The 72,089-nt window shown below is 34.9% G+C and overlaps 2 protein-coding genes across 8 annotated transcripts; both read right to left on the reverse strand.

Moving 5' to 3' along the window:
• Positions 1–3,081: 3,081 nt before the first annotated feature.
• On the reverse strand, positions 3,082–14,166 carry LOC101263615 (mitogen-activated protein kinase kinase kinase YODA). Of its 3 annotated transcripts, XR_003247166.2 has the most exons (13): positions 13,706–14,054; positions 11,646–12,204; positions 10,725–11,462; positions 10,437–10,524; positions 10,255–10,317; positions 8,298–8,458; positions 8,124–8,199; positions 7,196–7,255; positions 6,991–7,098; positions 6,576–6,815; positions 5,318–5,834; positions 4,370–4,461; positions 3,082–4,197 (listed from the first exon to the last, which is right to left on the reverse strand). XR_003247166.2 is itself a non-coding variant. In XM_004240678.5 (12 exons), the coding sequence occupies exons 2-12, from the start codon at positions 12,191–12,193 to the stop codon at positions 3,705–3,707; spliced, it is 2,667 nt and encodes an 888-aa protein (XP_004240726.1). In that variant the 5' UTR covers positions 12,194–12,204; positions 13,706–14,166; the 3' UTR covers positions 3,082–3,704. The 3 variants fall into 3 exon arrangements, 2 of the variants coding, with proteins under 2 accessions (XP_004240726.1, XP_010321990.1); XM_004240678.5 differs by lacking the exon at positions 5,318–5,834 and having other exon boundaries at positions 13,706–14,166; XM_010323688.4 differs by lacking the exon at positions 5,318–5,834 and having other exon boundaries at positions 11,646–12,198; positions 13,706–14,006.
• A 34,225-nt stretch (positions 14,167–48,391) lies between these two features.
• Positions 48,392–60,726, reverse strand: LOC101263323 (silicon efflux transporter LSI2-like). 5 transcript variants are annotated; one of them, XM_069299135.1, is made up of 4 exons: positions 59,119–60,565; positions 58,851–59,040; positions 54,846–54,911; positions 48,392–48,649 (listed from the first exon to the last, which is right to left on the reverse strand). In XM_069299135.1, the coding sequence occupies exons 1-3, from the start codon at positions 60,247–60,249 to the stop codon at positions 54,880–54,882; spliced, it is 1,353 nt and encodes a 450-aa protein (XP_069155236.1). In that variant the 5' UTR covers positions 60,250–60,565; the 3' UTR covers positions 48,392–48,649; positions 54,846–54,879. The 5 variants fall into 5 exon arrangements, with proteins under 5 accessions (XP_069155236.1, XP_069155237.1, XP_025887220.1 ...); XM_069299136.1 differs by lacking the exon at positions 54,846–54,911; XM_026031435.2 differs by lacking the exons at positions 48,392–48,649; positions 54,846–54,911 and adding an exon at positions 57,348–57,560 and having other exon boundaries at positions 59,119–60,567.
• Between the last annotated feature and the right edge of the window lie 11,363 nt (positions 60,727–72,089).

Here is a 72,089-nt window from a genome sequence, read left to right on the forward strand (position 1 = left end):
GAATGCTTGTGTTTTGGAGCATCAAATCCAATCTTAAAAGGCTATACAAATTCTGATATGGAAGGTGACCTTGATAACATAAAATTCACTACTGGATATTTGTTTACTTTTTCAGGGGAGCTATTTCATGGCAGTCGAAGTTGCAGAGTGTGTTGCACTATCTACAACTGAAGCTGAGTATATTGCGACTACTGAAGCCGACAAGGAGATGATATGGCTTAAGCGATCTCTTCAAGAACTTGGTTTGAATAAGATGGAGTATATTGTCTATTGTGACAGTCAGAGTGCATTAGACTTAAGTAAGAACTCCATGTGTCATGCAAGAACAAAATACATCGACGTCAGATATCATTGGATTCGTGAGGAAGTGGAGAGTGAATCATTTCACATAAAAAATATCCACACAAGTGAAAATCCTACAGATATGTTGATCAAGACGATACCGAAAGACAAGTTCGAGTTATGCAAAGAACTTATGGGTAATGAACTCTCTCTAAAGAATATGAAGATATCTTCTTCCAGTAAATGGTACTGGAGGGGGAGATTTGTTGAATCCATCCCATTTTTTGGTCAACTTTAGCTATTCAATTGCTGCAAGCAATTGTTAAAAAGTAATAGTAATTGGAGTTGAAAATAAAGATTTAGTGGTTGGCAAATTGGTAAGATTTGCAACCATTTTTGACTTTGCTATATATACATATGTCATTAGTGACATAGGCATGGTTTTATCCTTATATAAATAGAGCATTCTTGCTCATTTGTAGAACACACCAAGTTAGAGAGAAAAAACCATTTTGAGAGCAAAGTGAGGTATTCCATAGACTATACAAGAAAAATAGTCTGCGAAGAAAAATAGAGTGTTAGCGAAATTTTAGTAAGGTGGAAACCAAAAGAGTATTGTTCCTTTTGATTATATATAAGTCACTTTGAGTATTGTATTCATGACTACACTGTGTAAAATTTCTTACTATAGTGATATCAGTTGCTCCTCTTGACCCATGGTTTTTCCCTTATTGAGAAGGGTTTCCTCGTAAATTTTTTGTTGTCGTTATTTTCCATTTTATTTTCATTACTTTTACCATATATATTTTTGTGTTTATCCGCGTTTTCCCAATACTTTTGACCGAATAGTTTGACAGAAAGGATAGTTTTGAATTGAAATATAATTTAAGAGTAGATATGATCTATTTCCGATAGTTTAGGGGTATTTTTTATCTTTTTCCTTTTAGTCTATGTGACAGTGGAATCCTATTGGCGTGCAATGTGACATCCACATGACATTTAACAACTTTTGCCAATAAGAAGGACAATTTCGACCCAATAGTTTGACGGGAAGGATAGCTTTGATCCGAAATATAATTTAGGAGTTAATGTGAGCTATTTTGAATAGTTTAAGGGCATCTTTTTTTACCTTTTTCAATCTTATTAGTTTGAGACTAAATTATTTTTAATACATTTTAATTTGTAATATTATATATCTTATCAAATTTTAATGCGTTCAATATATATATTGTGAAGCATCTTCATTATGCACAATTGTATTGTAGGCATAATAGAGAAACATCTTTGTTTGGATCATTGTTACTCATTGTATTGTACTCTATTGTACTATATTGTATGGTAGATACAATGTTTGCTAGACTGTATTGTTTGTTGTTGTTTAATAACATTTTAATTGTTTGATTTGATCATGTCGTACTATACTGTAATTTATAAATTTACAAAATATTTTAATTATTCTAGGGTAGGAGGTTTGACTAGATTTAAAGAATGAAGATAAAGGGTAAAATAGTATTTGAAATATTATGTAAATATATAATTGGAAAAAGAAATTAAGTAACAATGGGAATACACCATATTTGTTGTTCCATAAAATAGGAATTTTAATTGTTGCGCAACAACGAAATTTAACGATACAATATAATACATTTTAAGTAATAATCAAAACAAACATTGTAAGTATGATAACGATACAATACAATATAATGATCCAAATATAGTGTAATGTAACTCATATTATCATTGTAACACATTTTCGACATTATGACCTCCTAATTAATTACCCACTACATCTCAATTACTATTCAATTTCTTGACATTTATCTATCAAAGTAGTTCATACTTATAAATAGTTATGTTTCTCTTTTTGTGTGGTACGTAGTGTAAAAATTATGAAAAGCATGAAAAAATATTGTAGTATATAGTGAGAATCTTAAATATTAGCAGTTGTTTTCTGTTATAATAATAATTGAAGATTTATCATCAATATATATGAAATAATATGATATTAAGTTGTTTCTTTTATGAAAATGTATTAAGTAATTATCACTCATTGGCAAGGAAGCATGTTATGACATAGTAATAAATTTTCTATACGTGTTGACATGCATTATATGATTCAGTTGATACTATTATGTCTGCACTATTTTACCTTGTGAGTTCACCACTGGCATTCAATTTCTTAATGCAACTTATAAATTCTCCATTTGTTAATTTTGTGAAACCAATTCAAACATGAATCTTAATAGTTCAGTTGATTAGGTGATTGTTAGTAAGTGTTTGATTCAGAACCAAGCTTGTTACGCATACAATGACGTTACATAGTGCCATTTTGGACCAAAAGTCTCTTAATTCCTCCAAATTCAGTCCATCGATTAGCCCTAACTTGTTCTTTCCAAGTACAAGGATGGTAACGGATGGACAATTCAATGCTAAGTTGTACATTAATATAGCAGTAAAATATGTTTTCTTCCAAAACATTGTATTAGCATTAGCTAAACTTGAAATCCTACCAAACTTTAAAATGACCAACTTCTTGTTGATCAAATTAGTTACAAGTCCATTTGGACAAATACAAAGAACTAAGTGGAGATCGCCTCCAGTATTTTTCCATCATGTAACGTTCGATACATTGCCTTTTAAGCCACAAATTTAATAGTGTGGATATAAAAAAGCAATAAAAACAAATGTGAAACCAGGCCCTTAAATATGCTGGCTTGAATCCAGCAATGGGTAGAACACTACTGGATGTGATCTTCCACATATACTTTAGTAGGGGATTGAAAATTAGAAGCAAGTAGGTAGGAGATAAATGCTTGTGTATATAACTAAGATACATCAGCTACAGCATTAAAGCAGCAGAATACAGAAACCCAGTTCTCCCTCTAATTGTTCAATCAACAGTACCTGGATATTCCAGTACATTTGTTTACTATACAGGAACCCCGCTTCGAAAGGGGAAAGGAAAGAAAAGAAAAAGAGATTTTTTCTGCTTTAGTTCCAGGTTTACTCTTTTCTATCTTCTATGGGACATCATTAATATACAAGTTTGATGCCATTAATGTCTTCATGAAGGATCAGCTATACACTGAATAACTGAAAGCCAACCTCCAAAAGCAAATGAATCATTAGTTCTTGGCTCATGTTAGTTTTCAAGTCCAATATGTAGATGTATTTGGACAAGCCGCTTTAATTTCAACAGATGCTATATTCTCACGGGGAAGTGCTCTTCATCTTTGGAAACTAGACCCAAATAACAGGGGGTTAGAAATCAGGTAGATCAAACTGACAATAGATAATGAAGTTCTGCCAAGATGCCACTACATTTCCTAGTCTCTTCTCTTCGGAGATCCTTGTTTCACATAACAACTTCCTCCAAACATGCTAAAAGCTGAAAGCAGATTTACATATGAAACTTTTGAAGCTTATGTTCCACCTGGGCGACCTCCCAAGGGAGGACAAGGGTTTAGATCTACAGGAGAAATCGATTTCACATGATCCCTTAAAAGTTGCTGTGACACCCGATTGGCCAAGGCTGATTGCCCATTGCAAAGTTCTCCTGTCGCAAGCCTCCCAAACTGCTTTCCCAGGGCATCATATTCAACAGACGCCAATTCTCGGAAAGCATGAGATCCTGATGGTGACCCTCGTAAAACATCAGGATCCCAGTAAGAAGAGCCATTCATATAGGGACTATTTGGAACTGTTCTGGCCTCTTGCAAGTAAACTGACTGATTAATGTGACGAAATGGGATAACACCATTCCCTCCAGAGATTGGTGTAGATGAGCCAGATGTGTTGAGAGGGCTGGATATAGGCGAGGGAGACATCCTCCCATTTAGGTTATGAGGCGACCTTGGAAGAGGACTACCTATTGGGGAGACGGGGCAAGATATGTTCTTCGGAATGTGGATATCACTGTACAATGAAAAACAAGTCAACAATCAGAAGTATGAATACTATGTGATGCAGTTTTCTTTTACTCTTTAAGTATATTAAGATGAATTTAATGGGAACTCCTTTCCTCTTTAAAATTTTCTCAACAACGAATCAGAGGACATTTGGAAGTAAGTAAACAAGAGAAGATGACCTGCAGTGAAATTTAGATTTTGACGCTCTGGATGAGTGGATAGCGAGCCTTTCTGAATCTGGGGTAGGATAATTTCTTGCAGATCCAGTGCCCTAAATCAAATTTGTAATGGACACATCATTAACATCAACCCAGTGCACAGAATTTCAAAATAAAGAAACCATGCCAGGTCAACCTATTATTTTCTTGTGATAAAGATTGATTCTGTAAATTGAGAAGTTCACTTGGAATTACAATTACAATTACACACATTCACACATCAAGGGTCTTGTGGTACGTCTTTAACAGGGTTTCAATCTGCTATTTCTAAAACTATTCTAATGTGGGACCAATAATTATTACCTGTTTTAAGGAAGATATGGTCACTTTTGAGATAAAATCTAATGATGATTAGCAACTTGACATGGAGATGCATCTTCATTTCGCACATTCAGCACCAGGATGCTTAGACTCAGTTGCTTGATGTCTATAATAGCAGCTCAAGTCATAATTTGTTTCTTTAAAAAAATTTTGAAAGAAGATGTTAAATATCACCATCTCAAGCTATTTCTACAATGGTCACTTCTTTTCTTAGTTAGGGGTGGGGTTCTGGTTTTGCTGATATACCCAGTGTTTTGGACGGCGAGAGGCAACAAAAGGCGAAAAGGCGACAAGGGCTGCCTCGCCACGCGGCGAGGCGAGCGGCGAGGCGCTTGCCTTTTTGAATTAAGGCGCCAATTAATACCAAAGATTAAAAATATTTAATTGCATATATAAATATCCAAAATCTTAATAGTAATAACACATATTAGCAAATATTCAATTCAAAAACCAATAGTAGTAAAACTTTAAAGACCAAATAATTCAAAATACAATACTAAAACTTAAAATGTCTATTCTTCTTCAAAACTATCCGACTCTTGAAGAAAAGAACTGAAAAGATCAAAAGAAGAAAAAAAAGAGGTATACCTCAGGTCCTCAGTGCAGCAACAACTCGAAGATGATGGAGAACAAGAGAAGAGATGCGACCGGCAAATTTTGACAATAGAAGAGATCGCGAAGAGATTGCGAGGGGAAGAGGAGTTGGGCAGCAGCAAATTTTGAAAATAAACAAAAAAAACCCTAATTTTGATTAATATTGTTAAGTCAAACCTTTTTAAAAAATTTAAATCAAAAAGGCGGCGCCATTTTTGTCGCCATTAGCTCGCCATACCTCGCCATGGGTCGCCTTTTTTGGGTCGCCTCGCCTCAGTGTGGAATGGCGAGAAGGGCTCGCCTCGCCTCGCCTCTCGCCTTTGGCGATGAGGCGCTCGCCATTCACAACACTGGATATACCAACACAACTTATTCTCTTTTTAGTGAAGAAGCTAAAGACACCTCATGTCACTAATCTTACTAAATTGTAGGCATTAGCAGCAAACAATTAAACTCAGAGAACCCAATTGGTCAACAAGTTGGAACTTCCCCTCCTGATTTGCTGTCCAGCCTAAAAGATAATTAAACTATTTAGTAATCCCCAAGAATTGAAGACATTGTTAGTGTCCCTAAAAACCTTGCTTCTTTATTGACCACCTAACTTTTAAAAATAAACCATAATGACCCCTAGAGCCTACTAATTGCCACAGAGCAAGATAAGCATGCAAGAGTACAATCCTAAACCTTTTTCTATACAGAAATTATATTCACAAAACATGGAGCACAACCATGGAAATGTGAACTGTACGAGAAAAGAATCCTAAACCTTGACAAAACTAACATCCAAGTTACACCATCTATCAGTCCAGAGTAAGCAAACCATATTTTAAGAATTATTCTTTACTAAATATGCTTAAGATGCCTTCTTGGTATGTCATTATTAATGAAATTACCTTAGAATTATAAATAGAATTAAAAAGAATAGATTACCATATGAATATATTAAAGACTACTAGATCAATGCCAAACATCGACACACGCAAATCTGAATCAAGAACGGACTTATGAGAATATGTTAGCAGAATTAAATGATGAAAGACTGACTCACTGACACTACCGAAAATGCATAATCAATCAATTTATTTTGCTCAACTGCTGATATTAGTAATTCTTTATGGTTTTAGAACAAAAGAAGAAACCAAAAAAACCATTTACACCAAGCATCATACAGAACAAGTATTTCCATGTTTCATAACAGAAGTTTCCCAATGTCTTATAAAAGAAAAAAGACCACGATGAACAGATAACGTACCAGAAGTTTTATCCCACTTGCAGCAACACATGGAAGATCGAAAGATGTAGGAAACATATTTTGCTTTTCCAGAGGGGCAGCATCTTTTACAAAAGGATGCTCCAATAGCTCAGCAGCAGTAGGACGATTTCGCGGCTCACGCTGCAAACACTTCCTCACAAAATCTTTTCCCTCATCTGAAAGCTCTTCCGGTATTGTTGGGAGTTCTTTACTATTCCCAATCTTAAACATGGCAGCAACCTGTGGACATATCATATAAAACACCACATAATACAGGTCAAGGGAATGAACTGGTGTTGTAAGACTTGTAGTCCAAATATTATCAAGGAAAAAAATCCCATCTTCCAACAATGTTCAGCGTAATAAAAGAAGAAGTGATGCTTTAATTAAGTTGCTCTAGGCCAAAATTACTTACTCCTTCATACTGACTCCAAGGAGGCTTTGACGTAGCCATTTCTAAGACAGTGCATCCAAGGCTCCATACATCAACAGCAAGGTTGCAGCCACTAGTATTCTTTATTACCTGAGTCAATGGTAAAGAGATGATTTTACATGTTACTATATAAGTTTTAACAGAGAGGTGCACACAAAACATTTACATTCCTAAAGCATATTCTAACCTCAGGGGCCATCCAGTAAGGGCTTCCTTTGAAGGATAATGGACAAGATTGCCCTGTAATCTGCAAATTTGTAATTGAGCAATCAAAGAACCAGCTCCATGAAAGTACAGCTCAACTTTGATGCCAAGGCTTATACAGTTTCAGGTGGAGATAATCACACCAAAGCAATCTTAATGAAAAATCGATCGACTCGTACTTTATCTTTCCAAAAGTAAGGAATAAGTTTAATGGCACCAAAGAAAAAAACTACAAAAGTTTTTTAATTCATTCCGACAATGCTAGTCTCGAGTTAGAATATTAGATGTGACCTGCCATTTACGATCTTCATAGCAATTGGCATCATCTAACCAAATAGGCATTTGGATGGCCTATGAACTTGAAATCATGATTTGAAATCATTGATTTGGGTAGAGGTGTATTTGAAGTTGAAATTTTGTCTGGACATGCTAATTGGATATTAAAAGTTGTACTTCTCTCATAAACATGAAATCCCAAAATTTGTGAAACTATCCTTCAAGGTCCAATTATGAAATCCTTGAAAAAATAGGATGAATCAAAATATAGTTGCTACACCAAAACTAGTGCAAAGAACCAACCAGACTGACCTAGTGGGATAAATCAGAAATACAGAAACAAAAATATGGGTTTGAGCAGGTTTGGCTGTTCGGAGAAGGAGCTGTTTTTGGGTTTGGAACACGTGGAATAATAATTGAATTTTTAATAAATATGGGTTAGTAAAGAAGGATTGGGTAGTTACTTTTAAGGTGAATTTGAGATTTGAAATTAGAATGTCAAGTTAAAGTTGGAGTTTCATTCAAAAAGGGATAAACAAATGCACATTTGAATGAAAAGTTGGAATCATGATTTGAAATCACATGTCCAAAAGGCACCTAAATAATGCAGTTATACAGCCTATGCTAAATCTTACATGCTTGGCCATTCCGAAGTCTGCCAGCTTTATACGCCCATTTGGATCAACAAGGATATTTGCCCCTTTAATATCTCTGCAAAAGTGCAGCTGCTGTCAGGTATTCAATGTATACTGGCCAAGATTGTTGAAAGGGTGATATCACAAAAACAATACAACCAAAGAAATGTTTACCTATGCACAGTGTTTTTAGCATGTAAATATGCAAGCCCCGATAAAATTTGTTGAGTGTAACTACGGATTGTTGTTTCTCCAAACGGACCATATTCTTGTAAAAGCTTATAAATGGACCCACCAGATACATATTCCAAGTAGATATATAGTTTATCAGGAACCTGATTGAGGAAAACAAATCAGAAGAGCAAGGTAAATAGTTTATGGAAAATTGATGGACGGAAACATGTATAGCTCGCATGAGAAGCCTTCTAACTATACTTTGGAGTTAGTTGTTCAAAATAGAATAAGAAATCAATACTCTAGAACAATTTGAAGTTCGTTAACATAACTATCAGTGTTGGCACTGTGACATGTCCCTCACCAAATATTGATCAAGAGGAGAATCTCATAAGGTGATTTAAGGAAAAGGACAGACATACAAAAAAACAGAGTTGTATGTTACATTGATAATAAACAGGAGAAATCTAAAATTCTTATTGCATGTAGTACAAAAATAACGATCATTGAAAAATATCACTAGTTATACTGATAAATTAATGAAAACTTTTCTTTATTTTATAGTTTGAACGAATTCAAATTTATAATTTTATCTAAAGGTATGACACATATTATCAAGGATAAATAAAATAACAAAAAAGGGAAATTAATTAAACATAAAAAAATTAATTGAACTTTTGAAAATTCAAAGTGGTTACAACTTTCAAATTTATCCTTATTAATTTCAGAAGTTGGTACCCTATTTTATCATTGCATTTTACTTTTATCATTAAAATATGAGAAAACAACAACAACAAAAAAGAACAAACACAACACAACTATGCACTAACCTACGTATACATTCCTTACCCCCATTAGCCCATTACCCACTAACTCACACATGCACAAATTGTATTCAAAAGCATTGAGATAAAGTCATTTAAATTCAAAATCTAATCGTAGCAAACCACTAATCAACGGATATATATCTTCTTCTTTTCGCTTTTACAAAAAAAAATTCACTGTTTACCTCAGTTACTTATTTCTGGATTTAGTATTTAATTTGATGGCAAAATTCTGAGAAAAGATCATTAATTTGCTATTTAGGTTTGGATTTGTTACTTATGTTGGTCTCATGTCCTTTTAGACGATTTCAAAAAGTGTTTAATTTTGCAGGAATTATATCAATATGCATAGAGATGAGGATGATGAAAGACTTGAATATTAAAGGAGTAGGCTTTTGCCTTTTGGTATAAAATCAAATGGTAAAAGCTAATTAAAATATAGATGGTTGGGAAAAGAAGGTATAAAGAGGTAAATAGATTTATAAATACAATTAATTTTCTGATATAAATAGTTTTAAAAATTAAAATTAAAACACAATTTTATATATTATATTGATAATAGAAGAGAAAACAATTTTAAATCCTTGTTGCATGTAATGTAATTAACAATCATTGAGAAATATCAATAGTTATTCTGATTTAAAAAATTATAGTTTGAACGAATTCGTTTTTTGAAACCAGTAACTTGGTAGTTTGAACAATTGAAAACTATAATTTAATTTAAGGTATGACATTATTTCAAAGATACAATTACAAACAAGGAAAACCAATTAAAATATTATACTCCGGAAAAAGTAAAACAAGGGTGGCAAATATGACCTGGGAATATTTATTCTTTTGCTTAATTTTAAAATTAAATAAGAAAATACTATAAAAACATTTCTGATAAATTTTGACAATTGAGAAAATGTAAAACAATAAAATAAAAAATCTTATATAATATTAAAAGGAGTATAGTGGACTGGAATATCAACACAAAAGATGAGCTAATACTGTCTGGGCATTGCGGGGTACTAATACAAGTTAAAATATAGAGTTAATAGAGTGTTGGCACTATGGCATATCCTTCACCAGAAATTAAAATAAAAACTTTCAATTGAAACACTTAGAAGTCAAGACTGTTGAAAACTAACCATCTCTGAGCCATAATACTGGACAATATTTGGATGTCTTAATCGGCTCAACAATGAAATCTCCTGCAAAATAAATGAATAGAAGAGCATACTTGAGTATGAGCTCATTAGGAATATAAATCTCCAGGCAGTCCAAGAAAATAAGACCTAACAGACTGCTACTGCTACTTATGTAGTAATACCTGTGTCAACTGCTTTACACTTTCTTTTGACTTTGCATCATCTGAAAATAGAGTCACCTCCTTCATTGCACACATTTCTCCACTATCACTGTAAGCACACACATGGCTAAGCATTATTATTTTCCTTTTTGGGGATAAGATGGCCAAGCATTAAACCATGACACAGCAATCAATCTTTGACATGTCATGAGGCAACACATGAAGATTGAGTTTCTCGTTCATTTGTAAAGGCCAAACACAATAAAATAGTAAACAAAAGAAAATCAAGTGTCTATCGTATTAATGTACCTATTAAAACCAACATAAACATGCCCGAATGTGCCTCTACCAAGCAACTTCCCTTTTTTCCAGCGAGAACCCGGGCTAGAAAGATTCTCTGCCCTACCAGGACTTCGTGGCACTGAGGGAGATGTTGCAACTGAATTGGAATGAGAAAAAGGTGAAGAGTTGGAAATTGCTAAGGGGGGACGGGGCAAAGGATGACTTTCTGGTTTTGCATCATCTGGCCAATTAGTCTGCAATTCAGATGCTCCGCCTCCAGCCTTGGGATGAATAGGTGTGACAGCACCACTGTGAATTCTTGAGCTAGGTCCAGGACTTGTCATTCTAGGACTAGGAATTGGAGAGTACTCGGGGCTCCCTCGACTAGGCTGCCAAAACAGTTGTCCTACCATATCTCCTCCCATGGAATTATGCCCAGAATTCTGACCAGATCCTGGGCTTGAACAATGGCCAGATCCAAGTAAAGGAAGATCTGGATAAGTCTTTCCCGCCCAAAAAGTAGAACTACTAACTTGCTCACAGCCAGCAGCTTTCATTGGATTTCTGGAAGGACTTGATATAGAACTATCAGGAACACTGCAAAGGGTACCATGAGAAGGAATTTGTATACTGGACAAGTGGCTATTTAGTGGTCGTCGCTTAGGAGATCGAGAGGAGACATGTCCACTGGGAGAAAGATTAACTAGTTCTGTTGCCTCTTTTATGCTTGTTTGTCCAACAGCAGATTGATCCTTAACAGCCAATCTTCAAAACCAAAAAAAGAAAAGAAATAATGTCATCCAGGGTGCTGTAGTTACCAAAAGAAAGAAGCAAGCAAACAAGTTAGACAAATAAATTGTTTCAAATTAGGAAAACAATAAGATACTTAAGCAGTTACAATCCATTTGTGAATACATCACATTTAAGTGAACTTCAGCATTTGCATACCTTGGAGGGCTACCCAAGGGAGTCCGGTTACCAGTTTCATAATCAAATGTTAGTGGACTACGTTGGCGTGAATCAGTAGGATCATCACTCTCAACAGAGCACTCACTTGAAATTGATGCAAAGACAAGTTCTCCATCAGCATCTGCAGGGTCCAGTCTGTGCCTGATGCATGCAGGCTTTGGGAGAGGCAGAAACAGGGACAACTTTGATCCCTTCCCTATTCTGGGTTTGGCAGATTGACTGATCCCAGAGTCTGCCCGCACTACACTTGCTGGTGGCAAACCTGGAAGCGGAAGTGGTTGGGCTAGAGCCTTTTCAGCAAAACTTTGACATCTGGAGACATTCTTGGAAGGTGATGATGACCTTGACTGTGCTTGGGACTGAGAACCCTTCTCAGAAGCAATCTCATTGTTGTGTCTTCGAGATCCACCTGATTTACTCGGAGACTTAGCTTCAGCTGGACTCTTAAACTTACGATGCAATGAATCAATAAAACTCTCTTTGGTCGCTTTCTTCTTTGCTTTTGACTTTCCCCACCATGAAGGCATCTTTTCTGGTGCTAAAAGATATATGAAACCAATAAACAACTCACTAAAGTCTAAAACAATTTTTCAAAAAATCAAGACTGATTAAATGACAACACATATGCGAAGCAGAAAAGAGAGTAATATGACCTCAGTGAGAGCTGGAGTGATAGTAGAAGTGATCTATCGCTACATGTATGTCATCGTCTCACATTTTATTCAATAAAAGATGTTGAAGATATTATTTAGTCAAAGACATTCCAAAATAGAGACTCATAACAAGTTAGCAAGAAACCGAAAGAGCAGTTATAAATGATAGAATGAGTCAATAAGAGCAGTCACCTTCCTAATACAACCATTGAAAGCCAATTAAATTACTTCATTGACAAGGGATACCACGGAGAATCAAAAAGTGCCCACATTGTTAAGACTCTAAATTGGCAAAGCTAAAACAAGGCAAACACGGCTTGTCTAACCTCCCTGTTGATTGGGCTAGATGATTCTTTTATCACAATTTAATATTTTGAAAAAAGATGTATGAGTGTATTTTTGGGTTTCTGTAGTGTGTGTGTGGGGGGGGGGGGTTGGGGGTGAGGGGTAGGGGGGTGGGGGGTAAACTTTTGATTCCACGTTTGTGAGATTAGTGGGAATCGATCCTGTTCTTTAGATAAATAACTTCAACATTCAACCACGTGCACCATTCAGCCTTTTTAGAGCATGGGTGCAGCACATATTACTTGATAAATTCTAAGAAATATGAATATAAAATAATTAGTTACTTCATTAACCAGTAATGCAAACCCTTAGCGCTTACGGTGGTCGATTTAAGAACTTCCAGCTCACCCACAACAAAAAGTTCATGAGATAAACTTGACTTGACCTACCCTGCCCAATGATGATGGTAGCAACCCCTCCCCCTCTTGCAACCTAAACACACTTTGATGCAATTATTAGACATAAGATTTTTTACCCCTAAAAAAATCATTCAAGTATTTCCAAGATAAAATTTTCAATGGGCAGGGAAGACCAAGTTTTCTTGACATAACTGGTTAAGTACTCTTTCATATTTGTTTTTTTTTCTTTTTTGTCTTCAGAAATGCCACCAAAGGTAGTAACTAATAACAATACTGTCCTCCCTTGCTTGAGCACACCTCGACTAATACTTTCCAGTACCTGCCACCAGCATATATATGCAAGGCGCCTCTGCCAACACTAGCTTAGACTGATGGGAGAATTCAACTAGTGCAATCCATACTGGAATAGGAACCTTTATTCTCAAAGACATCACTTTTAACTCCAAAATATTAAATATTTTCACTTCCTTACATGCAAAACAAAACAAAAAAAAGTAAAGTAATCCTACTGATCTCTAATTCAGACTTCAATTTTCGATATTACTCTTACAAACACAGCCATTTCCGCGTTTATCTAGAACACTACAAATACACCAGGTAATCACACGACACATTAAAATACTTTTTTTTTTAAAAAAAACAGAAAATGAACTAACACTGAAGCAAAATTACAAAAACTCACCTTTCAACTGATTACTTGTTGCATCGCAAGCATAAACGAGCTCGTTTCCTCAGATTTGGACTATGAATCAACTCATAAATAGCTCAAATCAAACCCTAGAAACATTAGCCTTTCTCCTCTCACTGAAATTTCAACTGAGAGACGACAGAGGGAGATAGTAAGTTGCTGAAGATTTGATGATTTTGATAAAGCTTAGAAGAGATCGCATGAGAATGGTGAAGGATAAAAATGGTAGTGAGGAAGCCAAGTATGAAGATGGGGGAGTTGTTTTGAAGGTAAAATGAATTTACTAGTACAGTCTAAAGTGGATTCGTAACGTAATGTGTTCTTTTTTCAAGAAATATTTAATAAACAGGAATAGTTTAATAAATGATTGGTTAAATTTATAATAAGTCAGAGAAAAAATTCAAACCACATTTATCATGAGACAGAGAAAATATGAGGGATATTTAGTGTTGGTCAATTTTTACAAATTTTATTTTTGAGTTTATATTATTTTTTATTATAAGACATTTTTGTTTTTACACAGAGAAAATTAAAAAGATCATTTTTTTTATTTAATTTGTGAGTGGTAGAACTATGTATTGATTGATTTGATTGGAACCTTTTGAAGTTTATCATTTATATTTATTATTTTGTAGGCATATAAAACGTTATAAAATCATTAGATTTCGATGTGATTATTTATAAATCATTAGATTTCGATGTGATTAAGATTTTAAATAAAATTATTTAAAATTAAAGTAATATCAAGATAGGGGAGTTGTTTTGATGGTACAATAATTTACTATTACAGTCAAAATATGAATAGTGAATTCGTAATGTAACGTGTTCATTTTCAAGAAACATCTAATAAACGGGAAAAGTTTAATAAATGATTGGTCGAATTTTTCATTTTTTTAAAAAAAATTCATGGAAAAAAACAAAATGATATTTATTATGGGATGAAAAAAAACAGAAGGGATATTTAGTTTTCATCCACTTTTGCAAATTTCATTTTGGGGTTCATATTATTTTTTAAAAACATTTTTATTTTTACACATTGAAAATCGAAAAGATCATTCTTTTGTTCAATTTATGAGTGGTAGGAGTATGTATTGATCGATTTGGTTGAATTTTGAAGTTTATCGTTTATATTTATTGGTTTGTACACATTCAAAACGTTATAAAATTATTAAGATTTCGTTATATCAGTTATTTGAGCATTATTGATTTGATTATCAATTTAACAATTAAGATTTCATATAAAAAAATTACTTAGAAACAAAACTAAGTATCAAGATATAGGGGAGTTGTTTTGAAGGTAAAATGGATTTACTACTACGACAGTCAAAATATGAACAGTGAATTTGTAATGTAATGTGTTTATTTTTCAAGAAACATTTCATAAAGAGGAGTAGTTTAATAATTGATTGGTCAAATTTTTAATTTTTTTAATAATTTATGAAAAAAACTAAAATGATATTATTATGGAATGAAGAAAATAGGAGGGATATTTAGAAGTTTATCGTTTATATTTATTGGTTTGTACACATTCAAAACGTTATAAAATTATTAAAATTTTGCTATATCGGTTATTGAGCACTATCAATTTGATTATCAGTTTAAAAATTAAGATTTCATATAAGAAAATTACTTAGAAACAAAGCTAAGTATCATGATAGGGGAGTTATTTTGAAGGTAAAATGAATTTACTATTACAGTCAAAATATGAACAGTGAATTCGTAACGTAACATGTTCATTTTTCCAGAAACATCTAATAAACAAGAGTAATTTAAAATGTTTGGTCAATTTTTTAATTTTTTTAATTAGACGTGGAAAAAATTAAAATGATATTTATTATGGGTTGAAGAAAACAAAAGGGATATTTAGTTTTCGTCAATTTTTACAAATTTCATGTTTGGGTTTATATTATTTTTATAAGACATTTATATTTTTTACGCATAGAAAATCGAAAATATTATCTTCTTTTGTTCAATTTGTTAGTGGTTGGACTACGTATTGATTGGTTTGATTGGATTTTAAAGTTTATCGTTTATATTTTTTGATTTGTAGACGTGTTAAAATTCATATAATCATTAAAATATCGTTATATCGGTTATTGAGCATTATCAGTTTGATTATCAATTTAACAATTAAGATTTTAAACAAAAAAAAATATTTAGAAACAAAGTGACAGACCAAATGCACTATGCACAAGAGTTGACAAATTGCATATTGTCCAAAAAGTAAAAACTAACATTTTATAGAATAACTGAGAGTCTAAGATAGTTAGAAATGTAAGTATGAAATTGTTAGGATTCTTAGAGAAAGAACAAGTGTAACGACCGGTTTAGTCGTTTTGAGCAACAGACTTCAATCCTGGAAAAACTAGCAGAAGCGACGGACCGTCAAGGGCACGACGGACCGTCGCAGGGTCTTGTTTCAAAACACTTAGAAAATCTGAAATTGGGTACTGAAAATCGACTCTCTGAACTTCGTGACGGAATGGCAGGATGGACCGTCACAGGCATGACGGACCGTCACGGAGACTTCAGTGAAAATCCATTCTCTGAACTTTGCGACGACCTGCAGGACGGACCGTCGCAGGCACGACGGCGCGTCACAGGTTGCGCAAATCCCAGGCAGAATCGGATTTCCTTACACGTTTTAAGGGACGTTTTGGGACTATTCTTTCCTTAATTATAGATTTCGTGGGTTTATATTAATAACTCAAATTCTTGGGGGTTAAAAGAGGTAACCCTAAGTTAATTAGTGGGGTATTATTGCCATCTTTTATTCTTAATTATATAATAATTAGGGTAAAAGAAAGAGGGTTTGAATAAGAAAAATAAGAAAGAACAAAAAGAGACAGAAAAAAGAAAGAGAACGAGTAGAAAGAGAGAGAAACGAAGAGGATAGCAAGGATTCTGAGAAGATAGCTTGTTGATTTCAATTCTTCGGTGGAGGTAGGTTATGGTTATTTCATGCTATTCGTAGTAAACTCTTAATAGCGAATGATATGTGTTAGTAGTATTGTAAACCTTCTATATGCTTAATTGTATGCTTGCATGAATGATGTGATTATGTAATTGTGAATAAATAAGCATGATGAAGCTATTGAATCCCAAATCTTGAAAAGAAACCCTAATCTACTTTGTTAATGATGATGCCTTGGTATAAAAGAAGGCTTGATGAACGAAAGTGGTGAGATTAGGGGATCGGGTGCCACGTTCCGGTACCAGGATAGAATATGGATCGGGTGCCACGTTCCGGTACCAGGATAGAATATGGATCGGGTGTCACGTTCCGACACTAGGATAGAATATGGATCGGGTGCCACGTTCCGGTACCAGGATAGAATATGGATCGGGTGTTACGTTCCGACACCAGGATAGAATATGGATCGGGTGCCACGTTCCGGTACCAGGATAGTATATGAGGATCGGAGTGTCACGTTCCGACACCAGGATAGTATATTGAGGAGCGGAGTGTCACGTACCGACACGAGGGGAATAAAGATAATGAATCTTGAAATACGTTAATATATCCAATCTAATGAACTAAATTCCCAAATGAGTATGATGAGGAGGTGTGAGTGCTCATTGATGTGCTTGGTGTTGTAACCAAGGGTTATGGTAACTGTAAATGCTGCATGCTAAGGATATTAGTTGATTTTATGATATTGCTTAATGCATACTGTTTTCTATTTTGAGCTGGCCGATGGTATCTACTCAGTACCCGTGTTTTGTACTGACCCCTACTTTTATGTTTTTCTTCTCGTTATTTGTGGAGTGCAGTAAACGTGCCGTCACCTTCGACTCAACAGTAACTCAAGCCAGTTTTCGTCACACCGGATCTTCAGGGTGAGCTAACGCTTCTAGCTTGGACTGGATCTTCTTCTTCAAGTCTTGATGCCTTGAACTTCCGGCATGGACTAGCTTCTTATGTATTTTTAGCTTTCAGAATACTCTTAGTTTAGTCATTTGATTGTAGATGTTCTTGTGGTGATGACTTCCAGGTTTTGGGAATAATAGATGTTGAATATTGATAGTTATTGAATTGGTTTTTATTAATGAGTTTAAGTCTTCCGCATTACTTTCTGTTGCTATTACATTGAAATGTTAAGGTTTAGATTGGTTGGTTCGCTCACATAGGAGGGTAAGTGTGGGTGCCAGTCGCAACCCGATTTGGGTCGTGACAACAAGTCATAGGAAGATAAATGAAAAAATCTAAATCAATTGACTTTGACTTTCCCTTGTCTTTATTCAAATTCTTAGATTGATCTATTTTGTATATAACCTTCAACTTATTGAAGGAAGGTTGAAATTTTTAAGTTTAATGAAGGGCAACTTTCACATATAGCAAACAAAAAAATCATATTTGTATAATATAGCAAACTTTGCATAATTGCGCTTCATAGCAAACATAAAAAACTGTATAATTCGCTATACATATAAAAGTGTATAATTCGCTGGCCTAAATTGTATAATTTGCTGGCCTATTTCGCTGCAATTGTATAATTCTTTTTGCATACAGTTGAATCGAATTAAAATGTATGTATATTGCATAATTATAAGTGTATAGCAAGAAGACATATGTTTTTCTCGCTTTATACAAAAACAGAAACACAATATATACACTTCTGTTGTATAAAGCTAGAAAAAATTGTATTTCACTGCAATTGTATAATTCACAATTGTATAATCTTTGGCCTTTTTCTCTGCAATATTTGAAGTAAAATGTTTGTAAATTATATAATTAAGTGTATAACACGAAGATATACATTTTTGCATGTGTATATACAATTTTCTCTCGCTTTATACAAAACAGAAACAGAAATTATACATTTCTGTGTATAAAGCGAGAGAGGCGAGAATGGAAGAGTGGCGAGCGAGACTTCTGGGAGAGAGACGCCTGGCAAATTTTTGTCAACGTTTGCTATGGAGCACAATTAAATCAAACCCTAGCTATTCCATTTAATTTAGGTTATTAGTTTGCTATTTTATACAATTTTCCCTTTAATGAAAGAACGAACTTGAATCTGTTTTTTTTGTTTGTTAAAATGCGACTTAAAAATTTATTCCTCAAACTCCTTTGAATAAGAGTTTTATTATAACAATAAAAATTTAATCTTTATGAAAGTAAGAAATCAAAATCATATTTCAAACCAATAGCTATAGCTAAATCTAATATTTATGATATTATAAAACATAAATTTTATGTTAAAATGATAAAGAATGCTACTAAAACTATATATTTAATCACTAACTTAATTGATTTGAACACATCCATAACATTACCTCCTCCATATTCAAAGAGTTTGTCATCAAGCTCGAAGCATTTAATAAATAAGGGCTGCTTGGTAAATGGTAGTTTATATCTTCTTTTTTTCTTTTCTTAATGAGGCGTGGTTCTTACACATGGAAAATTGAAAAGATCATCTTTTCCTATTCAATTTTCGAATGGTAGGATTGTGCATCGATTAGTTGGATTGAAATTTGAAGTTTATTCATTATACTTAATCGAGTTGTAGACATGTTAAAGCATTATAAAAATTATTAAAATAGTAATGCATTGGTTATTTAACAAATAAGATCTCCCAAAAAGAAAAAACAATCACTTAGAAATAAGATGACAGACCAAATGAACCATGCACATTAGTTGACAAATTGCATCTTGATAACAATCACTAACATTTTGTAGAATAACTAAGAATTTAAGATAATCATAAATGAAAGTACAAAATTGTTAGAATTCTTAGAGAAGAATCAAGTCACAAGACTGTGAACATGAAAATCTTAATCAATTGACTTCATCTTTTCCTTATCTTTGTTTGAATTTCTAAATCGACCTATTTTGTATATAACTTCATCTTGTTGAAGGGAGGTTGAAACTTAGAGTTCAATGAAAGAAAGAACCTTGATCACTTATTTTATATTTAAAATACTACTTAATGATTTACTCCTAAAAAACTCTTTTAAATAGGAGTTCTATTATAACAATAGAAAGTCTAATTCTTAAGAAATAGAAAACCTAAATCCTATTTATGACTAAAAATTATAGCTAAACTTCATCCTTTTAAAACTATGAAACCTATAATTTAATCTAGAATAATAAAGAAATCTACTAAAATATAATTATTTACTTAATTTTACTGGCTTCAACACATACACAAGTTTACCTCTCTTACGTTGAAAGAGTTTGTCCTTAGACTTGAAAAATCTAATAACAAGGGCTACAAAATACATGGTAGCTTATATTTATTATTTTTCTTAATGTGGCGTGAAAAAGCTAAAGGAGACTCATATTTTGAAACGAATAAAGTAGAAGGGATATTAGTTTCGTCACCCTATACGAATTTCGTCTTGCGATTTATATCATTTTTATAAGAGTTTTTTTTTTTTTATATTTAAACATGGAAGATTGAAAATAACATTTTCTTCTATTCAATTTGTGAATGGCAGGACTGCGTAACGGTCATCTAGGTTGAATTTTAAAGTTTATCGGTTATACTTATCGATTTATAGATGTACTAAAACAGTTATATTCATTTATCAACTATTGATCATTAGCAGTTCACTTATTAATTTAACAATTAAGATTATATACACAAAAAATAAAAATAACTCAGGAACAAGGTGACAAACAAATGTACCATGTATATGGATTGACAAATAGTGTATTACGAACCCATCGACAGCCCCTTAAATTTGACCGATTTTCACTTAGACACTTCAAGTAGACTTTATTCATTTTAAACAACTTAAGTAGGGGTCCGCTATGTCATTTTGACACCTTTTTGCCAATCAACTATAATTACAAAGTATGTGTAACACACTTGCGGATGACATGTCATGATGACTAATTAAAAGCTAACATGTGATATTTGAATGTAAATATAATAATTTTAAAATAAATTATTAAAAAACAACTAATTTTTCAACAAAAAATAAATAAATAAAATTATCTATTTTCTACCATCCTACCCCACCTTATATCACTCCATCCCACCCCTACCGCATCTGCCTTATATCCCTTTTCCCTCCCCAACTCTACAACCATTTTCTTGATTTTTCTTCCAATTTTTTTTTTTTAAAAATCATTAGATTTTAGATTTCTTTTTAATTGATTTTGAAAATTATATATGACATTCTTCTAACTATTTGAAAAACAAATGTGTGTCTTGTTCTTAAAAATCTTTTCAAAATTAGTGTGATCATTTTTAAAATTTTTGTTCTTATAAACTTCTTTTATTTTATTTTTCCATATTTTGTAAGGTATTTTTATCATGAATTTTTATGGGGGGAGGTGGAATAAATGGTAGGGCTACAAAGTGAAGAAGAAGTTGGTGCAACACACAGTATGCCAAGTCAACAAAAAGTGTCTAAAGGACACAACGGGACTCAATATGAGGTGTCTAAAATAAACAAAATCTAATTGATGTGTCTAAGTGAAAATTGATGACAACTTTAGTGGGCTATAGATGGGTTCAGCCTAAAAGAAAACATTAATATTTTGTAGATAATAGAGAGTTTGAGACAGTCAAAAATGAAAGTGTGAAATAGTTAAGATTCTTAGACAAGAATCAAGTCACATGACGATGAACAAGAAAATCTAAATTAATAGACTTCAATTTTTCATTGCTTTTGTTCGAATTCCTGGACCGACTTATTTTGTATATAGCTCTAGCTCGCTGAAGAGAGATTGGGACCTTAAAATTCAATGAAAGAAAGAACTAATGACTTTTTAATTTTTGAAAAAAATAATAAGTTATTCTTCAAAAACTCCTAGAGTTTATTATAACAATAGAAAGTCTAATCTATATGAAGATTGAAAACCTAAAATTCTATTTTGGAATGATATCTATAGCTAAACCTAATCTTTATGAATTTAAGAAACATAAATTCTATTCTAGAATAATAAAAAAGACTACTAAAAATATAATTAATTACTTAATTTGATTGACTTCAATACAAACATAATATTACCTCCTCACACGGAAAGATCTTGTTTTCAAGCTGGAATTTCACGAAATTATTCAAAATTTCTTGAATAACGTTATCAACTATATCATTCAATTTAAGTTAGAAAATTCATATACATTGATAAGTGGCTGAATATTGTTTGTCATAATTAGGGGTGAATAAATGGGTAAATTTTATGGATAGCCATTTATATTATCCATATTAAATGTATTGTGTATTCAACTTATTTGAAAACTAGTAAACTTAGCCGCTCTATGCGCGGTATTTAAAAGTTTTCATTTTTATTTAATTTTTAAATCAATAGATTAGTTAATAAATTTTATTATTTAGCTTTATAATTTCAACTCAATTTTCATCAATTAATTTTATCAAAAAATAAAAACCTGTACGGTCAAATACCTATACTTTTTTTGGTTGAATAGTATCTATTCTTTTATGTTAGTTATAATATATAATTAAGAATTTATGACTTCATTATCCATTTGAATGAGTCCTCAAGATTAAATATGGTTAACTTTGATGTTTTGTTAAAAATTTAAAGTGAGATTTTTAGTCTTTTAAATTTTTTTAAAAATATCAAAAGAATTAAAATAGTAACAAATTCAAAAACAGACTTAGAAATATGAAAAATTATTCGTAATAGATAAGCTACCTATAATTTGAAGACTTAAAAAAGTACTTCAATATTTACATATTAAAATATAAAATTCTCTATATATATTGATTCTTTGGAAGGAAATGGGTGATACATGATTTTAGTTCGATAAAATATTTTTTAATGATATAAAATTAACATAAAAATAATATATTATTGTTAAAATGCATAATAAATAAGTAATAAATGAACAGTTATAGATGAATGATAAAAGGTTTTATGTTAAGATTAAAAAAAAACTTATATCTCTACTAAAAACTTATAATTAGACTCTTGAATTTTTTCTAAATAAAGTAAACATGAAAAAACTTTTCACAAATAATACGAATATTTATAATTATTAACGATAAATAATATTTTCTTATAATTAAAGTGTAGGAGAAAAAGTTAAGTAAATTTTTAGAATCATTATAATGGAGGATGAATGGTTAGTAATAAGTATATTTGAAATGATTATCTATATTAATTTTTTCCTTGAGAAATTTTCTTCTATAATTATGTTTTTTTTAAAAAAAAATTATTTCAACTCTATTTTTTAGTCTCCCTTTTTTTTTTAGTCTTTGCTTATTTAATTCTGTTAAGAAAACACAAACAATTAGCATCGTAATTAAAAGACTGAAGTTTGCTCGTCTTTAGTATTTTTACTAATTTATATATATATTTTTAAAACAATAACAATTAGCATCAAATCTTAACATAATCAAGTTAGCTTGTCTTAAGCTTTTTATTAATTTAAGCAAAATGTTTAAATGAATTCTCTTAATTAATTTTTATTATACTTTTCATGATTCATATTTTATTTAAAATTTAAAAATAACTTCATAATAATTTTGATTATTTCCCACCGCTAAGCGTATCTACAAATACATTTTAATGTTTTCAAGAATTGTTTTTGTCTTACTTTTAATAATGATCTTGCTCTTATAATTTCAGGCAAAAAAACAAATCAATTATTCTCTTTTATACATCTTATTTTGTATCATTCTTATTAGAAGTAAAACAATTATATAAAGAAGTCTTTGTCGATAGATTTTGCATTACAAGATTAAAGTAGAGGACAATTAAGCTAAACATAAATATATTTGGTTAGAAATATTTTTTTTGATGTGCTTTTAAGATATCACAAATTTAAATATTAAGTAATTTGGGGTTACGAAGATATAAAGCTGGAAGTTATAGGTATTACTAATAAGTATTAATTAAGTAAGTATAGAGGTTTTGAAAGATGAAGAGGTGTGAGTTTATAATAAAAATTTAATTAAAAATAAATATATAAAAATAAGAGAAAAAAGGTAAAAAAAATGTGACATATTTTTTTAATAAACAAAAATATGTTTAAGTAAAATCCTCCATCATTTTTATGATTTAATTTATTATATGACATATTTTCTTTTTACCTCATTTTAGAAATTACAAATTATTAAAAGTCTCCAAATATGCTTCTAATAATATACATTATTTTTAGTAATTACTATTATTTTGAACAATATATACTTTTTTCTCTTATTTTATATTATAGGAGAGATATCTATTAAGAGAAAAATTAATTAAAAATAAATTTAAAAAGGGACATAGAATTAAAAAGTTAATCAAAAGGAATTAGAAATTTTTTGAAATTATCAAAAAAAAGTAATCGTACGAATGTTTTAAAATAAAATTAAAAAATATTTAATTTTTTGTTGATTAAATTCTCAAAATTGTGAAATATTTGGCCTATAAATAATTTCTATATATAAATAATATAAAAAATAATGCAACGTTAAAACTATTATTTTTACCATATCATTGTTATGTATTGTGAGATAAGAAATTATAAGAGGAATCGCTTTATTTGATTCTTAGTTATATAATATTTGTATTTAATATTTAGTATTTTATTTACTTTATATTGAGATGTGATATATTACTTTTTTTATTACTTATATTTATTATATATTTGTAAAACATTTTTATAGCTAGTGAGGAGGAAGATATTGTTAGACGAAATTAGAAATAAGATATATTGGCGTTTTTTCAATTAACTAATTAATTTGATAAGGAACCAATCAACTCTTATTGCATTAGAGGTTTAACCGGAGAACTATAAACATCCTTACAATAATACCAACAAACATACCTAAAATAATTAACTAATCAAGCAAAAATATTTAAAATATTTAGTTACATATGATTTGAAGGGGAAAGAAGGATTACGTACTCAACATAACATAATTATAATCCTTACAATAATAACAACAAAAAGACATAAAATTATAGTTAACTAATCAAGAAAAAATATTTAAATATTTAAGTTATATATGATTTGAAGAGGAAAGAAGGATCATGTTCTCAACATAACATAATTCGATTCTTCAAATTTACAAAGTGAATAAGGACAATCTGTAATGATCCTCTTAGTCGTTTTAGAAATTTCAACCATTATTTTTATATTGACCTTTTTAGTAGACTTTATATTTAATTTATATGACTTATAAGAATGAGTGACATGATTTTTAGATTTAATAAAAGATTATTTTGTTGCTAACAATAATGGAAAAAAAAAGAAAAGAAAAAGGAAATTAATTCAATGAATAAATAAAATAAAATAAAAAGAAAAGGGGCAAAGTGCCCTAACTTTTTTAAAAGCCTGTGACGGCTCAAACGAAGAAAAAAAAAACAGAAAGAATACGCAGAAAAGAAAAGAAAGGGAGAAAAGAAAAGAAAAAAAAAAGAGAGGAGCAAAATCAATATTTTTATCTCAAGGCGTCAAGGTAATTATTTTCATCCTTTCTATTAAGTTTTTAATGTAATTAGGAGTAGATTTTTAAGTTAAAACGTGTATAATTTACACTAATACGTGAAACTAATTTTTGATTTCGTGTACATGTGCACATGTTATTTACATATAATTATGGACTAGAGGGTATTAAATGAATTATTATTGTTGATGGATGAAACAATACATGTATAAAAGATAAGTTTTATGATGATTAATACTTTTAATTCGTTAAGAGTTAGATAGGAAATTGAAGTGGGTTACTGTAGGTTTGTAAAGAAAAAAGGATTTGTGAGTTTGTTTTGAAAGTTAATGGTAATGGGTGGGTACTAAATATATAGGAATTTAATGTGTGACATATAGATTCTGAAAATTTGTTGGGGTTTAATTTTCTTTAAATCTTCTTATAATTATTATGAAATTTGTCAAAGTGATAGTGTCATAACTAGTTATAGATATGTAATTGGGTTTTTTTTAGAAATTATTGATGGTGTTCCCTTTGAAAGTATGTCAAGATTTCCAATGGAATATTGATATGCCGTCAATAGCCATTTTGGGATAATAATTGGACAATTATATTATATGGAAACTATTAGGGTTGTAGTGTTTGGAGAAATTATGACTTAACTCTTGACTTGAAATTTAAGAAATATGAGATTTGACATATTAGTTAGAATCAGGATTGAGAAACTTTATTATAAATTTGGATAAATTGTTGGGTCAAAGTTAAACAAATAGTAATATGAGTGTTGTAAGATTTGAACTCTTATTGTGGTTATTGATTTGAATAGATTGTATTGATTTGAAAGTACAGCAAAGGAGGAAGGCTAAAGTCCCGAAGTGATTGTTCGATAAATTGAGGCAAGTAGATTTCTAAACTCTTGTTAAGTGTATGAAATGCGTGTATGTCCTTGTGGTATATGTTGGGAGTAACGGGATTGGTGATGGGTTGACTTGTTCACATTGATTAATTCTAATGATGAAAAGAATGGGGATAACAAAAAGGCAATGTGATTAATTGGTTATGTGTGTTGTGTTTAGAAAGGGTTGAAGGCTTGTTGAATCATTGTTGATGTAACTTCATGTTTGTCTGGTTGTTAATTGTGCGATGTTATGAAAATGATCATCTCCTCATTATTTGTGTGAACTTGTCATCTGCATTATTCTGAGGCATTGGTTATGACAAGTGTTATGTGCATTGAGAAAGAATGGGTACTTAAGAGGATGTACCATTTCGAGGGACGTATCGCGCGCCGCGATGGATACTATATTTTGAGGGACGTATCGCACGCCGCGATGGTTACTATTATCGAGGGTCGTGTCTGCGCCGCGACAGATGCATGGACAGATATGTCCCCCATGGGTCCCGGACTGAGAGACAGCGGGTGTGTATCACTAGGTCAGACATGCATCATTATACTTGACATTGCATTCCATTGCATTGCACATACTTATCATTAGTGAACTTGATATCATATTTTGCTGATCTTCTGATTGCCTTTCTGCAGAATTTGTGATTGATCAATATTGAGCATGTTATTGCGGATATATAATTCATTGAAGTGTTGTTGTTGAGGATATGTAAATTGTCTAAGTGTTGTTGTTGAGCTACGTGCTATGTAAACTGTGAGCTGTTAGGTTGGGTTGATTTTAATGCAAGTTGTAGTTGTGGAGGTTTGGTTGGGGGTGGTAGGAGTACCCGTATTTTATCCCCTTAGCTTGTGTTTAGACGTTTTACTTGCTGGGTACCGTGTGGTTTGGTACTCAACCCTTGCTAATACAAATTTTTTTGTAGGTTACTAGCCCGGACTTTGTGATATTTCCCTTCTCCTTGTCTGAGGTTTCTTGGAGATTTGTCAGGTGGCTGTTTCCATCGCAGCAGACTTTCTTCTCCTTAATTATGATCTTGTTCTATTCTAGAAACAAGTTCATTTGAGACTTGAGTTTTTTTTCTTTTGAATCAATTGTAATACTTTAGAGGTTTGTACACGTGACTACCAGGTTTTGGGGGTTTTATTAAGTTACTTATATTTTATTTCCGCACTTTATTGTAATGGTTGAGTCTTAGGCTGACTTGTCTTGGTGGGATAAGACGAGTGCCATCACGCCCATTTTTGGGTCGTGACACAATCAGTGTTGGTAGAAACTACAAGAATAAGAAAAAAAATATCAAAAAACTACAAACAGAAGCAAAAAAAAATATTATTTTTTCTATAAAAGAATCATGATTTGTATCATCAACAATCCAACCTAATAATATCAAATCTATATATAATTACAATAGAACAAAAGTGATAATGATAATTAGACATGTCAAATCATTTTACCTCACAAAATCAAAATATGCAAAATATATAACATTTTTCATTATACATCCCTCTCCTGTAAAAATTAGATCAAAGAAGACAAAACAAATTAACAAATCAAAGGAATAAAAAATGAAGAATAAGGAAAATAAAAATAAAATGACCATCATTCAATGTCTCAAAGTGGGTTTTTATAGGTGTAATATTTAGGAGTTATAATTTTTATATTAAATATTTTGAAAGTTATGAATATGAAAGGTTAGGAGTTATATTATTAAATTAAAAATTAGATGTTATATATATTATTTAAAGGTTAGGAGGTGTAATGCTCATTAAGTTACTTATTAATAGCAATATATATATACACATAATATTATGGAAAAATAACTTAAATACACAACTATAATTTTTATATTCTCTAATTTTCCCTACTTTTTTTAAATATTACATAATTCCCCTTTTTTTAATTTTAGTGTAAGTTTTTAGATACATTACATTTTCTCTCCTATAATACACATTTACCCATTTTAATGCCTATTTTTTCTCCATTAAAACACTCAACCTCTTAAATCAGTTTTTGAATTTTGAATTTTATCCATTTAAACACTCAACCTTTTAAATCAGTTTTTTGATTTTGAATTATTAATTTTAAATAAAAGACCAAATTTTGAAATTTTGAATTTCAAAATTCAAAGAATTTGAAATTTAAAAAAGTAAAAATTTCAGGAAGCAGGACAACTTCTCTTAACTTCTATCGTTTTGTTCTCCATCAAGTTTCAGTTCTTTTTGCATGATCCTATGAATGTTCAAATGGATTCAAACAAAGACTCTGGCTGTAAGAAGCTCAATTAATAGTCTCTTCGGCTGCTTTTCGTAAAGTTAACATTTCCTTTTTGTTCTACGTTAAGATGTAATCTGGATTTGATAATATTTCATTCTTTTACAGATCTGTACAAACTAGTCGTGCTAAACTTGGAAGGGTCTTTTGTTACTGCGTCATGTTTGGATTACCTCACAGGTCTGCTTTTACTGTTTTAATTTCCATGTTAACTTACTAGGCCTAGTTTGCGGGACAAACTTTATGAAGTAAAAGAGAATTTTTCGGGGAATTACTTCTCTATTCTGGGATTCCATCACGTTGTTGAAGTTTCTGATTATTCGTTTATCATAATGCAGCTCTCACTTCGTTGAAGTCGCTAAATGTCAATAGATCTCACCTTTTAGATGATGGATGTGAGAAGTTTTTGGGTAAGTGGAAGACATTTGTTATCTGCCAAAAAGAACTGACTAAAGCAAAACCATTCCACATTGTTAGCCAACCGTTTTATATCTGCAGTACTCAGCAGTTTGAAAGAATTAAATTTGGGATTTAACAATATCACGGATACATGAATTTGTTGTGTATCATAATATTTTAGATGGTGAATTGATACATGAATTTGTTGTATATCATAATATTTTATATGTATCATGAAGTTTTGAAAATTGTTATAATGTATCATTCAATAAGTTTAGTAAATGCATCATCAACTGTGCTTGATGATACATATAGAATCAGCGTGTACAGTGTTTAGTCAATGCATTGATACATGTAGTAGATATGTATCACATGTTTTGCATGTAGTATGAATTCCTGAAAACTGATATCATGTATCAGTAAGGTATTAGTTGTTTAGTTGATGTACTGATACATGTTTTGAAAATTGTTATAATGTATCATTCACTAAACTTAATAAATGCGTCATCAACTGTACTGGATGATATATAGAGAATCAGTGTGTATATTGTTTAGTAGATGTTTCTGATACATGTATTAGATATGTATCACATGTTTTAATGTTTTAGTTAATTCAATGATACATGTAGTAGACATATATCACATGTTTTTCATGTAGTATGAATTTCTGAAAACTGAAACCATGTATCAGTAAGTTATTAGTTGTTTTATTTAGTATTTATATTTCAATATCGTTATAATTTGTTGTTTTATTTTCAAATTGCAGTCAATGAAGTACAAGATTAAAAAGATACCAACACATCCCATAAGGTTTGCTGTCAATTTTAACAACAATTTCCTAAAGGACAAGAATGTGATCAGATTCCAGGGGGAGGAGTATCTTCAGCAGACTGATTATGCAAGGAAACTGTACTGCATATAAATACCAGAGGCAGAAGCATCTCTAGCTTCCAAAGACCTTTACTTGCTTCAAATTCATACCCTTAGGTCTTGTAATTAGAGAAGTTGTTGTATTGTCTTTTTATTCACTATGTAAGATTGTTTCTCGTGTTTTGTAGCTGTAGCATGTATAGACTTTTTGTAATTGATAGGAGTGTAGATAGTTATCATCTATTTGTTTTGTATTGAACACTATTGGATGAATAGAGTGCATCGTTCACAAAAAAAAGACAGATATTCAACCAAGCATAACATACATAAAATAAAAGCGAGAAATCCCAATATTCAATTATAACTAAAGAGAAACATTATATATTCTTATTGTCAAATTGACCGTAGTGTACTTTAAGGATTTCAAAGGATTCTTAGAAATGATCAAAAATTATTTAAAGAAGCAAGATTGAAAAGATAAATAGACTTCAAAATAGATGATATAATCTTTGATTTTCAAAACTTGAAATTAATATCCAATTACGTGCTGATTTTATGGAGATTAATGATCTGTTACCTTAAATTAAGCTGTTTTAGTAACAACATTAATTGTACCATTTTTTCCCCATTTTTTCTCAACAGTTTAAACTTACCATGTATCATTTACCATGTATCACTAGAGTCTAAAGTATCACAGAACAACAAATTTAAGGGATTTTTTGTAAATACTAAATTTATCGGGACAGAATGTAATTATTGAATTACACTATGGGATTCCTTAAATTTTTACTAATATTATTGTGTAAAAAGAACTAATCTAAAAAGCCCTATTTTTTTAAATATATATATATATATATATATATTTTTTTTTTCTCAACATTGAGGCATGTCACATAGGCGGATTGAAGATCCTTATTTATATATATATACTAGTGAACTTAGCCGCGCTTCGCGCGATCATAAATAACTCTTTTAATTTGTCATAAAAAGAATTACAATAGTATTGATAAAAGTTTTGTGAAGGTTCTTTGTTGTGTTTAATTTAAATATATCATATTTGAAATCTTAATCAAGTTTAAATACTATTTAAGTTTTTGTATCGATTGCAATTTTAAATAGCTTAAGCTAAAAGTTCACATTAAATAATCTCAATGTATAATTTTATTGGATATGTGTAGCCTATGCTTTTATAGTTTTATACACTTTTTTTAAAATATATCTTTTACTCTTAGTATGTTTTTTGTTTTGTTTGTATCTTTCTCGCAAAAGTAAAGAGTTTAAACCCAAATAAACTTGTAAATTTTGAAAGCTTAGAACATCAAAATGTTATCCTCCTTGTTCATCAATCAAAATAATTTTTAAATATTTATTGTGGTTCAAAAAGATCAATTATAGTTTTATAAAATCCTTTTTCCTCCAAATATTGTAGTCTCTTACTATTTCCTTTTTAATGTTCATATTCTTCAAAAGTTGTTATCCTTTCTTCGATAATGATGAATCAACTCTCTTTTCATCTTTCACAAGTCTTAGACTAATTTTTACTAATGTAATGACCTGTTAAATCATTTTGAACAGCAGATTTTATTTCTGGAAAAACAGGCTGAGACGACGGAACCCACGACGGACCGTCATGAGCACGACGGACCGTCGCAGGGTCTCGTTTCAAAACACTTAGAAAATCTGAAATTGGGTACTGAAAATCGACTCTCTGAACTTCGTAACGAAATGGCTGGACGGACCGCCACATGTGTGACGGACCGTCATAGACTCTTTGGTGGAAATTGAGTCTCTGAGTCTTGCGACGACCTGCAGGATGGACCGTCGCAGGCACGACGGGCCGTCGCAGGCACGACGGGCCGTCGCAGGTTGCGTAATCCCAGTCTGGGTCGGATTTCTTTATACGTTTTAAGGGACGTTTTTGACTATTCCTGCTTTAATTATAAAGTTAGTGGGTTAATGTTAATAAGTCTAATTACTTGGGGGTTAAAAGGGGTAACCTTAAATTAATTAGTGGGTTATAATTGCCATCTTTTATTCTTAATTATATGCTAATTAGGGTAAAAGAAAGAGGGTTTGAATAAAGAAAATAGAAAGACAAGAAGAGAGAGAGAGGGTCGATCGAGAAGGGGAAAGCACAAAGCTTTGGATAAAATTTGCTTGCTTGATCACTAATCTTCGGTGGAGGTAGGTTATGGTTTCTCTTACGATATTCGTAGTAAACTCTTAATAGCGAATGATATGTATTGATAATATTGTAAACCCTGCTATGTGCTTAATTGTATGCTTGCATGAATGTAATTATGTAATTGTGATTATATAAGCATGATGATGTTATTGAATCCCAAATCTTACAAAACCCTAATCTCTCTGTTAATGATGAGGCCTTGGTATAAAAGAAGGCGTGATGAACTAAAATAATGAGATTGATGATGCCTTGGTGAGAAAGAAGGCTTGATGAATTGATAGAAGGAGATTAGGGGATCGGGTGTCACGAACCGACACGTAGATTTAGGGGATCGGGTGTCACGAACCGATACGTAGATTTAGGAGATCGGGTGTCACGAACCGACACGTAGATTTAGGGGATCGGGTGTCACGAACCGATACGTAGATTTAGGGGATCGGGTGTCACGAACCGACACGTAGATTTAGGAGATCGGGTGTCACGAATCGACACGTAGATTTAAGGGATCAGAGAGTCACGTACCGACATAAGAGGATTAATGAATATGAGGGAGCGGAGTGTCACGTGCCGACACAAGAGAAATAAAGATAATGAATCTTGAAAGATGGTAATATACTCAATCTAATGAACATAATTCCCAAATGAGTATGGTATTGAGGCTTGAGTCCTCATGTGTGAACTTGACGGTAATTGTTAATGATATAGTACTTGCTGTTGCTACATGTTGAGTATCATAGTTGATTTTATGATATTACTTGGTATGTATTGATTTCTATTTTGAGTTGGCCGATGATATCTACTCAGTACCCGTGTTTTGTACTGACCCCTACTTTTATGTTTTCTTCTTGTTTATTTGTGGAGTGCAGCAAACGTGCCGTCATCTTCGACTCAACAGTAACTCTAGCCAGTCTTCATTACTCCGGATATCAGGGTGAGCTAATGCTTCTAGCTTGGACTGGACCTTCCTCTTCATGTCTTGATGCCTTGAAGTTCCGGCATGGACTAACTTTTATGTATTTTTAGCTTCTTAGAAACTCTTAGATTTAGTAACTTGAAGTAGATGTTCTTGTGATGATGACTTCCAGATTTTGGGAAATAATAGTTATTGAATTGGTTTTTATTAATGAGTTTAAGTCTTCCGCATTGCTTTATGTTGATATTACATTGAAATGTTAAGGTTTAGATTGGTTGGTTCGCTCACATAGGAGGGTAAGTGTGGGTGCCAGTCGCGGCTCGGTTTTGGATCGTGACAACTAATCCAAATAGATTGGTTAATAAATTTTATCATTTAGCTTTGTAATTTCAACTCAACTCATTAATTAATTTTATCAAAAAATAAAAACCTGTACGGTCAAATACCTATACTTTTTTTGGTTGAATAGCACCTATTGTTTTATGTTATTTATAATATATAATTAAGAATTTATGACTTCATTATCCATTTGAATGAGTCCTCAAATTTAAATATGGTTAACTTTGATGTTTTGTTAAAAATTTAAAGTGAGATTTTTAGTCTTTTAATTTTTTTAAAAAATATCAAAAGAATTGAAATAGTAATAAATTCAAAAACAGACTTAGAAATATGAAAAATTATAAAGTTCTCTATATATATTGATTCTTTGAAAGAAAATGGGTGATACATGATTTTAGTTCGGTAAAATAATTTTTAGTGATATAGAATTAACATAAAAATAATATATTGTTGTTGAAATGCATAATAAAATAAGTAATAAATGAACAATTATAGATGAATGATAAAAGGTTTTATGTTAAGATTAAAAAAAAACTTATATATCTACTAAAAACTTATAATTAGACTCTTGAATTTTTTCTAAATAAATTAAACATAAAAAAACTTTTCACAAATAATATGAATATTTATGATTATTAACGATAAATTATATTTTCTTATAATTAAAGTGTAGGAGAAAAAGTTAAGTAAATTTTTAGAATCACTATAACGGAGGATGAATGATTAGTAATAAGTATATTTGAAATGATTATCTGTATTAATTTTTCCTTGAGAAATTTTCTTCTATATTTCTAAGTTTTTTTAAAAAAAAATTATTTCAACTCTATTTTTTAGTCTCCCCTTTTTTTTTTAGTCTTTGCTTATTTAATTTTATTAAGAAAACACAAGCAATTAGCATCGTAATTAAAAGACTGAAGTTTGCTCGTCTTTAGTATTTTTACTAATTTATATTTTATTTTAAAACAGTAACAATTAGCATCAAATCTTAACATAATCAAGTTAGCTTGTCTTAAGCTTTTTATTAATTTAAGCAAAATGTTTAAATGAATTCTCTTAATTAATTTTTATTATAGTTTTCATGATTCATATTTTATTTAAAATTTAAAAATAACTTCATAATAATTTTGATTATTTCCCACCGCTAAGCGTATCTACAAATACATTTTAATGTTTTCAAGAATTGTTTTTGTCTAACATTTTATAATAGTCTTGCTCTTATAATTTCAAGCAAAAAAACAAATCAATTATTCTCTTTTATACATCTTATTTTGTATCATTCTTATTAGAAGTAAAAATAATTATATAAAGAAGTCTTTGCCAATAAATTTTGCATTACAAGATTAAAGTAGAGGACAATTAAGCTAAACATAAATATATTTGGTTAGAAATATTTTTTGATGTGCTTTTAAGATATCACAAATTTAAATATTAAGTAATTTGGGGTTACGAAGATATAAAGTTGGAATTTATAGGTATTACTAATAAGTATTAATTAAGTAAGTATAGAGGTTTTGAAAGATGAAGAGGTGTGAGTTTATAATAAAAATTTAATTAAAAATAGATATATAAAAATAAGAGGAAAAAGGTAAAAAAAATGTGACATATTTTTTTAATAAACAAAAATATGTTTAAGTAAAATCCTCCACCATTTTTATGATTTATTTTATTATACGACATATTTTCTTTTTACCTCATTTTAGAAATTTCAAATTATTAAAAGTCTCCAAATATGCTTCTAATAATAAACATTATTTTTAGTAATTACTATTATTTTGAACAATATATACTTTTTCTCTTATTTTATATTATAGGAGAGATATCTATTAAGAGAAAAATTAATTAAAAATAAATTTAAAAAGGGACATAGAATTAAAAAGTTAATCAAAAGGAATTAGAAAATTTTTTGAACTTATCAAAAAAAAAATCATACGAATGTTTTAAAATAAAATTAAAAAATATTTAATTTTTTGTTGATTAAATTCTCAAAATTGTGAAACATTTGACCTATAAATAATTTCTATATATAAATAATATAAAAAATAATGCAACGTTAAAATTATTATTTTTACCATATCATTGTTACGTATTTTGAGATACGAAAGTATAAGAGGAATCGATTTATTTGATTCTTAGTTATATAATATTTGTATTTAATATTTAGTATTTTATTTACTTTATATTGAGATGTGATATATTACTTTTTTTATTACTTATATTTATTATATATTTGTATAACATTTTTATAGTTAGTGAGGAGGAAGATATTGTTAGACGAAATTAGAAATAAGATATATTGGCGTTTTTTCAATTAACTAATTAATTTGATAAGGAACCAATCAACTCTTATTGCATACATCCTTACAAAAATACCAACAAACATACATAAAATAATTAACTAATCAAGCAAAAATATTTAAAATATTTGGTTATATATGATTTGAAGGGGAAAGAAGGATCACGTTCTCAACATAACATAATTATAATCCTTACAATAAAAACAACAAAAAGACATAAAATTATAGTTAACTAATCAAGCAAAAATATTTAAACATGTTCTCAACATAACATAATTCGATTCTTCAAATTTATAAAGTGAATAAAGACAATTAGTGTCGGTAGAAATGTCACGACCCAAAACCGAGCCGCGACTGGCACCCACACTTACCCTCCTATGTGAGCGAACCAACCAATCTAAACCTTAACATTTCAATGTAATATCATCATAAAATAATGCGGAAGACTTAAACTCATTAATAAAAACCAATTCAATAACTGTTATTTCCCAAAATCTGGAAGTCATCATCACAAGAACCTCTATGATCAAATTACTAAATCTAAGAGTTTCTAAGAAGCTAAAAATACATAAAGCTAGTCCATGCCGGAACTTCAAGGCATCAAGACATGAAGAGGAAGATCCAGTCCAAGCTAGAAGCATTAGCTCACCCTGATATCCGGAGTAATGAAGACTGGCTAGAGTTACTGTTGAGTCGAAGATGATGGCACGTTTGCTGCACTCCACAAATAAACAAGAAGAAAACATAAAAGTAGGGGTCAGTACAAAACACAGGTACTGAGTAGATATCATCGGCCAACTCAAAATAGAAATCAATATATACCAAGTAATATCATAAAATCAACTATGATACTCAACATGTAGCGACAGCAAGTACTATATCGTTAAGAATTACCGTCAAGTTCACACATGAGGACTCAAGCCTCAATACCATACTCATTTGGGAATTATGTTTATTAGATTGAGTATATTACCATCTTTCAAGATTCATTATCTTTATTTCTCTTGTGTTGGTACGTGACACTCCGCTCCCTCATATTCATTAATCCTCTTGTGTCGGTACGTGACACTCCGCTCCCTCATATTCATTAATCCCCTTGTGTCGGTACGTGACACTCCGCTCCCCTAAATCTACGTGTCGGTTCGTGACACCCGATCCCCTAAATCTACGTGTCGGTTCGTGACACCCGATCTCCTAAATCTATGTGTCAGTTCGTGGCACCCGATCCCCTAAATCTACGTGTCAGTTTGTGACACTCGATCCCCTAATCTCCTTCTATCAATTCATCAAGCCTTCTTTCTTACCAAGGCATCATCAATCTCATTATTTTAGTTCATCACGCCTTCTTTTATACCAAGGCCTCATTATTAACAGAGAGATTAGGGTTTTGCAAGATTTGGGATTCAATAACTTCATCATGCTTATATAATCACAATTATATAATTACATTCATGCAAGCATACAATTAAGCACATAGCAGGGTTTACAATATTATCAATACATATCATTCGCTATTAAGAGTTTACTACGAATATCGTAAGAGAAACCATAACCTACCTCCACCGAAGATAAGTGATCAAGCAAGCAATTTCCCAAGCTTTGTTTCTCTTCGTTTCTCGTTTGACTCTCTCTCTTTCTCTTGTTCTTTCTATTTTCTTTATTCAAAACCCTCTTTATTTTACCCTAATTAGCATATAATTAAGAATAAAAGATGACAATAATAACCCACTAATTAACTTAAGGTTACCTCTTTTAACCCCCAAGTAATTAGACTTATTAACATTAACCCACTAACTATATACTTAAAGCAAGAATAGTCAAAAACGTCCCTTAAAACAATTAAGGAAATCCGACTCAGACTGGGATTACGCAACCTGCGACGGCCCGTCGTGCCCGCGACGGTCCGTCCTGCAGGTCGTCGCAAGATTCAGAGACTCAATTTCCACCAAAAAGTCTGTGACGGTCCGTCACACATGTGACGGTCCGTCCTGCCATTTCGTTACGAAGTTCAGAGAGTCGATTTTCAGTACCCAATTTCAGATTTTCTAAGTGTTTTGAAACGAGACACTGCGACGTTCCGTCGTGCCCATGACGGTCCGTCGTGGGGTCCGTCGCCTCAGCCTGTTTTTCCAGAAATAAAATCTGCTGTTCAAAACGACTAAACAGGTCGTTACAATAGATACCAATTTACCCATCGTTCGTCCCCGAACGATCACAAGAAGGAAAACAAGGGCAAAAAGGAGTACCTGAATCTGTAAGCAGATGTGGGTATCTTTCTCGCATATCTGGCTCCTTCTCCCAAGTGGCTTCTTCAGCGGGTCGATTCTTCCATTGAACTTTGATGGATGCAATTTCCCTTGATCTCAACTTCGCGAATTTCTCTATCTAAAATGGCAACAGGTTCCTCCTCATAAGACAAGTTCTCATCAAGCAAAACTGAATCCCAACGGATAATGTACTTTCCATTCCCATGGTATCTTTTCAACATCGACACATGGAATACCGGATGCACTCCGGACAGCCCTGGAGGCAAGGATAACTCATAAGCCACCTCCCCTACTCGCTTAAGTACTTCAAATGGACCAATATACCTTCGGCTAAGTTTACCTCGCTTACCAAACCGCATCATCCCTTTCATTGGCGAAACCTTCAACAAGACTTGTTCACCCTCTATAAACTCCAAGTCTGTAACCTTCCGATCTGCATACTCCTTTTGTCTACTTTGCGCCGCTAGAAGCTTTTCTTGAATAGATTTCACTTTATCTAACGATTCCCGCAGAAGGTCAGTACCCCAAGGTCTAACTTCAAATGCATCAAACCACCCAATGGAATACCTACATTTTCTCCCATATAGTGCCTCAAATGGGGCCATATCAATGCTTGAGTGATAGCTATTGTTGTAGGAGAACTCTGCTAAGGGTAAGAAGCTATCCCACTGACCGCCAAATTCTATCACACATGCACGAAACATATCCTCCAACACTTGAATCGTTCGCTCAGACTGACCATCGGTCTAAGGATGGAACGCAATACTAAGGTCCAACCTAGTACCCAATTCCACATGCAATGTTTTCCAAAACTTAGAAGTAAACTGCGTACCTCTATATGATATAATGGAGAGTGGAACCCCATGCAATCGCACCACTTTCGAGATGTAAAGTTTGGCTAACTTCTCTGCATTGTAAGTCACCTTGACCGGAATGAAGTGAGCAGACTTAGTTAACCTATCAACAATTAACCAAATAGAATCAAACTTTCCCAATGTCTTTGGAAGACCAACCACGAAATCCATTGCAATCCTTTCCCACTTCCATTCAGGAATGGACATTCTCTGAAGTGTTCCTCCGGGCCTTTGGTGTTCATACTTTACCTGTTGATAGTTTGGACATTTGACAATAAAATCGACAATATCACGCTTCATTCTACTCCACCAAAAATGTTGCTTTAGGTCACGGTACATCTTGGTTGCACCCAGATGTATCGAATACCTTGAACTATGAGCCTCTGTCAGAATAGTGTTGATCAAATCGTCGACGCGGGGTACACATACCCTTCCCTTAATCCTCAAAACACCTTTCTCATCGATTGTCGCTTCTTTAGCCTCTCCTTGCAACACTTTATCTCGGATACTGATCAATTTTTCATCATTAAACTGCTTTCCCTTAATCTTGTCAAGGAAGGAAGATTTTGCCTCCACACAAGCTAAAAATCCTCCCTTCTCATTTACTTCTAATCTCATAAGGTCGTTAGCCAGAATCTGAACTTCTCTAGCCAATGGGTGTCTAGAAGCTTGCAAGTGAGCTAGACTTCTCATGCTTCCCGCCTTTCTACTTAAAGCATCCGCTACAACGTTCGCCTTCCCCGGATGATACAAAATAGTGATGTCGTAGTCCTTCAGTAGTTCCATCCGTCTCCTCTGTCTCAAGTTCAAATCTTTCTGAGTAAAGACATACTGTAGGCTACGATAATCCGTATAGACCTCACACTTAACCCCATATAAATAGTGTCTCCATTGCTTTAATGCAAACACTACCGCGGCCAATTCCAAATCATGAGTTGGATAGTTACGTTCATGCACTTTTAATTGTCTTGAAGCATAAGCAATCACATTCTTCTCTTGCATTAGTACTGCACCCAAACCCGAATAGGATGCATCACAATAGACAATGAAATTCTTACCTTCCACTGGCAAGGTGAGAATTGATGCAGTAGTCAACAGAGTCTTGAGTTTCCGAAAGCTTTCCTCACACTCATCCGACCATACAAATGGAACATTTTTCTTAGTCAAGTTCGTCAGTTGGGAGGCAATAGAAGAGAATCCCTTGACAAATCGGCGGTAGTAGCTAGCTAACCCAACAAAGCTCCTTATTTCTGACACATTAGTAGGTCTTACCCAATTCTTCACTGTCTCAATCTTAGAAGGATCCACCATCACTCCATCCTTAGAAACCACGTGCCCCAAGAAGGACACTGCATCTAGCCAAAACTCACACTTAGAGAACTTGGCATAAAACTTTTTCTCCCTCAACATTTCCAATACCATTCTCAAATGCTCCTCATGTCCCTCCTTACTTTTAGAGTATATCAGTATGTCATCAATAAATACGATCACAAAGAAATCCAAATATGGCTTAAAAATCCCGTTCATCAAACTCATGAACGCAGCAGGGGCATTCGTAAGACCAAAAGACATCACTACAAATTCGTAATGCCCATACCTGGTTCTAAAAGAGGTCTTTGGCACATCCGTTGCCCGTATTTTCAATTGATGATAGCTGGATCTCAAGTCAATCTTAGAGAAGACACAAGCACCTTGTAACTTATCGAACAAGTCATCAATGCGAGGAAGAAGATACTTGTTCTTTATGGTTACCTTGTTCAACTGCCGGTAGTCTATGCACATCCGAAAACTCCCATCCTTCTTCTTTACAAACAAAACCGGAGCACCCCAAGGAGATGCACTTGGTCTAATGAAGCCTTTGCTCAACAACTCTTGAAGTTGTGCTTTTAACTCTCTTAACTCCGCGGGAGCCATTTTATAAGGGGGTATAGAAATGAGGCGAGTACCCGGTTCAAGATCAATACAGAAGTCAATATCCCTATCTGGTGGCATACCAGGAAGATCTGCAGGGAACACATCCAGAAACTCACGGACCACCGAAACCGACTCAATCGAAGGTACTTGGGTAGTGTCATCCTTGAGATGTGCCAAGAAAGCTAAACACCCTTTACTAACCATTTTCTTAGCACGAAAAAAGGTGATTATACGCACCGGATTGGAAGTGTAGTCACCCTCCCACACTAACGGATCTGTCCCAGGCTTAGGTAACGTCACCATTTTAGCATTACAATCCAAGATCGCAAATTGCAGAGAAAGCCAAGTCATACCCAGAATTACATCAAAATCATCCATTTCTAAGATAACCAAATCTACATAAGTGTTGATCCCCACAAAGTTCACCAAACAAGACCTATATATCTTTTCAACTACCACAGACTCACCCACCGGAGTAGAAACACGAATAGGCATATCAAGTAATTCACAATGTAAATTTAGACCATTAGCAAATGAGGAAGATACATAAGAAAATGTGGATCCAGGATCAAACAATACAGAAGTCATGCAATCACAAACCATAAGATTACCTGTGATGACAGCATCAGATGCCTCCGCTTCAGACCGCCCAGGGAAAGCGTAACAATGGGCCCTATCGTTTGTCTGTCTATTGCCCCTACCATGTTGTGATGTAGTGGCTCCAGTTTTCCCATCACCTCGGCCATTTTGGTGACCACCATTACCTCGACCACCACATCCTCCAGAATAACGGCCTCTACCATGACCACCTCTACCTCTAGCCATTGGGGGTCTATAACTCTGTTTTGGACAATTCCTCCTAATATGTCCAGTCTCCCCACATCCATAACACTCTCTAGAGTCAAGCATAGGTCTCTCAGAGAAGTGTTGACCGGTCTGAGGTGGACCCCCAACTACAGTCTGTAGTGAAGACTGAATGGGTCGAACTGAGTAACCTCCGGAACCCTGTCCTCTAGAGTAAGAACCATTAAACTCACCTCCCTTTCGAAACCTCTTTGATATCGATGCCATGGTGAATTCATCTGGCTTCACTCCTTCCACCTCTACCACGAAATCTACCACTTCTTGGAAGAATTTTGCCGTAGCCGCTACCTCTAAGGCTGAAATCCACAACTCTAACCTCAACCCCTTCACAAAACGACGAATCCGCTCTTGTGGACTGAAACAAAGTTGAGTGGCATATCTGGACAGTGCACGAAACTTAGCCTCATATGCATTGACCGACATCCTACCTTGCTCTAGGCTCAAAAACTCATCCCTTTTCCTATCCCTCAAAGTCCGGGGGATATACTTCTCCATAAACAAGCTAGAGAATGAGGCCCAAGTCATAGGTGGTGCCTCTGTTGGTTGACACTCAACATGTGACCGCCACCACATTTTGGCGTTCCCTTAAAACTGATAAGTCACAAACTCAACACCAAACCGTTCTACTATACCCATCTTGTGTAATAGCTCATGACAGTCAACCAGAAAATCGTAGGCCTCCTCAGATTCAGCACCCTTGAAGAGCGGAGGTTTCAATTTCAAGAACTTACTGAAAAGTTCATGCTGATCATTTGTCATTATAGGCCCTGTAGTCAGACGAGGAAATATGCCTATTTCCAGTGAGGCATCCATGCGGGGAGCCACAGTAGCCGCATGTTGTACCTTCGGAACCTGAGGTGCTGGTGCAGAAAACATTGGAGGTGTCTGGCCTTGATCAGATAACCCGCTAAGATAAGTAAGAACCTGATCGATCATCTCTGGGGTAGGTTGGGTGGCAATTCCTCATTTTGCACTTGTTCATTCTCCCCATCCTCCCCTTCTCTTACTACTTCCTCAGTCGGTGGAGGAGTCACCGCCCTAGTACCAGATGGGCTAGGTGCTTGTCCTCTTCCTCTAGAGGACGTCCTCCCACGACCTCTTCCACGGCCTCTTGCCGCTACTCTTCCTCTAGCTACAGCCCCAGTGGCTGGTTCAGACGCACCCTGTCCCGCCGGTGCTGGTGTTGGCGCGGTTGTTGCTCTAGTTCTAACCATCTGCGAAATAGAGTGAAGATAGTCAGATACCAATTTGTATCACCTAGATACCAATTGGATCCAAGTAATAGCATGAGAGAAAGAAAGAAAGAATGGAATTTTCCTAAAGTCTTATAGCCCTCAAAGAAAAGTAAAGGCGTCCCCCTACCGTTCCTTAAGACTCTACTAGACTCGTTCTTGTGTGATGAGACCAACGAACCTAAGGCTCTGATTCCAAGTTTGTCACGATCCAAAACCGAGCCGCGACTGGCACCCACACTTACCCTCCTATGTGAGCGAACCAACCAATCTAAACCTTAACATTTCAATGTAATATCATCATAAAATAATGCGGAAGACTTAAACTCATTAATAAAAACCAATTCAATAACTGTTATTCCCAAAAATCTGGAAGTCATCATCACAAGAACATCTATGATCAAATTACTAAATCTAAGAGTTTCTAAGAAGCTAAAAATACATAAAGCTAGTCCATGCCGGAACTTCAAGGCATCAAGACATGAAGAGGAAGATCCAGTCCAAGCTAGAAGCATTAGCTCACCCTGATATCCGGAGTAATGAAGACTGGCTAGAGTTACTGTTGAGTCGAAGATGACGGCACGTTTGCTGCACTCCACAAATAAACAAGAAGAAAACATAAAAGTAGGGGTCAGTACAAAACACGGGTACTGAGTAGATATCATCGGCCAACTCAAAATAGAAATCAATATATACCAAGTAATATCATAAAATCAACTATGATACTCAACATGTAGCGACAGCAAGTACTATATCATTAAGAATTACCGTCAAGTTCACACATGAGGACTCAAGCCTCAATACCATACTCATTTGGGAATTATGTTCATTAGATTGAGTATATTACCATCTTTCAAGATTCATTATCTTTATTTCTCTTGTGTCGGTACGTGACACTCCGCTCCCTCATATTCATTAATCCTCTTGTATCGGTACGTGACACTTCGCTCCCCTAAATCTACGTGTCGATTCGTGACACCCCATCCCCTAAATCTACGTGTCGGTTCGTGACACCCTATCCCCTAAATCTACCTATCGGTTCGTGACACCCGATCCCCTAAATCTACGTGTCAGTTCGTGACACCCGATCCTCTAAATCTACGTGTCGGTTCGTGACACCCGATCCCCTAATCTCCTTCTATCAATTCATCAAGCCTTCTTTCTTACCAAGGCATCATCAATCTCATTATTTTAGTTCATCACGCCTTCTTTTATACCAAAGCCTCATTATTAACAGAGAGATTAGGGTTTTGCAAGATTTGGGATTCAATAACTTCATCATGCTTATATAATCACAATTATATAATTACATTCATGCAAGCATACAATTAAGCACATAGCAGGGTTTACAATATTATCAATACATATCATTCGCTATTAAGAGTTTACTACGAATATCGTAAGAGAAACCATAACCTACCTCCACCGAAGATAAGTGATCAAGCAAGCAATTTCCCAAGCTTTGTTTCTCTTTGTTTCTCGTTCGACTCTCTCTCTCTTTCTCTTGTTCTTTCTATTTTCTTTATTCAAAACCCTCTTTCTTTTACCCTAATTAGCATATAATTAAGAATAAAAGATGGCAATAATAACCCACTAATTAACTTAAGGTTACCTCTTTTAACCCCCAAGTAATTAGACTTATTAACATTAACCCACTAACTATATAATTAAAGCATGAATAGTCAAAAACGTCTCTTAAAACAATTAAGGAAATCCGACTCAGACTGGGATTACGCAACCTGCGACGGCCCGTCGTGCCTGCGACGGTCCGTCCTGCAGGTCGTCGCAAGATTCAGAGACTCAATTTCCACCAAAAAGTCTGTGACGGTCCGTCACACATGTGACGGTCCGTCACACATGTGACGGTCCGTCCTGCCATTTCGGTACGAAGTTCAGAGAGTCGATTTTCAGTACCCAATTTTAGATTGTCTAAGTGTTTTGAAACGAGACCCTGCGACGGTCCGTCGTGCCCATGACGGTCCGTCGTGGGGTCCGTCGCCTCAGCCTATTTTTCCAGAAATAAAATCTGCTGTTCAAAACGACTAAACAGGTCGTTACAAAAAACTACAAGAATAAGAAAAAAAATATCAAAAAACTACAAAGAGAAGCAAAAAAAAAAAAACAAATTATTTTTTCTATAAAAGAATCATGATTTGTATCATCAACAATCCAACCTAATAATATCAAATCTATATGTAATTACAATAGAACAAAAGTGATAATGATAATTAGACATGTCAAATCATTTTATCTCACAAAATCAAAATATGCAAAATATATAACATTTTTCATTCTACATCCCTCTCCTGCAAATATCAGATCAAAGAAGACAAAAAAAATTAACAAATCAAAGGAATAAAAAATGAAGAATAAGGAAAATAAAAATAAAATGACCATCATGCAATGTCTCAAAGTGAGTTTTTATAGGTGTAATATTTAGGAGTTATAATTTTTATATTAAATATTTTGAAGGTTATGAATATGAAAGGTTAGGAGTTATATTATTAAATTAAAATTAGATGTTATATATTATTAAAGGTTAGGAGGAGTAATGCTCATTAAGTTACTTATTAATAGCAATATATATATACACATAATATTATTGTGTAAAAAGAACTAATCTAAAAAACCCTATTTTTTAAAATATATATATATACATATATACATATATACATATATTTTTCTCAACATTGAGACATGCCACATAGGCGGATTGAAGATCCTTATTTAGATATATATATTGATTGATGGGTAAAAAATGAGTAATACACATATTTGCCATTTGAAAATGGATAGTTAAATGGATAAAATGGATAAAAACAAACAAACAAAAAAGTGATTAAGGGTTAGTAAGAAAGTTTTATTTTTTTTAAAAAAAAATCTATAAAACATTTAATTTGGGATAGGGATGGTGGGGGGGGGGGGGTGCTGGTAGGGGGTAAGAGGGTGTGGTGATAATTTTTTTTCAAAAAAATTAAAAATATTAATGGAAAAATTAAAAAATTTGTTAATTTTTTTGGGGATGGGGTGGGGTGGGGGGCTGGTAGGGAGGTGTGGTAATTTTTTTAAAAAATAATTTTCTAAAAAAAATTAATGAAATTTTTTATAAAAAGTTTAATGTTTTTTTTTGGATGTGTGTGTGTGAGTGGGGGGGGGGGGGTCGGTAGGGGTAGGGGGCTGGTAGTGGGTGTTTTGGGGTGGGGGGGAGGGCTGGTAGGGGATAGGGTGGTAATTTTTTTTTTTAAAAAAAAATTAATGAATTTTTTTTTTTAATTTTGTTAATTTTTTTCAGAATGGGGGTGGCTAGTAGGGGTTGGGAGGCTGGTAGGGGTTGGGTGAAAGTTTTTTTTTTTAAATTTATTTTTATACATTTTATTGGGAGGTGTGTGTGTGTGTGTGTGGGGGGGGGGGGTTAAGTGATAATTTTTTTTTAAAATCTTTTAATAAAATCTCTAATTTAATATTGGTAACATGATTACTCATATTATCCATGAGTATATCCATTTCATCCATTTAAAATATGAGTTGAATTGGGTAATTTACCCATTTTTATTTAACTCATTTTTTGATCGACTCATATTCAACTCGACTCGCTTGTTCGCCACTCCTAGTCATAATTATTGTATGATCCCTTAGCTCTTCTTTACTTAATTGCTTAATAAAAGAAATTTGGTTGCCGATACAGATATTAGTTTAGGTAAATGAGCTTACTTATCCACTTTTCCTTTTATGGATGTCCCTAATTACTTGTCCATTTTGACAAATCAAGAAAAAATAATTTTTCTACCTATTATACTCTCAATTAATTACTTTGAAAAAAGTATAACTTTTTAAAAATTCTAAATTTTTAATTCACCCACTTCATAATTAATAGGGGTAAACTTGTAAACTCACTATATTAATAATTATTTTCTTAATAGATGTGCAAATTTAAAAGTGTTTCTTAATAGGTGTGTCAATTTAAAAATAAACAAATAATTAGGAACAGAGGCCGGAGTAACAGAATTTGCCGAGTTTGTTGTGATGCCAAGACTCATAATAATTACTTTTTATCATTGTTGCTTTTGTTGAATGACCTTGGACACACTCATGATCTTCGATAAGTTATGTGGATTGACATTGCACATCCATTTTGATTAATTCATCCAATCTCACTATAAATATTTTCACGTATAAGTGTTCTAGAATAGGCTCATCAGCCCTAGTGAGATTTTCTTGAGATTAATTTGATAAATTTCAAATATATCAATTTGTTGAAGTGTGTGATCAATTCGCCCATCATGTTAGTATTTTTAGGAGGTTCAAATCGTTAAAAATAAGTTTCTAAAATTCTTCTCATTCATATCAATGTGTTCAAATTAATAGGCCATTAGTGTCGGATATAAATTATCACGAGTTAAATAATTTGATTGAGTTATTAAATAGACCGTGTATTGTTTCTAGTTGCAGGATTTGTTGATCTGCTTGTCGTCGGAAAACTACTCAACTCTATTTTGTGGAGTATTGATTTTCTAGAGGCAATTTTAAGTCCAAAAAATTGCTCCTACATGACTTGGACAACTTTTTCGTTGAGACGTTGTTTTATTTCTGTAAATTTAGAGTCTATTAGTGCTTTTTGTAAACACACGTCCCTTTTGGGACCTATTGATTCTCATCGCTCATTGTCGAGCTTTAGCACTAAAGTGTTAGGATTCTTATAGGAGGATCAAATCGCAGTATGTTGACTAGACAAATCTAAATTAGCTGATTTTGATTTATATTGACTTTTGTTTGAATTTCTAGATCAACCTATTTTGCATATAACTTCAGTTCGTTGAAGGGAGGCCGAAACCTTAGAATTAAATAAAAATGAGAACTTTGATATCTTGTCCCTTTTTTTTTGTGGTTAAAATACAATTTTATGATTTGTTGATCAAAGCCCCTTTATATATATAGGTGTTTTATACACTATTGAAAGTCTAATTCTTACTAAAGTAGAAAATCCAAATTCTATTATACACTAATAACTATAGCTAAACATAATCCCTATGAAGTTATGAAATATAAATTCTATTTTAGAATAATAATGAAACTTAAATACTTAATTTAATTGGACACAATGCTCCACAACAACAGAAACCAAATCGGCCAAGTTAAGGACTCTTAATGGTATACCCATGATTTATTAATTTACTACCTATATAAGTTAACATCCAATTAAGAAAAAATCTCAAATGATTAAGAATTGATATTATTGTTATTAAAATCGTCAAAATCAATAGCTTATTATCAATAAATCGATAAAAGAATCTTATTCACGTTATCAAGCTCAATTGATTATGAATAACCCGTAATAAGAGATTAATTATTCATAATTCGAAGCAATAATAATTTTCTCATAAGTTTGATTTTATAGTCTTTTACACACTTTCTTTTTATTTGATGTCGTTTCTGTTTTTGCACATAAAATTCTTTCATTTTTAGATCTGAATATTTAAGCATTTTTAATGGTTTGATGCTGTTTTGTTTTTACACTTAAAATTCTTTTATTTTTAGACTAAGAGATCCAAAAATTAAAAAAAAATTATTCACTTCGTTAGTAATCACAAGAGAATGTTTTTCCTCTCCTCTTTTTATTTGATTTTTATATGACCAAATTTTACTAAATGTTGTACAAAAAACTACACACCTAAATTTTACTAAATGTTGTACGAAATACTCGACACCAAACATATATATTTATTCCTTCTAAATTAAATAATTTAATTTTTAAAAGTATGACTAAAACAAATATTTTATTAAAATACATACATTTTTATAAAATCTAAGTCTTAGAAAATTTTTATTAAAAAAAAAGAGAGAATATCTCTAGCTAATAGTTTTCTCTATTATATAATTACTCGATACATGAATCCTTATCATGCAAGCATGTCACGACCCAAATCCGGGCCGCGACTGGCACCCACACTTACCCTCCTATGTAAGCGAACCAACCAATCTAAACCTTAACATTTCAATATAATATCAACAGAAAGTAATGCGGAAGACTTAAACTCATTAAAAAAATCAATAACTATTATTATCCCCAAAATCTGGAAGTCATCACCACAAGAACATCTATGATCAAATTACTAAACTAAGAGTATTCTAAGAAGCTAAAACAAATAAAAGCTAGTCCATGCCGGAACTTCAAGGCTTCAAGACATGAGTAAGAAGATCCAGTCCAAGCTAGAAGCATTAGCTCACCCTGAAGATCCGGTGTGACGAAGACTGGCTAGAATTACTGTTGAGTTGAAGACGACGACACATTTACTGCACTCCACAAATAACAAAGAAGAAAACATAAAAGTAGGGGTCAGTACAAAACACGGGTACTGAGTAGATATCATCGGCCAACTCAAAATAGAAAACAGTATATATCAGATAATATCATAAAATCAATTAATATCCTTAGCATGCAGCATTTACAATTATCATAACCCTTGGTTACAACACCAAGCTCATCAATGAGGACTCACGCCTCCTCATCATACTCATTTGGGAATTAGGTTCATTAGATTGAATATATTAACATCTTTCAAGATTCATTATCTTTATTCCTCTCGTGTCGGTACGTGACACTCCGCTCCTCATATACTATCCTGGTACCGGAACGTGGCACCCGATCCATATACTATCCTGGTGTCGGAACGTGACACTCCGATCCTCATTCTATCCTGGTACCAGAACGTGGCACCCGATCCATATTCTATCCTGGTGTTGGAACGTGACACTCCGATCCTCATATACTATCCTGGTACCAGAACGTGGCACCCGATCCATATTCTATCCTGGTGTCGGAACGTGACACTCCGATCCTCATATACTATCCTGGTACCGGAACGTGGCACCCGATCCATATTCTATCCTGGTGTCGGAATGTGACACTCCGATCCTCATATACTATCCTGGTACCGGAACGTGACACTCCGATCCTCATATACTATCCTGGTACCGAAACGTGGCACCCGATCCCCTAATCTCACTACTTTCTTTCATCAAGCCTTCTTTTATACCAAGGCATCATCATTAATAAAGTAGATTAGGGTTTGCAAGATTTGGGATTCAATAACTTCATCATGCTTATATAATCACAGTTATATAATTACGTTAATGCAAGCATACAATTAAGCACATAGCATGGTTTACAATATTATCAATACATATCATTCGCTATTAAGAGTTTACTATGAAAGCATGAAAACCATAACCTACCTCCACCGAAGATTCGTGATCAAGCAAGTAATTTCCCAAGCTTTGTGTTTTTCCTCTCGTTCGATCCTCTCTCTCGTTCAACTTTCTCTCTCTTTCTCTTGTTCTTTCTATTTTATTTATTCAAACCCTCTTTCTTTTACCCTAATTAGTATATAATTAAGAATGAAAGATGACAATAATAACCCACTAATTAACTTAAGGTTAACTCTTTTAACCCCCAAGTAATTAGACTTATTAACATTAACCCACTAACTTTATAATTAAGGTAGGAATAGTCAAAAATGTCCCTTAAAACGTATAAAGAAATCCGACCCAGACTGGGATTTCGCAGTCTGTGACGGCCCGTCGCGCCTGCGACGGTCCGTCCTGCTGCCCGTCACAGAGTTCAGAGACTCAATTTCTCTGAAGGGTCTGTGACGGTCCGTCCTGCCATTCCGTCACGAAGTTCAGAGAGTCGATTTCCAGTATCCAATTTCAGATTTTCTAAGTGTTTTGAAACGAGACCCTGCGACGGTCCGTCGTGCCCATGACGGTCCGTCGTGGGGTCCGTCGCTTCTGCCAGTTTTTCCAGAATTGAAATCTGCTGCTCAAAACGACTAAACAGGTCGTTACATTAGATACCAATTTACCCATCGTTCGTCCCCGAACGATCACAAGAAGGAAAACAAGGGCGAAAAGGAGTACCTGAGTCTGTAAACAGATGTGGGTATTTTTCTCGCATATCTGCCTCCTTCTCCCAAGTGGCTTCTTCAACGGGTCGATTCTTCCATTGAACTTTGATGGATGCAATCTCCCTTGATCTCAACTTGTGAATTTCTCTATCTAGAATGGCAACAGGTTCCTCCTCATAAGACAAGTTCTCATCAAGCAAAACTTAATCCCAACGGATGATTTAATTTTCATCCCCATGGTATCTTTTCAACATCGACACATGGAATACCGGATGTACTCCGGACAGCCCTGGAGGCAAGGCTAATTCATAAGCCACCTCCCCTACTCGCTTAAGTACTTCAAAGGGACCAATGTACCTTGGACTTAGCTTACCCCTTTTACCAAACCGCATCACCCCTTTCATGGGCGAAACCTTCAGCAAGACTTGTTCTCCCTCCATGAACTCTAAGTCTCTAACCTTTCGATCTGCATATTCTTTTTGTCTACTTTGCGCCGCTAGAAGCTTTTCTTGAATAGATTTCACTTTCTCTATCGAATTCCGCAAAAGATCAGTACCCCAAGGTCTTACCTCGAATGCATCAAACCAACCAATGGGGGACCTACATCTCCTACCATACAATGCTTCAAATGGAGCCATATCAATGCTTGAGTGATAGCTATTATTGTATGAAAACTCCGCTAAGGGTAAGAAGCTATCCCAATAGCTACCAAACTCTATCACACATACGCGAATCATATCCTCCAACACTTGAATCGTTCTCTCAGACTGACCATCGGTCTGAGGATGGAACGCAGTACTAAGGTCCAACCTAGTACCCAATTCCGCATGCAATGTTTTCCAAAACTTAGAAGTAAACTGCGTACCTCTATCTGATATAATGGAAAGTGGAACCCCATGCAATCGCACCACTTCCGAGATGTAAATTTTGGCTAACTTCTCTGCATTGTAAGTCACCTTGACTGGAATGAAGTGAGCAGACTTAGTGAACCTATCAACAATTACCCAAATAGAATCAAACTTTCCCAATGTCTTTGGAAGACCAACCACGAAATCCATTGCAATCCTTTCCCACTTCCATTCAGGAATGGGCCTTCTCTGAAGTGTTCCTCCGGGCCTTTGGTGTTCATACTTTACTTGTTGACAGTTTGGACATTTGGCAATAAAATTCACAATATCATGCTTCATTCTACTCCACCAAAAGTGTTGCTTTAGGTCACGGTACATCTTGGTTGCACCCGGATGTATCGAATACCTTGAACTATGAGCCTTTGTCAGAATAGTGTTGATCAAATCGTCGACGCGGGGTACACATACCCTTCCCTTAATCCTCAAAACACCTTCCTCATCGATTGTTGCTTCTTTAACCTCTCCTTGCAACACTTTATCTCGGATCCGGATCAATTTTTCATCATTAAACTGCTTTCCCTTAATCTTGTCAAAGAAGGAAGATCTTGCCTCCACACAAGCTAAAAATCCTCCCTTCTCATTTACTTCTAATCTCATAAGGTCGTTAGCCAGAATCTGAACTTCTCTAGCCAATGAGCGTCTAGAAGCTTGCAAGTGAGCTAGACTTCCCATGCTTCCCGCCTTTCTACTTAAAGCATCCGCTACAACATTCGCCTTCCCTGGATGATACAAAATAGTGATGTCGTAGTCCTTCAGTAGTTCCATCCATCTCCTCTGTCTCAAGTTCAAATATTTCTGAGTAAAGACATATTGTAGGCTACGATGATCCGTATAGACCTCACACTTAACCCCATATAAATAGTGTCTCCATTGCTTTAATGCAAACACTACCGCGACCAATTCCAAATCATGAGTTGGATAGTTACGTTCATGCACTTTTAATTATCTTGAAGCATAAGCAATCACATTCTTCTCTTGCATTAGCACTGCACCCAAACCCGAATAGTATGCATCACAATATACAATGAAATTCTTACCTTCCACTGGCAAGGTGAGAATTGGTGCAGTAGTCAACAGAGTCTTGAGCTTCTGAAAGCTTTCCTCACACTCATCCGACCATACAAATGGAACATTTTGCTTAGTCAAGTTCGTCAGTTGGGAAGCAATAGAAGAGAATCCCTTGACAAATCGGCGGTAGTAGTTAGCTAAACCAACAAAGCTCCTTATTTCTGACACATTAGTGGGTCTTATCCAATTCTTCACTGTCTCAATATTAGAAGGATCCACCATCACTCCATCCTTAGAAACCACGTGCCCCAAGAAGGACACTGCATCTAGCCAAAACTCACACTTAGAGAACTTGGCATAAAGCTTTTTCTCCCTCAACATTTCCAATACCATTCTCAAATGCTCCTCATGTTCCTCCTTACTTTTAGAGTATATCAGTATATCATCAATAAATACGATCACGAAGAGGTCCAAGTATGGCTTAAAAATCCCGTTCATCAAACTCATGAACGCAGCAGGGGCATTCGTAAGACCAAAAGACATCACTACAAATCGTAATGCCCATACATTGTTCGAAAAGTAGTCTTTGGCACATCCGTTGCCCTTATTTTCAATTGATGATAACCGGATCTCAAGTCAATCTTAGAGAAGACACAAGCACCTTGTAACTGATCGAACAAGTCATCAATGTGAGGAAGAGGATACTTGTTCTTTATGGTTACCTTGTTCAACTGCCGGTAGTCTATGCACATCCGAAAACTCCCATCCTTCTTCTTCACAAACAAAACTGGAGCACCCCAAGGAGATGCACTTGGTCTAATGAAGCCTTTGCTCAACAACTCTTGAATTTGTGCTTTTAACTCTCTTAACTCCGCGGGAGCCATTCTATAAGGGGGTATAGAAATGGGGCGAGTACCCGGTTCAAGGTCAATACAGAAATCAATATCTCTATCCGGTGGCATGCCAGGAAAGTCTGCAGGGAACACATCCCGAAACTCACGGACCACCGAAACCGACTCAATCGAAGGCACTTGGGTAGTGTCATCCTTGAGATGTGCCAAGAAGGCTAAACACCCTTTACTAACCATTTTCTTAGCACGAAGAAAGGAGATGATACGCACCGGATTGGAAGTGTAGTCACCCTCCCACACTAACAGATCTGTCCCAGGCTTGGCTAACATCACGGTTTTAGCATTACAATCCAAGATTGCAAAATTTGGAGAAAACCAAGTCATACCCAGAATTACATCGAAGTTAACCATTTCTTGAAAGGATTTTGGCTTAGCCGCTACCTGTAAGGCTGAAATCCGCAACTCTGACCTCATATGGATTGACCGACATCCTACCTTGCTCTAGGCTCAAGAACTCATCCCTTTTCCTATCCCTCAAAGTCCGGGGGATATACTTCTCCATAAACAAGCTAGAGAATGAGGCCCAAGTCATAGGTGGTGCCTCCGTTGGTTGACACTCAACATGTGACCGCCACCACATTTTGGCGTTCCCTTGAAACTGATAACTCACGAACTCAACACCAAACCGTTCTACTATACCCATCTTGTGTAGTAGCTCATGACAGTCAACCCGAAAATTGTAAGCATCCTCATATTCAGCACCCTTGAAGACTGGAGGTTTCAATTTCAAGAACTTACTGAAAAGTTCATGCTGATCATTTGTCATTATAGGCCCAGTAGTCAGACGTGGAAACGTGCCTATGTCCAATGAAGCATCCATACGAGGAGCCATAGTGGCTGCATGTTGTACCTCTGAAACCGGAGGTCTTGGTGCAGAAAACACTGGAGGGGCCTGACCATGATCAGACAACCCACTAAGATAAGCGAGAACCTGATTGATCATCTCTGGGGTAGGTTGGGGTGGAAATTCCTCATTTTGCACTTGTTCATTCTCCCCTTCCTCACCCTCTCTTACCACTTCCTCAGTCGGTGGAGGAGTCACCGCCCTAGTATCAGACGGGCTAGGTGCTCGCCCTCTTCCTCTAGAGGACGTCCTCCCATGACCTCTACCACGGCCTCTTGCCGCTACTCTTCCTCGAGCTACAGCCCCAGTGGCTAGCTCAGACGCTTCTTGTCTTGCCGATGTTGGTGTTGTCGCAGTCGTTGCTCTAGTTCTAACCATCCGCGAAATAGAGTGAAGATGGTCAGATACCAATTTGTATCACCTAGATACCAATTGGATCCAAGTAATAGCACGAAAGAAAGAAAGAATGGAATTTTCCTAAAGTCTTATAGCCTCTCAAAGAAAAGTAAAGGCGTCCCCCTACCGTTCCTTAAGACTCTAATATAATCGTTTTTGTGTGATGAGACCAACGAATCTAATGCTCTGATACCAAGTTTGTCACGACCCAAATCCGGGCCGCGACTGGCACCCACACTTACCCTCCTATGTGAGCGAACCAACCAATCTAGACCTTAACATTTTAATATAATATCAACAGAAAGTAATGCGGAAGACTTAAACTCATTAACAAAATCAATAACTATTATTATCCCCAAAATCTGGAAGTCATCACCACAAGAACATCTATGATCAAATTACTAAACTAAGAGTATTCTAAGAAGCTAAAACAAATAAAAGTTAGTCCATGCCGGAACTTCAAGGCATCAAGACATGAGGAAGAAGATCCAGTCCAAGCTAGAAGCATTAGCTCACCCTGAAGATCCGATGTGACGAAGACTGGCTAGAATTACTGTTGAGTTGAAGACGACGGCACGTTTACTGCACTCCACAAATAACAAAGAAGAAAACATAAAAGTAGGGGTCAGTACAAAACACGGGTACTGAGTAGATATCATCGGCCAACTCAAAATAGAAAACAGTATATATCAGATAATATCATAAAATCAATTAATATCCTTAGCATGCAGCATTTACAATTATCATAACCCTTGGTTACAACACCAAGCTCATCAATGAGGACTCACGCCTCCTCATCATACTCATTTGGGAATTAGGTTCATTAGATTGAATATATTAACATCTTTCAAGATTCATTATCTTTATTCCTCTCGTGTCGGTACGTGACACTCCGCTCCTCATATACTATCCTGGTACCGGAACGTGGCACCCGATCCATATTCTATCCTGGTACCGGAACGTGGCACCCGATCCATATACTATCCTGGTGTCGGAACGTGACACTCCGATCCTCATTCTATCCTAGTACCGGAACGTGGCACCCGATCCATATTCTATCCTGGTGTCGGAACGTGACACTCCGATCCTCATATACTATCCTGGTACTGGAACGTGGCACCCGATCCATATTCTATCCTGGTGTCGAAACGTGACACTCCGATCCTCATATACTATCCTGGTACCGGAACGTGGCACCCGATCCATATTCTATCCTGGTGCGGAACGTGACACTCCGATCCTCATATACTATCCTGGTACCGGAACGTGGCACCCGATCCCCTAATCTCACTACTTTCGTTCATCAAGCCTTCTTTTATACCAAGGCATCATCATTAACAAAGTAGATTAGGGTTTGCAAGATTTGAGATTCAATAACTTCATCATGCTTATATAATCACAATTATATAATTACGTTAATGCAAGCATACAATTAAGCACATAGCAGGGTTTACAATATTATCAATACATATCATTCGCTATTAAGAGTTTACTATGAAAGCATGAAAACCATAACCTACCTCCACCGAAGATTCGTGATCAAGCAAGCAATTTCCCAAGCTTTGTGTTTTTCCTCTCGTTCGATCCTCTCTCTCGTCCAACTTTCTCTCTCTTTCTCTTGTTCTTTCTATTTTCTTTATTCAAACCCTCTTTCTTTTACTCTAATTAGTATATAATTAAGAATGAAAGATGGCAATAATAACTCACTAATTAACTTAAGGTTAACTCTTTTAACCCCAAGTAATTAGACTTATTAACATTAACCCACTAACTTTATAATTAAGGCAGGAATAGTCAAAAACGTCCCTTAAAACGTATAAAGAAATCCGACCCAGACTGGGATTTCGCTGTCTGTGACGGCCCGTCGCGCCTGCGACGGTCCGTCCTGCTGCCCGTCACAGAGTTCAGAGACTCAATTTCTCTGAAGGGTCTGTGACGGTCCGTCACACCTGTGACAGTCCGTCCTGCCATTCCGTCACGAAGTTCAGAGAGTCGATTTCCAGTACCCAATTTCATATTTTCTAAGTGTTTTGAAACGAGACCCTGCGACGGTCCGTCGTGCCCATGACGGTCCGTCGTGGGTCCGTCGCTTCTGCCAGTTTTTCCAGAATTGAAATCTGCTGCTCAAAACAACTAAACAGGTCGTTACAAAGCAGGGGCGTAGCTTTACTTGAAAAATAAAATTATATATATATATATATATATATATATATATATATATATATATATATATATATCTATTTATTTATTTATTTATTTATTTATTTTAAAAGCTTTTGGGCTTTGCATAGTAGTAATATTCATTCCATTTGAAGGGAGTTCTAAGTTCAAAACCAACCCCAAATATCATAATGGAGTATTATTTTTTTTAATTTTACTTTGACAGACACACACTATTATTTTTGGACATCTTGATATAATATTTAATGGAATTTGGAGAGCCATCCAAATTTTTATATGGTTTTAAGTGTTTAAAGTTATTAATTATTGTGACTTATGTTAATTTTTTTTACATAAATTTAAATAATATAATATTGCTCAATTTATCCCAATTTATGTAACACGTGATATAATTTTTAAAATTAACCAATTTTTTAATTTCTTATTATACTTCAAGTTGTAAATTATTGTAATTATGGTATTTTTAATGTAATTTTCAAATAATAAATGTTAATTTCTCTGTTTCAATTTATGTCACACTAGTAGAATTTCGAGAGTTAGCCAAATCTATTTTGACTTTCACATATTTTAAGTTGTTAATTATTGTGATTTATACTACTTTTTATATCATTTTCAAATAATATATGTTGTTTTCTCTTTCCCATTTTATGTGACACCGATAAAATATCATAGTAAACCAAATATTTTTTTTATGTCACTCGAATATTTTAAGTTGTTATTTTATTGTGATTTTTAGTAATTTTTTACATCATTTTGAAATAATATATGTTATTTCTTCTATCTCATTTTATGTAACTATTTCAAAAATAAACCAAAATTTCGTATGTTATAAAAATATTTAAAGTTATAAATTATCGTGATATTATAATATTATTTAGGTAATTTTCAAATATATAACAATTTAAAAAAGAAACATAAAGCAAACAATACTTTTTTAAAAAAAAATACTAAACTTCTTGTTGCTTCTACAAAATTACCAAATTACCCTTCTCTTGAACAAAATCACCAAATTACCCTTGTCTCCAAAGCAAGCATGTTGACGAAGACCTACTTCTTTATACAATAGAAAAAAAAAATATAAACTTAAGTTCATGTACTCATATCGGTTACAAAAAAATATTTATATATAATCTAACAAAATATTATATGAACGCAATAAAATAGGGAGGGGTGATTCAGGAGTGGTGGGGTGGGATGATCGTATTTTTTAAGAAGCCTTGTTTTCTTGAAGAAAATATTTTTAAAAATATTTTAACCAATCAAACATAAAATATTTAAAAATATTTTCCAAAAAAATATTTTATACCAAACTCACTCGAATTAAATGGCGTTTGTGAGTCTATAGGCTATAGCAAATACATGCAATGAGATTCCTTAAATAATCTCACTGCCACATTTTGATTAGACTAATGTTTGTTTGGAAATTGAGATCTAAAAAGATTATTAGTTTCTTTATATATCTTATCATGATATATAAACAAATAAAGGAACATAATCTCACATTATGAACGACTTGCCAGCTTGAATACTATGAACTCTTAACATGTTGGATTATAGTAAAACAATACATATATATATATATAGATGTTGGATTTATGAGATCTGGATGATCGAAGAGAATTGGTAATGTGATCACGAGGTCAAAAGTTCAACCTGAGGAAACAACAGATGCATGATAAGACTACGTACAATAGACCCTTGTAATGTAGCCCTTTTCTAGACCCCATGCATACCAGACTGTCCATAAGACTTGCACAAGACAAGAATGATAGTTGTCGATTCAAAAACACAGTAACGGGGACTGAAAAACGTGTCATCCTCGAATGAGCATCAAACCAATGCCTGTAACAATGAGGGTAGACGGAACTCCAAATTTGAGATGACTCCAGAAGGAGAGATTGTAGCCAAAGTGTTGAGCCCGACGAGCCTGTTCACACACTATTAAGTTTGCTGCTGAGCCTAAGAGTGAAAGGTTCCCTGCCACGGTGCTGACCCATGCTAATATGAGCCACGCTTTCTGCTCACTCTCAGGAGATATTGCAGCTGCTGATGCAGCAACTCGTCCTCCGAGCAGCAATACTAAGGCCAAATTAAAAAAAACATTGTAACTATAATTAAGATGCAGTTTTCTCTGTTTCTTCATCTTCTTACACTTTTCTTAGTCTTGTAACTTTTAATTCCAATACAACTTTTTTTAGCTATTTGTTTTATATATTATTTGTACACATACATACATTCACCAACAATTAAAACATATAATGCGCAAAGAAATGAAATCCAAGTAAAAAAAAAGAAAGACAGGGTTGATTTAAGGGGTCAAAAAGTGCAGGAGACGCATACCAGTAGGCACATTTGAAGCCACATTTGACAGGACCAGAATGACAAGTGCAAGAACTGCTATGCCTGCAGCATGATCTATCTTGGAATATGGCTCCATAAAATCCCAAAGAGCACTTGGAATCCCAGTTTTGTTAAAGCCGTCAACCGTGATAAACATACCACAGAAGAATATCAAAAGCGAATACGAAACCTGTACAATCGAAAGAACAGAATGAAGAAGACATACATCAAATGATAACCACATTACTGTTAACCAATTCTCTGCTACCTTTTCTAAGCTAGGTCTGGCATCTTTGAAATCAAGAACCACGAGCGCAAGTGCTGCAGTGATAGCAGTCCAAGACATGTTCAGACCCATTAGCAAAGCTATTAACATACCCATGGTAACAAGATAGACACATATTTTCCACAGCTTATTTCTCCATACTTTTGGGAAGTAGCACATTTCGTCGTAAGCTCTGAAGTTTTCATCATCTTGATATTCATCTCTCTTTGAAGACACATTCTCCTCTCTTTTCATTAGTGATCCATCATTCGTTGAGGCATTTGAATTCCTAGACGAATCAAATGCCTTTTGTATTTCACACTCTCCAACAATGACACGATTCCTAAGCGTCTCCGCATGATTTGCGTGACCATTCACTCCTAACGAATTATTCAATTCTTGAGAATTCAAGGAAGTGAGATGTGACAATGTCGCTGGAGAAAACCTATGAGAAACGACTTCCTCTTCAGGAACTAGTTCCGCAGCAGCATCCTCTACATCCTTTTGTACAGACAACAACTTCCAATACATACAAAGCAGAAGCAGAGCATTAACAGTTACGCCAACAAGCATTGCAGGAAAAATACCAAATAAAAACTTGCCAAAAGATATCTTGCTTTGTACTGCTATAACTAAGTTCTGTGGATTCCCAATTGGAGTTACTGAAGATCCAATGTTCGCACTGGAAGCAAGAGCTAACAGAAACGGATGTGGTGGTAGATTCTGTTGCCTAGCTATTTTCAATACAAACTCGGTTAATACAACACAAGACGTATCATTCGTAAAAAAAGCACTCGAAACAGCTGAGATCAAGCAGATTCTACAGAGCAAATCCTTAGCTCCTTGACTCTTCCAAGCCAACAATTTACCCAAGTATTTAAACATATCTGCTCTTTCTAGATAAACACTAACCACCATAGTCCCGAAAAGAAGGCCTAAAATTGGAAGATCAATAGCAGCATATGCTTGATCCGGAGTTATGACTCCAAAAACAACCATAAGCATAGCTCCAAGGAGAGAACCTGCAGTCCTTCCAATAGGCATGAAAGGTACAGCAGGAAAAACAGCCAATACCCAAAATACAACAAAGCCAACGGATCCAAGACCTACTTTAACAGTGGCTGCCATAACCATTTTTATGTTTCAAGATGAAAAAACAAATAGGTACATCAGCAACAACAACAAGGCAAAAATTTGATTTGGATATCTGAAAAGGGTAAGTTGAGGTTTGTTTGACAGATCAAAAATGATGTTACAACAGAGTAAAGGCAATTCTACGTTACACTGAAATCAGCCAAAAAAAAAGGTTTGTCTTTTTGGCATTACTCATTGGATGTGAATAAAGATTTATCATTCAAACACTTTTGATTTAAGGTAAACTGCATTGGATCACTCCTCCGACCCCACTTCAGTATTTATTCCTATCCAAAATACTTTCAACTAAACACAATTTAAACTATCGACCGTCTTAAAAATTATGATTTTTAAATAAATTTACTGTTTTTTCTTATTAGGCAATTGATACTGAAGTTGCAACTCCAAGGTAGTGGTAGGGGAGGTGCCAACCGCAAATTATTTATTCATGCTGTTTGTTTTTTTTTATAAAAAATTGATTTGACTTTCAAAAAATCAAAGATGTACTAATAGCTTTCGATAAAAAAAAAATTATTTATATAAAATAAATATTATTATCAAAATAGTTATATATGTTTAATATTAAATTTCAACTTTTTCATATATTTACTGTTTCTTGTTCTAAATTCTTTAATAAAAATTTCGACAAGCTAGTAACTATAAGTTTCACAAGTCAGAAGAATGTGTAATGATGTAGCATTAATTAAACAATAAATCAAATAGTAATCTGGTGACGTAATTATAACCATGTTAGCTTTCTGAAAATATTACTAAGATAATGAATTATTGAGAACTGGAAAAAAAATCATTAATTAGTATTATTCTTACCTATAATAAATATATACCTATTGTCGGTTGAGACTTGATTGTCAAGTCAGATGTACGTGGACCTTAAATTAGAAATAGATGAACACGATGACCTGGATAATTGTCCACCTCCCAGTTTATGCAACAACTTGGATATGCTATGTGTGTTATAATTTTAATTATTTACGAATATTAATATTTCGAAATTTACAAGTATTAACGAGTCGTTTGATATGAGATATAGAATATAATATGATAATTTTATAGATAAAATATAAATTTTATAATTTCATTGAACTAAATGGATTGTTCATTAAGATAATTCATGAACTTATCCTTATCAGGAATGTGTATTTCCAAGGTACTTTATCCTTAATATGGATATGTATTTCTAAAGTAATATAAATCTTAGTGGAGAACTATGTATCTATTAATTTGACATTCATCGAGGTGACCTTGAAGTGATTTCTCTCTTTATAAATAGAGATATCATTCTCTATGTAAGACACACTTGAAAAAAAAAAGTCTTCTCCTAAATCTACTTTTCTTATCTTCTTCCTTTATACTTGTATTATTCTGAGTTTAGATTTTATAACACGTATTCAGCACGAATATGCTCAAAAGTTGTACCACTTCGCAAAAATGTTTTAGTTGAAACATTTGTGAGCAGGAATATGTTTTATTTATTTTTTCATGTTACACACTTATATTTTTTAAATAAAATCCTCGTATACTAATAATTTATTTTAGTATATTTGTGATTTATGAAAAGGTAGAACATATTGATTTGTTTTACTTTAACAATTTTATACATTGATTTATGATTATATTACCAATTCTTTGTTTCAGAAAAAAATTGAAGGATAGAGAGGTAAATTATCATGTTAATTTTCCAAGTGTTAATTATGAGGAACTTATTAATATTTATAATTGCTAGAGATGAAAAAAACTCTCAATCTTATTTTGACTAAATTTGCTTTTATAATTCTTGATTTCATTTAAAGGCTCATAATTGAGTTCTATTGTATTGACTTATATGACATTGATTGAAGAGTAAGACGATGAATTCAAGTTCCATCGCACCAAAAGGGTAAGACATCTGGTTAAAGTCCGGATCACATAATGAAAAATATTTGAGGATAAAACGATAGATTCAAATTCTATCGCACCAAGGAGTAAGACATCAATTTAAGTTTTGATGCACCATGATGATAAGGTATTGGGTTCAATCTCATAAATTTATGACCTAAGATGACTTTATATGGATAAGACGTGGATTTTATTCTAATGCACCATAATGATGATAATGATGACTAAGACAAATAATATATTTTGATGAAAATTATTGAAATTCATGATATTGAATTTGCTTCATTCTTTGTAAAGAATGTGGTAGCAAAATATGATAACTTTGAAATCTGCAAGTTGACTTGCTCCATTCTATCGTATGAGTGTGGTAGCAATAAATAATTAGTCTAAAAGATGACAAATGATTAACGGTATGAAAAAGGATGTGAAGGGACGAAATTATAATAGTAACTATAAAAGGAAGAACACTATGGGTTCTCCAAATAGTCCTTCAAAATGTAAAGGCAATTTTTATTATCAAAATGATATAAAAGGTCATTGGACTTGTGAATGTTGTCGATCCACTAATTTGACAAGTTTATAAATCATCCATCAAAAGATAAGAAGATAAAGTGATGATACACTTCATCTTTCAAAGTGAAATTGATGTGTGTCATGGAAATATGATGAATTTTAAAGTCATGGCAATGTGTTTATAATGCAAATTTATGAATTTCATATGAATGATTAGTCCATTCCTTGAAGAGAATGTGACTTGTGATGAATATCGTGAATCCTCGACCATTCTATAAGAGAATGAGTCAAAAGATGTGATAGAATCATTATGGGTTGGATATATGCCACAATTCACTTCTATGGGAGGTTTGAAAAAAAAAATACATGTTACAACTCAACTCTACGGAAGGTTTGAGAGAAATAAATAATTTTTTAATTTGACATGAATAACCAATCGTCGTGTAAATTTATACGTCATAAGTATTGTGGTATGTTTATTGTGAACTACCGAAAGGGCAAAAGAAAGAACTAATTCTTGCCAATAAATGTGGTCAATATTGTGTGGCAATACAATTTTGTCATTGGTTGTGTATCTATGGTACAACAAAAGGTAATGTATTGAACATGGTAATAACAATATAATTTCCTTCTTGAAGGAGATGCTCACTATAGGGATCATGTCATTCAATATGTAATAGTACACAAAATTAATAGCAAGCTTTAACGAGTGGTGTTATTACCAAAGGAATAATAAATGGGTTGTAGTAAGAATCAAAAGAAACTTTTTAAGTTTCAAATGAATTGAAAAAATATTGAGACTATAAAAATGAAAAGATTCATTATCTTCAGATTACTACAATCGAAGCAGGTCATAAATATCAATGTAAATGGTTACCCATTGTTTTCTCTTGTGCTGATGAAATCACATGTAAAAGTAAATTGTAAGTGTACTGAAATAAAGATCAGTTGGCATGATCGGTTGACCGTTTCGATTAAAATATGATGCAAAAATAATTGAGAATTCATATAGTTATATACTGAATAAATCAAATATTCTTCAAGAATTCTCTTGTGTTGCTTATTCTCTGATAATTTGATCATCGTATCATTGCACCAACTAAGGTTGAGATTGTACTCCCTGAAGATTTTGGAACATATAAAAAGGTGAATATGGGCTCATACACCTGCCATGTGAATCATTTGCAACTATATGATAGATGCATCTATGCGATGGTCACATGTTCTTTGGTGACAACTTACAAATCGGTGTTTCTAAAGTTGTTTGCTCGAATTGTTAAATTAAGAGCACAATTCCAAATTATGAAATTATATTGATAATGCTAGTTGATTTAGCAGAAATTGTATGTCTCCAATTATAGCTAAATCATGGTTATGAGAACAAAACTACCAAATAAGATTTGATATGAGATAATTTTATTTAACATGTAGCAACATATGTATGTATCAAGCCAACAAGATTTCCCCATTAAAATTGGATCAGGGTTAGAAACCAAATAATTTTCATCTAAAATATTGAATGTGCGGTTATGATTTTAGCTGCTCCATCACGCACAAAGATGAATACCCAAATAAGGTTGGGATGAATGTTAGATTTTCTAACATTAGGGGAAGAAATGATTGGCAACTGAAAATTATGTGTGAGGTTAATTGTGAATTATCATCTAGATCCTCGTTAAATAAATATGTGAACTTAAAGTTCAAGGGATAATTCATTTGCATAATGTTGCAAATCAATTGTCAGATGAATGTACTGACCCTATGATATAATTCAGCTACAAATACTACAATGTGAAGTCTTTGAAGGACAGAGTCTATGATACGCCGGAAGCGTAAGAGACCAATCGATTCCAATTATAAAATTTCATGACAAAGGAGACGAGCAAATGATTGATATGGTCATAATAATGAGGCAAGTACTATAAAAAGAGCACATTGACATAACACTTCACAAAACCTCAGAAAAGGTTCAGGTACTTAAAAAAGATGAAAAATGAAGAGAACTCGATAAGTTATGTCTTGTTGAAATCAATATCAAATAACCGTGGAAGATATATTTGATATGAACTAGCGCTCAATGATATAAACTGTGACGAGGATATTGAATTCACATTTGTCATGGAATGGGACAGATAAATGATTGTCCAAGTAAAATGAATAATTCAAGTATATTTTGTTTCACTTAGAAAAGTGATGTTTTGTACTAATTGTCCATAAATCAAGTTATAATGTCAGTGCGGTACAAATAAATTATTATGCTATGGTATAATTGATACGTCTAAACTTACTTCTCAAATGAGAAGTAAAGCGGTCGCGTCAAGTAAATAACCCAACTAGTGAGGTTGGGATCATTCCCACGAGGAAAATAGTCTAGACTTAACTTCAACTTGTTATTACTATTGTTCGGTTGATGACTTCCTTAGAAAGTAAAAGCATAAAAAAGGGGGTTTGTATTTCCTAATGAGTAAAAATAACTAACGGACTTGAAAGAGACACTTACAGCTTTTAATGTTGGGTTTTAATCAATTAATCAAAGTAAGTAGGGTTTACGTGTTCCCACAGGTTCATAACTTGATAATTCTAACTATAACAATTCTTTCCTACTATCTTGCATGCAAAGTGATAAGTTATGTATTTCTAAATCCTTGGTCCAACATCTAGAAAATCTCACTCCGCACCTTGGTCCGGCTGCGTGTGTTGCTTTCCTAACCCTTATCTTTACCTCATATTAAGCATCGTATTCGATATTTGACTAAGTTATTACCTCGTACCAATCAATACTAGCCTATTAGGTAGTATACACTAAATCCATGTTAATAATTCTTTTCCTATTATCTACCTCCTTGGTCCGAAAAGTAGCATTAAGGCGAGTTCTAACGTTGATCATCCGTTAAAAAGACTTCTAAGCGAAAGAATTATTAATACATGCAAGACACTATTCTAGAATTGTTATTTTAGCTAGGGTTTATCTCATTATTTGCCTATGGTTCCCACAACCCTAGTTATGGAGTTTAGTTCCTCATAGCCATAAACATAATATTCAAATATGTTAAACAAGAATTCATGTACTTACTTCAATGAGAAAGAATAAAGTCCAAAAATTTGCTTGATTAATCACCAAAAATCACTTGTAAGAATCTCTAAAAATCAAACACTCAAACAAAAAGTCTAATAATATGATGTTTTATCTCCCAGAGTCTAACCTCAAAAAACGAGGTTTTTCGAACTATTTATAAAAAAATAAAAACCTAATTAAACAAGGATTCTAATTACTGGAAATCTGTCAAAACGCGGCTGGGTCGACGGACCGTCGTGGTCATGACGGACCGTCGTGAACTCCGTCGTCCCATACTTGGTGCAATTTCTCAGTTGCTTTCTTCATTCCCCTCGACGGCAAGTGTGACGGACCGTCATAGACACAACGGTCCGTCGAGGGTCTCGTTTCAAAATACTTCAACTCTTGGAATCTGGGTACTGGGATCACTTCTCTGATCTTCACGACGAACCTGCAGGACGGACCGTCATAGCCATGACGGACCGTCACAAGCTTCGTAATCCCACACTTGGTCAGACTTCCCCATCTTCCTTCAGCAGCTTCTCTACGCTGCCACCTACGGACCGTCACAGGCACGACGGACCGTCATAAGCTCCGTAGGTGGTCTCTTCTGCATTTTTCGCTCAAAATCTCCGCATTCAGCTTTGGACAGATTTCCTGCAAAACAAAGAGAAACTTATATCAAAATTAGCACAAAAAAGGCTTTCGGACACACTAAACTTAAGGAAAAAGTATTAATTATACCGTGAAACCACGGTATATCAACACCCTCAACTTAAATTCGTTGTTTATCCTCAAGCGACGCACTATGACTCACTACACAAGCTTTGTACAATAGTATTCATGTTTTATCCTTTGCAATCATTTGGCTATCAATCCCGATTAATCTCATCAAATCTATGCATGTTATCACTATTAGGCTTGAATTTTGTGGGATTCGAACATGACACAGACTCACCATGCACTAACACCTATCCTCTTCAATTTCTCACCGAAGTGCTAACAATTCCGGTATTGCAACTAGTGTCCTCACTTTAGAACAAAATCCTCATTTTTCACACAATGATTTCAGTTTGAGTATAAGGATTACATTTCAACACTCGCTCTCAGAACAAAGTCACACTCATTCATACCTATTGCCATAAGCTTGCCCTTATTTTCACTGCCTTAAGTTCGCTATACAACCCTTAGGATCACGATAGGACTTTTTTAGCTTGTAACGTAGGCTCAGAGTCAGGTAGGGTATATTTAGGTATACTTTAGTGACTTTTTGCCCTCCTTGACATATCGGCTAAACCTTCCACTTTCTATCACTTTATCTCGCCCAGTTTCTCCTATTCTTTCACCTTGCTGTTTCCCTTCTTTCTTCATTTGTGTAAGTAACTCTTTTCTTTTCTTGTTTGTAATTCTTGAATATTTCTCTTTTTCTTTCCTTTTCTTTCAACGAGTTCATGAGTCACTTTACTTTTGTTCTTTCTCTCTCTTTGTTCTTTCAACCCCACTTTCCAGAGCATTCTTCAAAACAGCCACCCTCAACTCATGGCTTTGCCATGAGTCAAGGTACACAATACCCAAAGTCGGGTCAGGGCCATAACGAAGGTTGTTTATGCATTAGCCACCCTCAACTTATGCTTTTGGCATAAGCTGAGGTGCACATGTCCAAGGAGGGACCAGAGCCAACATATTGTTCCCAGAAAAGATCAGTTGGGGTGAAAAAGAAAGGTCTAATTTTAAGCTCAAATTATTTGGATCAAAGAAGGATAACTTTCATTTGGTTTCTTTTATTTAGGCTAGAAATGGGCTATATTGAATAAGGGCCTATGATCCTTTCCTAATTGTCTGTTACAACTTACTTTTAGCAGGACTAACCAGGCAAGTTCTAGCTCAGTACCAGTAGTGGACTATTCAACTTTCCTCACACTCACTTAACATCTCATCACTATACCAGATTATCAGACACCTAGTTTGACTTGAAGATTAGGGTAATGCAATGGTGTAACTCTATTTCATGTTTAGAGCCACACAATTATCAGTTACTACGCCTAGTCATGCAACATTTTCCAGTTTTATCGGGATATCATTTTAGCCATCATGCTTCAGAGTTAAACTATGTACAAAAGATATAACGTGCCGGTTCAACAGAAAAAGTAATCAGTCTTTTGGGGAAAAAGAACACAGGCAAGAAAACTTCAAAAGAGGATAGTGAGTTGGGCTACTCAGACTTCACCCTAACACTCACTTTCCATTTACCCCACCCCCAACAAAAAGCATGCAATTGTCCTCAATGCATAAAAAAATCTAAAGATTAGAGGGGTAGGTGAAGCAAACCTGTGGCGCATAGCGCCGTCGATCAGCAAGCTGGTGGGTCCGATTTCCCGGAACCCACATCCTCTGCAATCTGGACACCCTCAGTGGTGTCCTCAGCAATCTGGACACCCTCAGTGATGTCCTCAGCAACAACCGCACCATCAGTAGTGCCTCCAGCTGTCTCTGCAGTGCGGGAGCTAGACGCCCCAGCCGCTATCTGCGATGCTTTGATTTGGTGTGCCTCCGCCTCAGCAAGTGAGGCTCTCCTCGCGGCCTCCATCTCTCGGCGTTCCTTCTTCCTTGCTCGCGCCTCATCCTCTGATCGACCCCTACTCCTCTTGGCACTCTCTCGAGGGGAAGGTGGGGGAATTTCTGAAGTAGCAAACAGGGCCGCCAATACAGTGTTCTCAATAGGCTCGACAGGCTCCGGCACTCTCGCCTCTAGGATCGTGTCGATGTCTGCACGAAGACTGTCGACTGCAGCCTGAAGAGTCGACACATCTACCAGAGGGGCTGGGCGGGCTAACACTCTCAACTCAAATGCATCTAGGCGCTGGTGAACCTCAGCAATCTTCCGCTGCATGTTCCTCTCCATACGCGCTTCAGACTCAGTAATAGACTTCTGCATCCACGGCTGGATATGATGCAGAAGAGTGGCCATTTGTGCCTCCAATTTTTGGACCCTAGCAAGCGGGGCCAGTAACGGTAGAGGGGCTGTGCGAGAGGAGCTCGGGGCTGGGCTACTACCCGGGATAGACTCGACCGGGGTAGTGTCAATGGACGCCTGTGTGGCGGTGCGGGCCTGGGCCACCGTATCCGCAAGATCATCAGCAAGTGGAGGCAGCTCTGGACGGGGCCCTCGACGTGGGGCCAACTCATTGGCCTCGTCTCTGATGAGGCCGACGTCAACGGTGCCTTGCGGGGTCTTCAACTGATCTATGTTCCATATGGGCACACCTGCGGTCCTGCAAAGGGCAAAAATCATACACGGGAAGGGGTAGGTAGTAGTGACCTTGAATGCCCTCTCGTGCATGACTGCCTGGAGAAGCCATGCGAAGTCGACCTCGAATCCGGCTATCATCGCCGCTATCAACACTGCTCGATCCCAGGTGATGATGTTATCAGCAGCTGTGGGGGAAAGGCTGTGACGGACGAGCAACCACAAGAACTTCGCGACGAACGTGAGGTTGGCCTTCTTGATGGCCCCCTTCGGCTCAGTGACCCAATCTGCACCCTCTCCGTCGACTGATAGGTGCAGGGCCATCTACCTCTTGGTGGTCTCTCTCAGTGCCTGCTCGCGCAAGAACTGGCCATCCTTCACTATCTGCCAGCGGTAGTCAAACTCGGTAGTGTGGGGAGTCCGCGTAGCATCTGCGCTCTCGCCGTATAGGAACCGGTGGATAGCTGGCAGGGAAATGTCAACCTGCACGCCGCGGAATCGAACCTGCTCCAGTGGGGCTTGTTTAGTGGGAGCAGCCTGCCTATCGATCTGTGATCGGAGAGTCGCTACGTAGGATGCGTAGAACTCTCGGACCACTTCCTCGCTGTATCGTCCCAACGGACGGGCTGTCCCCTCTAAGCGATGCCTGGTGAATAGGTTGTGGATCTCCGACATCGATGGGAGACTCCCTGTAAACACCCTCCGCTCCAAGGTGAGTGTTCGAGTCATTACTCCTTTATCAGTCAGGAATTTGGCGTCGGAGTAAACTTGAAACTAGCCTTCGACGCACCACCGGTTTGGCTGGTCAGAGGCTGGGGTGGGGACCTGGGCTGGTGCACTGGATGTAGAGTCTGAACTGTCAGCCTCATCAGACGAGGCCGACGCTGTAGCAGTGGCGGGTGCGGGAACCTCAGCAAAGCCTGAAGCTTCCTCGGACCAGGATACTCCTAAGGATCCAGACGCTCCTTCTTCATTTGTGACTGACCCAGAGGGTGTGCCGGTCAGTGTGCGCTCCTCATCAGACTGGGAGGCAGTGACTACGCCGGACGCCACCGTCTTGGGTGTGGCTCTGGGGTCACATGCAGCACGGGAAGGTGCGGAAGTGCCTGGGGGCACATATTCAGGGTCCCGCTCATCATCAGAGCCGATGATCAAGCGTGCAGATGGGGCAACAGACTTGGATCGCCCGCGTGCGTAGGCTCGGTCTTGCTTGGCTGCCATAGTAGATAGTACCTGCAAAGGATCACTATTAGTACGAGTAGTGTCAAACAAGACAGGCAAGCCCATACAACATAAAACATTTAAAATAGTGTGTTAGTGATAGTGAAACTGTATCACACGACGGGCTAGATGACGGCTCGTTGTGGATATGACGGACCGTCATGAGGTCCGTCGTGTTGTACTTAGTCTATGTATATAGAAAGAACCCTGAAGGAGGGGTCTCTGACCATCATGACGGTCAAGCAGGACGGACCATCGTTGGTACGACGGTCCGTCGTTGGACACTTAGAAAATGTTAGGAGACCCTTATCAGAGGGGTCTCTGACCATCATGACGATCGTGCAGGACGGACCGTCGTCGGTACGACGGTCCGTCGTAAGAGTCCATCGTAGGACACTTAGAAAATTTTGAGAGACCCTTAGAAACAGGGTCTCTGATAACCAGAATGGTTGTGAAGGACGGACCGTCGTGAAGACAATGGTCCGTCACAGGCGTCGTTGGGCAGGGGTGCTAGGGCTTGTGCAACGGACCCTACGACGGTCCGTTGTGTGTGCGACGGTCCGTCATCGAGGTCTCGTTCTGAGTAGCAGTGTTAGAACTGGGGGTACCCTATGCATCCCCGATGAACCCACATGGTCTTGTAGTGTTGTGGACCTATATGTGTCTATCCCAACGACCTAGAAAAATACCAAAGCAAAATCACCTATGCCTAGGGTTATCAACATGGCACATACGAACATCTTGAGCCTAGGTTTAGACATAATCATATAGAGGAAATAGTATACGACTAAGAACTAAGCTAATACTAACTACAAAACCAAAATGCAAGATAAATAAGTATAAATGTAGAGACACATACCTTGGAAATGGAGAAGAAAACAAACGGAGAATGATTCAGTTGGCAAGGTAGACACCGACAGCAGCAGCACCGACAAGTAGATGATAGTTATAAGGCTTAGGAGGATTGTGGGGGCAATGATCAGTGGGGGAAATGTGGAAGTTGAAAAGAGAGGGGAGATGAGAGGAATAAGGGAGTAATGGGGTGAAATATGGAGGGGTGGGGAGTATAAACGGTCAGATTTTGAAAAGGGTCCAGCCGGGTCGGGTCGGGTAGAATTCATTAATCGCGCGACAATTCCCCGACGACGAACCGTCGCACTTGCGACATCCCGTCGTAGGTTCCGTCGTGTGTGCCGTAATTTCAAAATAACAGAAAAACGTACCTGGTGTGACGGAAGCATACGACGGTCCGTCGCTTGCGCAACGGTCCATCGATGTATCCGTCAGTGGCTGCTGCGGAGTAGTTTTCTGCAGAGTTTCCTGGTGATGTGCCTGCAAATTTAAAACCCATTAATAGAAAAATGCTACCATTATTAAAAACACGATAAGTATTGGGTTGCCTCCCAACAAGCGCGTGATTTAGTGTCGTGGCACGACTGGGGCCACTTGATTACTCAGACTTCATCAAGATGGTATGCCTCTATCACTTTATTCCCCGATGCTTTATGCCCAAAATAGAGTTTTATTCTATCTCTATTCCTCTTAAACCGCACTCCCTCCTTGGCTTTTAACTCAACTGCCCCATGAGGGAATACTTGGGTAATCAAGTAAGGGCCAGTCCATTTGGACTTGAGCTTGCCCGGAAGACAAGGCACCCCAGAACTGTCTACAAGCACCAAATCCCCAACCATAAACTCTTGTTTTGCAATTTTCTGTTCAGTCCCCTTCTTCATCTTTTCTTTGTGGGATATGGCAGATACCGATTGGAGCTCACCACTCTGCCTCATGGTCCTACAAATGTTGAAGGTTGCCTCTTTATTATTCAACCGAAATGTCATCTGTCCCTTGTCCATATCAACTAAGGCTCTACCTGTAGCAAGGAATGGCCTCCCAAGAATAATGGGCACC

This window comes from Solanum lycopersicum, chromosome 6 (genome assembly GCF_036512215.1).
Source record: "Solanum lycopersicum chromosome 6, SLM_r2.1".
Classification (NCBI taxonomy): domain Eukaryota; kingdom Viridiplantae; phylum Streptophyta; class Magnoliopsida; order Solanales; family Solanaceae; genus Solanum; species Solanum lycopersicum.

What these genes read in the sequence shown, in the direction of transcription:
- LOC101263615 (XM_004240678.5), bottom strand. Translation starts at nt 12,193, where the DNA reads ATGCCTTCATGGTGGGGAAAGTCAAAAGCAAAGAAGAAAGCGACCAAA. An exon ending in GTTTATGTTGGTTTTAATAG is followed by an intron (nt 10,525 to 10,724) that starts GTACATTAATAC and finishes GTGTGCTTACAG; the next exon opens with TGATAGTGGAGAAATGTGTG. An exon ending in GCTAAAAACACTGTGCATAG is followed by an intron (nt 8,200 to 8,297) that starts GTAAACATTTCT and finishes GCACTTTTGCAG; the next exon opens with AGATATTAAAGGGGCAAATA.
- LOC101263323 (XM_004240677.5), bottom strand. Translation starts at nt 60,249, where the DNA reads ATGGTTATGGCAGCCACTGTTAAAGTAGGTCTTGGATCCGTTGGCTTT. An exon ending in CCAGACCTAGCTTAGAAAAG is followed by an intron (nt 59,041 to 59,118) that starts GTAGCAGAGAAT and finishes TCGATTGTACAG; the next exon opens with GTTTCGTATTCGCTTTTGAT. An exon ending in GGCTTCAAATGTGCCTACTG is followed by an intron (nt 58,590 to 58,850) that starts GTATGCGTCTCC and finishes ATTTGGCCTTAG; the next exon opens with TATTGCTGCTCGGAGGACGA.